Here is a 72,089-nt window from a genome sequence, read left to right as displayed (position 1 = left end):
AGTCACAGCCAATGTTTTTTGCTAACTTACAGAGGTTTTTCTTAAAAGAAACACAGCAGGGGAAGGGTGCTGATCCCCAGAGAAAAAGAGGGTGGTATGACCACTCTTGCAGAAAGGCGCGACAGAACCTCAGTTTAGCTTTGAGGACTAAAGTAGGAGTATTAAAGGCCAGGGATGATTACAGGAAAACCCAAATCAGGGCAAAAAGATTGTGGGATGAGAATCTATGGTTAGACCTTAAGAAGGCATGTGTAGCCAAACAACAGAAAAAGTTTCGAGCCATCTTGAAGTGGGGCAGTGGGGGAATAGCAGACTGCCCGAAAAATCATGTAGCAAAGGAAGCATGGGTGGACTTTTTTAAACCACAATACGCTGACAGTCTGCCCCCACCAACCGAATCGCCCCCAGAAAGGGTATTCTATAGTCATGGAATATTCTCACTGAAAGATGTAAACGAGGCAATGGATGGGGTAACTAGAGGAAGGGCGCCAGGAATTGATGGAATACCGGCAGATGCATTTTTATCTGACAGGGCCAACTGGTGCAAATATTTTGTGTGGCTCGCAAATTCTATCGCACAAGGAGCAATGATTCCAGCAACATGGAAGGGTGCGGAGATTATACCAGTCTTCAAAAAAGGGGATAAGGCTTTACCAAGTAACTACAGGCCCATTAGCCTTATTGACTCGGCACAAAAACTAATGGGCAGGATGATACAAAATAAAATACAAGCCTGGATAGATGATAAGGATATCCTTTCCCCGTATCAAGCTGGTTTCCGTCCATTAACTAGCTCTGTTGACCAGGTATTCCATTTTCTAACTTTGTTTTGGAAAAACGTAACCTTGGCAAATGGACCATTATATGCTGTTTTCGTTGACCTGAAGTCAGTGTTTGATCTAGTACCCCGACAAAAACTTTGGATTGTTTTGCGTGATCTCGGAATAAGCCCCGAACTGCTGACTTTGCTTGTGCGTATGCACGAAAATAACTACGCCAGGATTAGGTGGGGAGCACAGGGAGACGTCACTGAGCCTTTCCCCGTGGAACGTGGGGTGAGGCAGGGTTGCGTCCTGGCTCCCACCCTATTCTCTCTCTATATCAACGGCATAGTAGATTTTCTAAAGCAATTTCCGACAGATGCCCCGATACTAGATGGGGAGCGGGTCCCAGTATTAATGTTTGCTGATGACACTTTACTGGTCTCACGGACCCCCAGTGGTTTACAAAAGACAATCAACGCTTTGGGAGATTTCTGTCGGATTCGGGGCTTGGAACTAAACACGACAAAGACTAAGTTTATGAACCTGAATCCTGCTAAGCAATTCAAGGGAAAAATGCATTTTAATGGCTCATTTTTGGAGGAAGTGAACGCTTTTACCTATCTAGGTATTTCTTTACAGGCCAACATGAACTGGAAATCTCATATGGACTCTGTGGTGCTAAAGTTCAATCAACTGGCCGGGGCTATAGCACAAAAACATAAATCTTCATTTACAAAACCTATTCTGCCAACAATGGAGATTTATAGTATGAAAGTGCTGGGCGCTTGCCTTTACGGATCAGAGCTATGGGGCTTCGCCAACTTGAATACTCTGGTTATTGCAGAGAACAAATTTCTCCGCCGAATGGTTGGTGTCCCACAGAGCACTCCCTCGATCCCGCTCCAATATGATCTTGGGAGGAAAAAGATTGAGGACATTGCTAGATTGCGCCCTCTTTTATATTGGAGGCGCATAAAGACTACTCCTGAATTGGGCCATTATGCATCTGCTCTCATGGACATCATTAGCTCTGACCGGTTTCATAAAATACCCTGGCTTAAAGAAATTAGGAACTTGCTTCAAAAATTGCACCTAGATCACCTGTGGACTACAGTAGACCCCCATGCCTTTCCATCCAAGGCATCATTGAAAAAAATGTAATGGGACATGATATATAATACTGTTTTGACTTCCAATCAACCTTCCATGTTGGCATCCCAGTTTTTGGATTCTAAGATAACCCCCAAATGCGAACAGTACTGGGACTTGATTACTAAACCCCTAGATAGGAAGCTGTATTTTCAGTTTAGAATTGGCTCCCTACCCCTTAATGCTTTTACTGTCAAATGGTCCCCAGGCAATGTAAACACATGCTGCCATTGCAAAGTACACGTTGAGGATATCCCACATTTCCTGTTTGCCTGCCCATTATATGCTGCCCCGAGAAGTAGATGGCTAAAACCGGTTTGTAGGAAGTTGGGGATAAGGAAATATCTAGAGGCACTAAGAATATTAAGATCAAATTGTGCCCCCAATCTTGCTATCGCTATAGCCAAATACTTGGGATGGGCCTGGATAATACGCATGCGCACTTTAAACTGTAACTAATTATGTAAAATGGAAAATGTAATTACAAGGATAATCTCAATTTGCAAGGACTTTGCACTGTGACTCGGATTTTATAACGTATGAATTTTATAAATTGAAGTATTCGCCAGCACTTTGTAATTTGATGCTATTTAATATGTATTTTATGTTGATCTTAAAATTTTAGTGTAGTATTTATTCTGTTTAGCTTAGGGAAACATGCTTTTATGACAATGCTGTCGAATAAAGTATTGAAACTAGAACTTGGCCAGTCCCAATTATGTTCTATTGTACAGCTTGGCTGGACGTTGCAAAACCTGCGTTCAGGCTATGTGCCTTGGCGTTTAATCAACACAACGTCATTGTTCTCTATCTTTAACCTTACTGATAAACAAATCAGTTTGGCACAGAAAGGAGCAGACTATACGATTCTGAGCATTGAAAAACTTGAGAGATTACCATTGACAATGTCAGAAAGACCTGTCATTGAATGGATAATACACGGAATAATCACAATTCCGATAACAACTTTCCAATTTAAAAATTGCCAAGAGTATATACCAGCAGGCCATTATGAAAGGTTGGGTAAAGGGTACATTAAGTCATCATGGAAATTACCTTATACACACACATGTTATAGTGACAAAAACAAGAGTGTATTTCTTAGTGGTAATAATTGTAAACAATCACTAAGCGGTATACTCCTGTGCCAAGGCATTAATTTGCATGGGGCCTGTGAGGGGACTTCAAATAACCTTTCATGCCACCAGCACGGCACACCTGCAACACAAATAGAGCCTTTCTTTAGACAACTTTCTAACGGGAGTTACGTTCTAATAATGGACCACAGCTGTTGTGGCATGGTGCCAGGAAAAGCATATCTCGTAAGCGTTAGTTCCATGGTCACTTGCTGTATGCAAGTATTGTATCCAAACGGCCCTCAAGATACAGAGGCGATGATTTGGCCGTCCTTGAATATCTCTTCTATACGAATTGATACTTTAAGCAAAATGAAGTCTGTTCTTTTACAGACAACAGTGCCTATAACGTCATCAAAAGAGACGTATGATCTTCAAGTTGCAAGGACAACAGCAGAGATACATACGCTTTTATCAACCAATTGCCCCGTGCATTTCGTAGAAATGCTAAACCAAATCCTAAATATGTCGGTTGCTTGTGGTATCGCACATGTATTTAAAACAATTTTTTCGGGACTGTTAACACCCTTCGACGCAGTCCTGGGCATCTTTCCCAATTTTGTCCATTCAGTTTTTGGTGGCCTACCACTAGTTTTGGGTCTCGTAGCAGGAATTTTATTTTTGACTCTTCTGCTCCGATATGGCAAGCCAAAATGCAGACATGACTCCAGCAACGATGGAACAAACGATCCGAGCTATACACTATCGGGACCGCATAACTAAAGTCCTTGGATCTGAAATCTGAATATGACCTGGTTTCTTTCATTCAGACCTATATGGCAGAACTGCATCTTACCTGTGCTTCGATGTATGCTATGCGGAGAAGAATGCGTGTTAGACACCTGTCTTACACTACAATCAGCAGTGCCAATGGATGTCGATACTTTGCTAAGTCCTGTAACGGCTCACGCATCGTGTTGTCCCCAGCGGTTACCAATCCTGATGACGGCATTCGTTGAAACTTCACCACTACGATTAGGTGGCAGTGAAGCAAGAGATGAGAGCAACATCACCCAGGTACGACCTTCTGTGAGCATTGCTGATCCTGAAATCAGGGGCGTAGCTAGAGCTTGTGGCGCCCGGGGCTATCCTTCAGATTGCCGCCCCCCTGGGGGGGTGCTGGGGAAAAAGGACGGCGAGCACCTGAAAGAGGTCCGAGAGACACGTAGTATCGCCGCTAATAGTTACCTCGATCATGCAAGTTACATGCACATATATGACACGGCCCAGGGCTAGATAGCCCCGGTCCCCAAAACAGTGCCGCCTTGGACGGACCGCCCCCACCTAGCTGCGCCGATGAAGGAAAAGCAGAAGGAAACTCAAAACTTATATCAGTTCTACCTACCTAGTTTGTGACATCTCACTCATAACATCACAGCTTGTGCAGGACCCTTGTCCCCTGTCCCCTATCTGCCCTGTCCATGACCTCAGCAATGTCTGCAGACCGGTCCACCACACTGGGTTTGACCACAGTTCTCTTTGCAGCACCTTCAGGATACTACAGGTGAGTCCTGCAGAATGGGCAGAACCAGGCCGGATGAGGGGGGAGAGTACTTAGTTTCTAAAATGCCGGAGTGCTTTACGAAAACAGAGTACCACATGCTGAGGGTGCGGATATGTGCAATGAAATGCAGCTTTTCAAGCGATATGGCTAGAAATGGCATCGCTGCCAAGGTTTCAGATTACTATGTGTGACATTTTCATAATGTTAGAATAATTATGAGTGACATTTCAACGACTATGAGTGACATGTTCTCGCAAGCAAAATCAAGCAATGAAGACGAGGGAAACATATAAATATCAGAAATTACACCCATTTGAGAAACAAAAAACTCTAAGAACAATGTAAAACTACAACAAAGCACCAGAAAGGAAGGGCACTAACCTAATATCCTTGTCACCTGATTATAGTGTTAAACAAATGTGTAACCATGATATTAAACAAGTCATTCAGTGGCAGTACTTTATTAATGTTCTGTGCAAACATCCAAGCATCACACGTGCAAAAATAATACTTACTGGATGCAACAGATTGTCATTTGCATTACAAAATAAATACTATACTTTTAAAGTCCTATGTTTGGGGCGTAGTATCGGGGACTGATGGGAGCCACACATGCCTAAAATCTCCCCAGAAGCCTAAAATCTCCCTAGATGCTTCTCGGTGATCATGCGAAATTATTAAACAGCTTGCTGGCTGGCCTTAGTTTCCTATAAGTGGCTCGAAATCACACTTTCTTCCATGATCTTAGTGAGAAACTGATAAGTAAAGCAGAAAATTGTAAAATATATTATTTCAATTTCATTCTGCTGCATCCAGAGGAATCATCTTTGTCTCCTACAATGGACAGCTTGGGTATTTGCATCAAGAAAGCTCACAGGGTTGAGCACTTGCTGGAGTGATATGTGTATTCCATGACCTGGCCTTTTGGGCCACTTCCTACTGTCTGGCCAATGTAGACAGGTGTTGGTGGCTGCACTTCCATGATGTGGCTTCAGATGCAGAGTTATACTCGGGGGTACGTAGCTCGTGAATCACCAGACACACAACAGTACATTCAAAGGAAATGTATGCATTAAAAATTCAAACTTAGTTAAAACACAAAAAAGCACTAGTTTTTCATTCTTCCAGAGCATCTTACTGATCTGCAGTTTATCAAGCAACGTGGTAAAAGGTAGCGGACTAAACCAAAAATACATAATTACTGCAAACACGGTCACATGCTGGGAGACTGTTCTATAGCTACGAGTGTGGTGCAGGTTACATTTTCTGAGATTATAAATACACCTGTGGGGGTATTGGTGGAGGAGACATGTCTCTTTTTCTGAGCCTTTTACTGCACAAGTGGGCAACCTGGTGGAATAGGTTCAGTAAGTACTCTGTGTCTATAATTGTACACTGGTCACCCACGGAAGGGCCAGGGGTCTTGTCTGGTTTCTGACCTTGTTATCACACATGTGGGTTAGAGTCGGTAAGTGCCGTGTGTGGTGCACGTTATACAACTTCGGAATAGTATACAAAATAATTCAATTTACTTTCTTTATCACATAATTTAATCACCTCTACCACATAATATGAGCCTCCATTACCTTAGGGCCCCTGACTCTAGATGCAGCACGTGCATGGTGACCTTGCACTTCTGTTTGTATTGAGCGGCTCAGAGAGGCTTGTTGAGGCTGAAAGATCTCACACTGCTTGCAATATTAATACATAGAACAAAACATCTATGCTGTACATTTCATCTTTAAACCTGGGAAAGCCTGCACTTGGTTGTCGTGATAGGGTGTGGGCGGTCGTGCTAGCTTCCCTCTCACTGGAAGACCGATAGAGGAGCCCAACAGTGGATGCCTGGAGCCTCGGGAGCAACAAAATTTCGTAACAAAAACTCATTAGTGCTCCTCAGTGTGCCGCCTGTTTTTAAACGTGCCGGGCGCTTCACAATAAGTGCTTATGAGGTGGATTTGTAAATACATGCCAGATAATGGGAACAAAAAACGTGAGGACGGAGATGGGATTCAGGTACACTGAATACGTGTGACTGCAGGTGGATCTTCAGCTTTAACAGGGCAAACAGTTGCAGATAGATAACCGCAGAGCGTGCTAAGCCACAAAGCGTTTATAATTTTAAAGCACATTGAAATAGAGTGAGATCCCTCACTCTGAGTCCTGGCACACCTAATTCACTTAATACTGGGCCCCAACGACTCCCGCTGCAAACACCGTCGCCGCCGGAGGCATGATTCAGAGACCCACACATAAATGGGGCCACGGGAAGCGAAAATGCGAACTGCCATTTTACAATGATCCATGTTTGTCGAGCAATGCAAATCTGGTTGTGCATAGTCAGTACGATAACATCACTCAAAAGTAATTTTTTTAAATTAACCTGCAGAGCAGAGCCTTTGCCGCCACAAGGAAGCCCTCACCTGGCAGGCTCGAGCGCGTTGCAGCACCGGGGACTGGAGGCAGAGCTGATGTACTCGGGAGCTCAGCTTCCGTAGTTAACCAACGCCCGCGCGTTGGAACTCTGTCTCTGGCCCAAGTCAAGTTGGGGTCAGGAGAGGCGCTCGAGGGCTCCTGCAGCTCTAAAGTGCGGTGCGGTGCTGCTGCGCCTGCGCAGAGGAACCATGCTGGAGAAACGCTTCCAAAACGGCGGCCGCGCTGCACTGGTCCGTTGCGGCGGCCTTTATAATTTATTTGAGGACACTGACTGACAGAAGTCAATGTCCCCAAATAAATTATAAAGGCCGCCGCAACGGGCCAGTGCCGCGCGGCCGCCGCCCTCAAAATGCTGCCGCCTGGGGCGGACCGCCCCTCCCGCCCCCCCCTAGCTACGCGGCTGCCTGAAATCGATGATAGCAATCATTCTCACGACTGCACCGTTGCAGCATTTTCAAATTTGGTCAAACTTTCACCTGAAGCTGTAGACTGTTTTTTTGCACATCTGTATGAAATGATGTTCTCCCCCGAACAGAAAGAATAACTTTATATAAACCGGCACACATCGTTCCCCTGAACTCTGAATTCGGCCTTCGGCTTTGATAAACAAAAGCTACTGAAAAACTTTAGAACTATTTTTCCCCTGGAAACGAAATTATTTTTTTTCAAAATTCCATAATATTTACCTTTTTCTGGCACATGTACTCTGCTTAAAGTAGAACTATTGATAAAGAACAGAGCTTCTATTTTTAGTACATCTAGAGACAAAATATTACCTCGAACTCTAGCACAAGAGCAAGCAATTGCATTTATATGTGATGAAATAGTCTCGACCTTCTCTTCTGTATTAAGAGACATTTCATGTGTAATTTTCGCAAATCGTTCAGCTAAATATATATGCATCCTTTTTTTACTGAATGATTACACTGCTTAAAAAACGTACAGTACCAATAATCTTTCGTGTATTTCGCATACATCATTTCGAATGCAAAAATGTATTTTGGGGTGGATTGGAATACACATGCACGTTTACATGTTTACTATTGCTTAGTTTTAAGTAAATGATGGACATTAGATCGTGGAGTGGGTGATGTGCTTTATCTAGGAACCCGAATCAATATTGCGACTTTATGCCCTTGTACGGCTATAATCAATAATATCCCTACAATGGCATAAGAATCAGATCTATATTTCTGTAAATCGCCCATGCAGTCCAAGGAACGGCAAAAGCTACTTCCTTGGATTCCTAGAAAGCACACTGAGTTCTTTCGACACACCAAACCTCCAGCAACCTGGGAAATCCCCACTTGCTTTGTTTTGATTTGTAATAGAACTCCTGCTAGCACTGTAAGAACAGCCAGTTCTTAGTGACATCTTTATTGACGTCTTATGTCCAAACCTTACGTCAAACTCGGCACCTTTCAGGTATAAATATACCTACGTTGCCTTAAGCAAACACACGGTGGTGGTTTTGGAGCAGAGCAGCTAATCTACTTCCCGAGAGCCCAGCTGATGCGAGAGCCCACGGACGCTGCCCCTCCTCTTTGACGCGCTGAGAAAGACGCTGTCTTTTCTCCTGCCGAGAAAATCCAGCTCCGGCGTTTCCAGCCTACCCTTGCGGGTAACTGGGATATCGAGTCCTGAGAGAGAGATACCAGACCTCCTACATTCTATTCCAAAGGTACAGTGCTGACTAAACCCTTAGAGAGAATTCTTGTAACAGATTCTTGGCAAAACCAAGTTAACTTAAACTTACTCACTTACTCCTTCCCACGTATTAGGCTTAGGTCAGGTATACCGGGGTAGGCGTATTTTAGAAGCACCAGTTGAGCATGTTAGCCTATGTATATATGTATATACATATATTTTATCCATTTTAAAGTGTCTTATGGCTAAGAAACCATATCAATGCTTTTACAGTATTATTGTATAATACTCCTTTTACTGTACGTGCTTTACTTTATATTAAGTATTGCAATTGTGGCAATTCATTTCTCTTGCATGAGAAGGAAGACTGCTCAATAAATAACACTTTTATTGAAAACGCCCGTCTCTCTCTTCTCTGCACTCTGGTGAAACTAAGAACGCACATCTGACTGAGTGAAATGACTGTCTATTGTTTTCACACGACTCTAGAGATTTACTCTTATTCTGAGGGAGCAAAGTTGTCATGTATATGCGGTTTTCGGAAGCTGAATCCCTTCTTGTCTGAGCCAGGGAAGCTGATCACTTCCTATTCATTCAAGAAAGTTTCCAGTGACCTCTGAGCTAGCTGGTGCAAACCTAAATTAAGTCTAACATAGTCAGTAGAGACCTAGAAGACCTCAGTCCTACGTCTACACTGCTGTTTATGTTATTCTAATGCGCAGAGCCTATAGGGAAAATAGGAACTACACTACAAAGTGTGCAGTCTTCCTCCCCCCTCAGGCACCGCATGCCAACGGGTCTAGATAATAATCGTCACCGTCATCAAAAAGAGGCATCTGCTTGTAAGTCAGAGTCCCTGCCGAGATCTTCGGAGGCAGGGGAACCTGTACTTGCGGAGCCGAAGTCCCCTCTTTGGTCAACTTTGGCCTGACACTGCCTTTGTAACTTCGGGCTCAGGTACCTGCTCTACTTCCTCCTCCTACTGTATCTGATTTGCAGGATTGAAGTGACACTCGTGTCTCCAGTGGGCAATCTGATGGCACTCAGTGGTTTTTTTCAGAGTTGCCAAATCCACCTTTGGCCTTGAATCATCTATGCTTCCCTTTGGCTTACCCTGACCATTCTGTTTCCTTCCTGGGGTGCCTCCCCCTGACTGAACCTGGCCTCCCTTATCAGCAGCTTGCATCTGGACCAGCATCAATTTATCTTTGAGTTTCTTATGCTTTGAATCAATCTCATCACTACAGTATCTTGCATACCTCAATATCTCATTCAGCGGCTTGTTCTGCCAACAAATTAAATGCTGCTGGATAATAAGACAAATATCAGGTCTCAATCCCCGGACAAACTTCAACACAAACTGTCCCATATCCCTAGGATCCATCACATTCAATCCACTGTACTGTTTGAAAACATGCAACAACCTTTCATAGTACTCATGCACTGTCTCCTTTGGCTCCTGAAGTGTTCGGTCTATTTTCACCCAATCAATGTCCTGTTGCGGTACCTTAGCTTTCAACCACATGATCATCTGCTCGTATTTTTTCATAACAAGCGGTGATGGGCCATTCGTGAGAGCATCCCTCTCTGGTTCAGATGTGGGCCACTCGATGGCAACCTTACAAGCTACCCACAAATCACTTGGAACTACAATGTCAAACAGTGTATTCAGATTGTTCCACAACACCTTCGAAATCTTGACAAATCTCTCAACTTGCTTGTACCATTCAACTGGGCTTTCTCTTAATTTTGGGAAGTCATTTGTGAATGCCGCCAAATCTCCTCTACTCCAAGGCACATGCACATACCCCCCACTAGCTACCTCCCTCAAAGGGTAGTTCCCAATTCCTGATATCCCCCCTTCCGGAGGAGGCGGTTCTGCTGCATTTCTCTTAACACTCTTATTCTTGGACTATCTTTCTTACCACTTGTCATGCCTACTCCATGCTTGTATCCCTATGATCAGTTCTCTGATGTGGGTCTTCAGTCCAATCACCCTATTTTCATCCAAATCCTGTTCAGTATACTTTAATCGATGACCACCATGCAAAATTTTCGTCTTAGACAAATCCACATCGTATTTGTTTGCCAATTCAGTTAATTTCTCATGTGCCGACCTTAATTTACAAGTGAAATGAAATGAAATGAAATGAAAAGAAGTTTTATAGAGCGCGGTAGATGCCCTGAGGCGTCCTAGCGCTAGAAAAAGAAGTGCTTTCTGGTAAGGCTGCTAGCACAGGAGTTTAGAAAGATTTCTTAAAGAGGAGGGTTTTTAACTGTTTACGAAATGAAAGAAGGTTGGGGTCGGATCTCAGGTGAAGGGGGAGAGAATTCCACAATTTAGCCGCGTTATAAGAAAATGACCTGCCTCCACATCTTGATCTCTTAATTGGGGGGACTGTGGCAATGAAGGCATGAGCAGAGCGAAGCTGTTTGGTAGGATGATAAGGAGTAATTAAGGAGTGGTTAATGGCCGGGCACGCTTTCCAAAATGCTTGATGGGAGATGCAGAGAGTTTTTTAATTAATTCTTTCCCTGACAGGAAGCCAATGCAGGCTTCTCAGGACAGGTTTTGCTGGGAGGCGGCGGGGGAGCTGAAGCAAAGTTCGGGCAGCACAGTTTTGTATTATCTGGAGTTTTCGTAAAATATATTCAGGGGCTCCTAGGTAGAGGGCATTGCCAAAATCAAGGCGGGACTGGATTAAGCCTTGGACCACGATCTGTCTAGCCCCGAAGGGCAAGAGGGGAAGAATCTTCCTGAGAAGTCTAAGAAGGCCAAAGCAGGTGGCTGATAACTTGATTGCCTGACAGTTGAAGCTAAGAGATTTATCCAGCCAGACGCCGAGGCTTTTTATAGTGTCTTTGGGTGTTGGGGGAAGACCGAGGCAGGCGGGCCAGATTGAGTTGATCGTGCGAGAGACTGAGCAACTGAGGAGCATCAGCTCCGTTTTGTCTCCATTAAGTTTGAGACAAGAAGCGGTCATCCAGTTGTTGACTTCTTCCAGGCAGCCCCTCAGATTGACCTGTGCTAGTTGGCTGTCTAGCTGATTGAGAGATACCACTAGCTGAGTGTCGTCGGCATATGTGATGATCTTTATACCAAATGGACGGACAATCTCAGCTAGTGGGCTAGTCACATCCTTTGCTACAAACAACAACTCATCTGGCTCATAGAGTTCCACTCTCTCTATAGGCAGGTTCCCTTCAACTATCTCGTCCACTTCTGCTTTCAATCTCATCACATCTAGCCTCTTTGCCCGTATCGCTGTTCTAAAGACGCCTCGATAAGGTGCACCACTCGACTCCCTGCAGTCACTGTCCTGCTCTGTGCACCTGTTCACTTCAAAGGTGTCCCTCAAAGCCACCCTTCGCTCGGCACTCCCATGGTCCCAGTCCTCTCTTGACCGATCACCTTGAGTCCCTTCAACTGTCTCCCATGACCTCAGGTCTGACCTCAATTCTCCCAGGGATTTTGGTCTTGGTCCCCTCAGATCCATCGGCCCTCTTGATGAATCGGCCGTAGCCGGCAAAGGAGTGCTCTACTCTACAGGCCTCGGTGATGGTACCAGCTCATTCACTACACTGTTCCCCTTCCCTTCAAAACCAGTACTTCCTTCCAATCCTGTCTGTGATGGACTTCCATTCCTCACCTGCTCTGGGTTGTACACTGACACTATGGGACCAATAGTAACCAGCACCCTAAGAGCATCTGGTAACCTCTGAGAAGTGACGCTTTCTGTATTCTGCATTTCCTCCATTGAGAGTTTATACACTACTTCAGAACTCGGTGGAGCTTGTGGTTCCCTAGTTACTTCCAACTGAGCTGATCTAACTCCTGACCACGGATTGTATGGAGGTGGTCTCTCAGATAACATCCTCTCTAACAAGCTATCATCAGTATCACTGTCTTCATCCTCAACTTTTTCTGCTCCTCTACTGACTTGACCAACAATGGATACAATTTATCCCCCTCAATCGTCTGTACTCTCCATCTGTTTCCATGAAAACGCTGTCTTCCACCGGTAATCCACTGAACGGTCATCACCTGAATTCTATGGGCCTCAGGGATCCCCTTATCCTACTCTAAGACTCCCTTACTTCCAGAGACAAACCATCCTCTGCTACCAACTGATGACCCTGGGATTCCCACCTAGATTTTCACCTTACCTCTCTGAGAAATCCCCAGGTCGACGGGTCTCTTTAGTCTGCATGGAAGTGTGAAGGAAGTTCTGTAAATTCAATATACTTTTGCCAAATGTCCCAAAAACAATACATTTTAGTCTGAAGGACCACTGACTCCAAAAGAAAGTTTAAGAATGTATAACAAAGCCAAAAATAACTGAACATACAAGCACCTCAGCAAGAGGTTTGAAAACTGGCACTAATACAAACATAATCCTACTTGAGAGTTTCAGACGACTCAAAATGAAAAGCAGAGTTAATTCTAGAAGCATTAGACACGCAATCACCGTGCCTACTGGAAAACTGAACTGCATCTATTCCGGTGAAAAGAAAAGATTATTCTGTCCCTACACTAATTCTAAAGTGACATCTCTACTTAACATAACTCCCAGGTAAGTGAAAAAGGTGTCAGCAGTGAAGGCTCCCTAAGAAGCACATTCACTTTTTCCAGGTAAGTAGCCTGAACTACTGAGCTCGTTCTAAGATGCTCCTTAGTTTCTCCTGTCTAGCCCAAACTAAGACCCATGTCTAACTGCACATCCAATGGACTGCCTTAGACAGGACCTTGTCTAAACCCAACTGACCCTAACCCTAGCTTTACTAAGACCAAACTAACTCTCCACCCTCGGGGTACTTTCCCTAATACAAAATCCCAAAAACAATGAGTACGCCCATGACGCTCCTCCTTCAGCAGGTACAGCCCCTCGTACTTTTCCAGTGTCAAACCTTCTTCCTCTAGAAACAGTTGCTGTGTCCTTGGATCCCAGGCACCTTCTCCGCCTAATGTTGCAAACGCACCTGCCAGCACATTCTTTTTGTCTTCACTTCTACTAATCTAACTTCTAAACAATGACTTATTCTACCTTACGAGCTACTCGACCTTGCCCCTGCAAAAGAAATGCATGAGAACGACCCCTCTGCACGCCCCAGGTTACAATTTTAAAATTCAACTGCAACCATAAGTTTCTTTCCCAAAGCATTTTTCCAGCTCGACATTTCTAGTCATGCTAAGAAAATCACAGTTAGGCCTTTGCTAGCATTTCTTGTCTCAGGCCTTTACTCTTTTAAATGCATTTCTAATATTTTGTATTTTTTTTTTTGTTTGTATAGCTTTATTTCGAAATATTTCATTTCATAAAAGCATTACAATAAAAATCAATGTGAGCATAAAAACAGTTGTACATCAAAACTGGCAAAATCTCAAGAAGGGTGCTAAAAATATACAACTTAGTAGATAACATCCATTAAAACATTTGTGCAAATACATATTTATCAACTTCAAATAGGAATAATGGGGAGCGGACACATACAAAAGAAAACCGGGCCACTGGAATGTAGGTTGGCATCCTTACTGGAGGATCATTTTCCTCGCGGTTCTTATCCTCCAGGCCCACCCCAGGAATTTTGCTAGGCCACAAGCAAACAATGGGTGAGGATTTGATCTTAACAGCTGTAAGGCCTCCAAGTGTGACCGAGTGCCCAGCCTCGCGCAGAGCGGTTTCAACCATCTGCGACGGGGAGCAGCGTAGGCTGGGCATTCGAACAACAAATGGGGAATGGATTCATTCCTGGTTGTGCAGAAAGGGCAAGTTTCTATGGTTTGCCATGGTGGTTTCCATTTAGCTGTCCTAGTGCCTACGGGCAAAACCCCAACCCTAAAATTAAAATACAACGCCCTATCTGTTGGATTCAGAATCACATCAAGATAGGGTTCTCTGAAGGGACGGCATTTAATAACCAAAAACTCCTCAGCTGATCTGCACAGATTCGGTTGGGACACTCTCTCGTTATCCACCCACGACCAGAATATTTTCTTTAGCAGCTGTTTAGGTGGTGAAGATCTACTGGCCCAAGCGTCATCCAGGCCTAAATCGCAAAGGAGGCGCTTTACTCCAAGGAGCCAGCCGATCTTATGCCAGCCCGGGGTTGAAAGAAGTTCGCTTAGTGCATCCGCATAACTTGAAAGTTCAGGGACATTCCATATACGGGCCCACAAAAGGAGGGGACGTAGCTTGGCCTGATCAGCTATGGATCGTGTTCCTGTATCAAGTAAAAGGGGTAGAGTTGGGGAGCTGTGGGGGAGCCGCATTAGATCTTTGTGGAACTTATTCTCCAGATGGGATAGGGTATCAAATTTCTGGGTACCCCACAACTCAGCCCCGTACAATGCCGCACTCACAGCCTTTGCCTTGTAGATGTCGAGTATCACCCCGATGGGTTTAAGGGGTGAGGCGCGATGTTCTTTTAGGAGGGCGCCCGTAACCCTCCTATGTGTCAAAATGGTTTTTTGCTGATGCGCCTTCCAAGACATGGAATCGCAAAGTCTGATTCCTAAGTAATCGAATTCCCTGACCCTTTCTAAAGGTACTGCGTCTATAGATGGCGGGTAGACTGTCTTCCTGGGGGGATTCAGCACAAGGAACTTGGTTTTGCTGATGTTAATAGCCAAGCCCCTTGCGTCACAAAAGCCCTGGAACCTCGTTAACAAGGTTTGGAGGCCCTTCGGGGATTTTGAGATCAACAGGGTGTCATCTGCGAACAGGAGCGTTGGTATCTTTCTGCCCGCCAGGGAGGGAGCATCTGCTGGTAGTTGGAGAAGGTGCTCTACCACTCCGTTTAGATATAGAGAAAACAGAGTGGGAGCTAGCACACACCCCTGGCGGACGCCCCTGTCAACAGGAATCCGAGATGTTTTTTGGCCCTGCTGACCCCATCTAATTTGGGCAAAGTTGCTTTCATGGAATTTGATAGTTAAGGCCAACAAGTACGCGGGCATACCCATACCCTCAAGTACCGCCCACAGTTGGTTACGTGGAACAAGGTCAAAGGCAGTCCGTAAATCGATGAAGGCGAGATACAGACTGCCCTTGCCCAGTTTGACCACTTTCCAATAAAGCATTAGGAAACGGAATGTCTGCTCAATCGTACCGGTTCCGGATCTGAAACCGGCCTGAAAGTCAGACAAAACATGCGTTTCCTCGGCCCACTGCAAGATCCTACCCAAAACTACCTTCCCTGCTGCCTTCTGAGTTGAATCAAGCAGACTTATGGGTCGGTAGTTGGCAGGGTCGTCCCTGCAGCCCTTTTTGAAAATGGGGACGACTTCCGCACCCCTCCAGGAATCCGGGAAACCGCCGCCCACCATTGCCTCATTCAGGAGTTTAGCAATATATAGGCTCCAGACCTCTGCGTTGTTACGAAGCAAGTCACCGGGGACTCCATCTGGGCCTGCCGCCTTGTTGGGGATGATACACCTGATTGCTATTTCCACCTCCCTAGGTGAAAAAGTGTGGCCAGGAAGAGAGCTATTATCTGACACTATATGACTAGTACCCCTACTTGGACCCAAAACCCCCAAGGAGTTAGAATAGAGTTTAGAAAAGTGGGCCAACCAAACTTCCCCTGTGATATTACATGTTAACAGGGAGTCAACAGGCCTATCCCTGCCTCTAATCAGAGCCCAGAAAGCCCTTGAATCCTTTCTAGAACCAGCCTCCATTAGGTCACTCCAGAAATTAGTTTCGTGCGTGACCTTTGCCACAGCTTGGGTCTTCTTATAGTTTTTCCTAGCTAGTGAAATCCAAGCCGGGTCTTTAGCATTGACCGCCAGGATTAGGTCACTTTTTGCTTGGCGGCAAGCGTGGGAGTACCATTGATCTCTACCCCTAGTCTTGTTTCGCCGCTTGGACCCCCCCCTCCCCTCAGGAACCAAGAAGAGGTTGCTAAGTGATACAATAGTCTCCACAAATGGCACGAGGATAGGGGTGTCAGAGTCCAGCGTGCCTGCGATGCACTTAGCTTCCATCATTATGGACTTTACTTGGGCCATTCTTGTAACATCAGAAGCAACCTTAGCCCACTTCAGTCGCCTCCCGCAGTTAGATGGAACAACTTCGTGGGATGATTTCCAAGTTATCCGGGATAATGCTGTGGCCCCTGGGTCCCACGGGAGAGCAAGCGAGAGGACCAAAGGATTGTGGTCACTATCCGTGGATTGTTGAACAACCATATCAAGGACATATTCCCACAGGTTATAGTTTAGCAGCACGTAGTCAATTCTGGAGGTGTGTCCAATCCTGTTGAATGTGTGCGCACCCCCAGTATCTGACTTGCAACGACCATTAGTGGCTCTGAGGGTGTATTCCAAGCAAAGTGCGGTAATATCAATGGCATTCTGTGTCCATTTCTTAATGGGGTCAAGAGCAAGCAAGGGAATGCCTCTTTTGGCATCGTCCTCCCATGTGTCCAAAATGTCATCACTGGCCAGAGGCTCGAAACAGCAATTAAAATCCCCGGCCAGAATAATGAAGGAGTCAATGTTGCAGCCAGATAGCTCCTCTTCAACGCCAGTTAAAGACAAGGGGCTCGAGTTCCCCGCCCTGGCCCCCCTAAGGTACAGGTTAAAAAGCTCTAGAGTCTTGCCCCCCAGACATTGGATAGTGAGTCTCAAGAGATCTGGGGATGGTGAATTAATATGTTTTACTGTGAGCCCCAACGATACACTAACCCAGATGAGAAGGCCACCAGAAGAATATGACAACATAACATTTCATTAATAGATCCTAACATTACTCTCAATGTTAACAAACATTATTCTCAGATTAAAACATTACATTTCTCACTAAGCAAACTTACAAGTGCAACTTTAATACGGCACGTTTAATCTCAAAGCACATTACATATACAGAACAATGAATCCAAAATTACCTAAAGCATTATTCTCTTGATTAAACACTGCATTAATCAATAAATGATATGAGCATAATTCTATATCTTGCAACACTCTATTAGTCCTACATTTCTAAACCAAACATTATAAGGTCCTCTAAACATGCGGGTGCTGACTACAGGCGATTATGATGCACCCCTACAATTTTCAAACAACATGGAGCTCTATCAATGGCATGGGGCTTTTAGCGGGATCTCAGTTTGTGTGGCCACTAAATGGACCTGTCTCAGAATCCAATTTGATGATAGCTCAAGCAATTACTGTGATTCGCAAAGTTAGAGGCTGCTCACCAGGAACAGGTTTCTTTTGCTTAATAAATTTAATTAGCAGATATTTCAAGTAATGCTTCACCACTCTCTCTTCGTAATGACATCCCCCTCTGTCAGCCCATTGAATTAGAAATCAGGACTACAAGTTTCACAACTGAAAGAGAAAACCCGAACCTGAGCAGCACATTAGGAGGCAGCTATGCCCCCATGCTAGGTGCTACACACAGGCACACACCAGCACAGGGCTGACAGGCTCCAAGGCCCTTCTGCAAGATATACTCTGAGTATTAGAGGTTCACGACGGTGCTTCAAATGACACTACATACGTGTTTCAAGGTTTTCATAGTGCAGACCACATCAATCAGTCGTCAGAGTGCTTTGTATACATGCTGTGGCAGCTGTTGCGTCTCATATGCACTTATATTTAAATGTACACATCTCCGTAAGTGGGGCGTGGAATCACATTTTGGACTGTCAGATAGTAGCAAGTTACAGTGTAGTGCACAACGAGGCTGGAACAGTATGTATGCAAAATGTTTTGGCGTTGTGGGAGCAACCACGGAGGCGCCCTTGTGTTGGGTGCCGCGCATTGTAATGGGAGTCATATCAGTGTCATATGTATGTCGGAAATTACGATATATATACAACGGAAAAAGGGAATATACATATATATTTTTCTACTGCAGATATTGCGAATACTCCGGATAATTCTGGACATAGCGCAGCCTATCAACATCTAACAAGCTCTTTAAATACCACGCAGAGCTGTATAAGGTATGTCGCCTATGATTTGTCTCTATGTGCGTTAATCATACTTCAAAATCATAATAGCCTATACACTAAATTAATCCTCACACTCTTTTAGATCCGATCGACTTTGTGCATTCGGTCTGTACCAGTGTCCATCCTCGAAAATTAGCTCACTCCATTAGATGTACCAAAGTGAGTATAACATAGACAGTGGATATAAATTGTGTCGTTTATAAATCTGTACTGGTATATAATTGAGGTGGATCGACTTGAATATTCTGAGACCGCTGTTTATCAAGTGACATCATAAACAGTGAAAGTTGAGTTAGAAATTGCCATAACTTCAAAACATACCTCTACCTATTGAAAATAATGTACTATTTTCTTTACTAAATGTCAAGAATCCTTGTATGAATTATAACCTAGGTTTTGTCTAAATAATATGAGCCCTCCGCTAATTAACCGTGGGAGACATTAGTCTGATAAGAGAAGTTTCCAACCTAAGAGACAGTTCTTTTTGGTTGGATATTATTTACACACAGCACGATTATATTATATGTAAATAACTAGCGGATGATGCTATTTTGATTTTCTGTAAATAGATCATCTAATTGTACATAATTGTTTTTGTATAGGGGTTTTTACCTTATGAAAAGCTTAGTCCTGATGATGGTCTGACAGATGAAAACATACAAGACCGAAACGTCAACCTAATACATCAACTCCTCAAAATTGCTTGTACTGAAGGACACCATGATACATTTAGGATTTTGGATTTCCTCTGTTATCGTTGGAGCTGATGCACTGTTATGATTGACCTGTTGACACAGATATACTGCCTTTCATAACTTTTATGTGAAGAGTTTTGTTCTATGTCTATCCCCATGAAATTCTCCACTTGATTAATTTTTATTTAAATACCTTTGAATAGTATCCTTTTTTGCTGTGTGTTTCTTCTCTTTACTGTATTTGCTTACTTTTTGTCTTGAAATTTGAAATTGATTTCGAAGTAATCCTATGGATACACGGGGTTCAATTTGTTGAAGAACCGATAAGTATAAAACAATTCAAGTGAAGTGACTTTGAAAACAAAATCCCTTGTAGTCATCCTTTACTTTAATTATTCATTGCCCAAGCCTACAAGGGTATATTGGGTTTCCCACCTTTCTGACATTATAGTGAAGCAGCATGGGACAAAATGTGCAGCACCGCCACCAGACAAACATCCGATCTCACGCCAGCAGGAACACCAATCACCAAAGTTATCCGGACCTTTTTCTTGTTGTTTGCAAACTGCTGTTCACTACCTTTGCCCACTACAAACCGCAGGGGCATGCATTTAACAATGGAGGCACTGTTACTTCCGTTAAGCTCTGTTGTGCTGTGAAACTGTGTGCACAGCACACAACGGTCGAATAAAATCACCCAATGAAAAGAGAGAAACATCCAGGTTTTGGCACTGGAGATAGTGCTGTTTGTGCGGAAGGGACACAACAGTTGCAATTACATTACCAGGTTCCATAAAACAAACACATACCAGCAAACAGTTGGGCAGGGCAAATGCATGGTAGTATTTGTTCAAGGTGTTTCCGGAACTCAAGTATTTAAAGGTACTCCGAGATCTGATAAATGCCCAAGAACACAGGTGTGTGCCTGCAGGGACGCCATATTTGTGCTCAGTTATCGAGTTTTACAGTGTGCAGTTCGGCCACTGGATGTTGGGGCAGAATTTGTAAATTGTGCCCAGGATCACACTGTGTGGTCATGCAGCAGTTTTATCGTCTACTGGACCAATTAAACAAATGTTGGCAAATTTACTAATCAAAGTGCTCTCCAATGACACGTGGCAAAGCAGAAACTTACTCCAATAGATAACAAAGCTCACACAGCTGCGTGACAGCAATCAACAAACTCGTCAACCTTCATTGGAAATATGAACTGCACAAACAAGATGCAATATGCCTCCCATTCCGTAAGTATCCGTTGCCCAACTTAGCACTGCACTTCCTTAATGTGCAGTGTTAGTGCTTCTTTACAGGCATGTCTTATTTAATGTGTAGTGTTAGTGCTTATTTGCTGGCATGTCGTATAAGTGTGTCATTTAATGTGCAGTTCTAGTACTTTTTCATCTGCAACAGCAATAACAAACTTTCACTAATGCGAGACCTATTGCATTGCAAATGGGTTTTTCTTTTGTTTAAAGAGTTTGGCCGATGTTGCGTTCACCCTATTTTGAGTGTATAGCCATGAATTAATTCGGGCTGGACCGGCCATTTAACTCAATAGGTATTTCACAGGTACCTGGAGGAAGTGGAGACATTTAATGAAGGACCATGGCTGCCCTGTTGTCTGTCACTCTTACCAGCTCTCAGGGTTTAATGCAGGAACACCAGCGGGTTAAAAAGAAGAGGAAGAGCTGGAGAGGAATGAAAGGAAAAGAGAGGACCCGGAACACTCTGAGGAAGTGAGTGGAGACAATGGACAGTGGACAGAATGGATGGATGAAAAGCGAGAAAGAGGACAGAGTGGCTAGAGAGAGGAGCTGGAATGGATAAATGCAAAGAGACAGAAAGGAGGGAGTTTGCTTGAATAATTTTGTCAAACCTGCTTTTGGTTCCCAGTTCATCCCTGTATACACCCTTAATAGGATAGACAGGACATCTGCTTATTGTAGGCCCGTCACGCATCTGCCAACTCTAAACAACTCCCCCTGCCCTTATTGCAGCACTTAGGATTGACTGTCTTTCTTCATTTAATGAAGATGTTTGTTCTTTTTTCAGCTTTTCTAATAGTTTATCAGTGATTTTTTTTCTTTAAGTGAGCACTAATAGATGTTATGGATCTCATTACCCATGTCTCTATTCTTCCTCCCGACTATTACTTGTGATGGTGATCCCAGCCTCTTAGCTTTCTTTCCTCTCTCAATTGGATCATCAGTCATTGATAATGGCTTAGATTCAATTCCATCATCCACACCTTAAAGTCCACTAGTGCTGGAGTCATAGTGAATTCATGGGTGAAACTCAGGAGTACTGCTGCTTATGGAATGTTGACCTGCCCCTGTCATGTCCCCATGGCTTGTGATGGTGGCTGGTGTATACAGGGTGTTGAGTTTTCTTCGGTTGACATACCATTGAAAGAATAGTGAGATCCTCAAGGAAAAAGAGTGCAGAGAAGGCCCATTGATGGTTCCTTCTCTTCACTAAAGTCATCGTTCTGTCTCCACTTAAAAGATACTGATGTGCACATAAGGAGTCCTCAAGCTCACCTGTTCAGAAACTATGTTATGAAGGTCATGGTAGGGCCAACATATATCTAGGAGGGCTGGACCAATACAGATTTCTAGGATAACCACTGACTAAGTAAATGATGTCTCTTTAGTTTTATTGAATCCATGTTTAAACTTTGGCTGCATCCACCACCACGCCTGTGCAAGCGGAAGATGTGAGAAGGATGACTTCTCAACGCCATCCCAAGACATGTCCCTGGAGTCAATGTGTGACTCTCTACAAGGACATGAGGAGTAAGGGGGAGACGTACGTTTAAAGAGGTCTCTAGTCTGTCTACTGAAGTGAAGGGAGACGCAAACTCAATTGTTCCTGATCGTCTAAGCTCTTCCTCAGGGGAAGTTGGGACAGACGCTGCAGCAGGTCCAAAAGCTTTATCAGTACATGAATGTATGATGGATGTAATCATGTGATGGGGGCCAGACCCAAATAAGACATGTTGTGTCGTGCCTGTACCCAGTCTTGACATGGACAAGGAGCTGCCAGAGGCGAAGTAGGCCTTGTAATGATCCTGGAAGTAGGCCTTGCAGTGATCTTTAGTGCCCGCTAAAGAGGTGGCCTTCTACAATCAACCTTCTCTCTGAGCATCAAGGAGTGTACATACAGGCAACTATGTGACTAAAATAGGAGCACTGGCATTCCAGCTCAGGCCAGGCTATGTGTTTGGGAGCTGACTGTGCATCGCTTTCAAGAAGAGGATGATGCAGGCAGTGGCAATGTAACCTGAGATGGAAATGAGTGATCGCTAAGATGGAGATTCCACCGATTTATCTTTGAAAAATGCAAACTCTGACATGCATATGGTGCAAAAGGCAAGCTCCTGTGAGGCGTACACAGCTCATACGCTGTTATCAGGCTTTAAAGCTCTTGACTACTGCAAGGAATGGTGTAGCAGGTGGAGATGATCCACAAACTAGCATTTAATTGTGGTAACACTGGCAAGCGGCATCTCAATTGCAGCTCACCAAATCCTCCGCCCAAGACTGGCGGAACAGTGCCTCTTTGACAACTATTGGCCTCCAGGTGCACCTCCATGGCTTTTAACTGTTTGGGAAAGAGATGGAAGATGGGGTACCGAAGACGTTCAGCGACATTCTCGAAGTAGAAATCACAATCAGACTTGGTATGCTCAAGAGCAGATTCATCAGTCGTTCAGAGAAGGAAGCAGGTGCCTCTGCAGTGGTTTCCAAGCACGGTCCCTCCCCTTCTAAGCCAAGGAGAGAGATGGACAATGCAACTGCGGGCCAAGAACCACTGGCTGGAGAACACATGCTCCACATCTTGATCAAACGGAAGAAATCTACTTCAGGCTCTTTAAAAATTCAAAATGGGTACAAAGCAGAGCATCTCCTTGATGTCCTCTGAGCTTGGAGTGATCGTTGAACCGGAGCCTGTTTGAGTAAACAGTGATAAGCTTTATCAGAGGGGGTGAAAACCCTTCTGGAGAAGGAGGGGCTCATCTGGATGAGATTCCAGCAACGTCTACTCAGTTGTGACCAATTGTGGCCCCCCCAAGTTCCTCAGGGTAAATAACTGATTACTAAACTCCAGTGAGTGACCCAGTGAACGCAATCTGTTAGTTTCAAGATTATGGGCCAGATGTAGGAAGGCTATTACCAGTCGGTTACCGACCGGTAATAGCCTATTTCAGATGTAGGTGGCAAATTTACTGATTCAGTAAATAACGATTCAGTATTTACTGATTCGTTATTTACCGAATCATCATTTACCGATTCGGTAAATGAGATGTAGGAAGCACTTTAAAGAGTGCTTTTGTGCTTTAAGGATTCAATATTTACCACCAACTATTAGTTGGTGGTAAAACACGAATACTTCTGTAAATGCAAATCTGTGCATTTACACCTGTGCCATGTGACAGACATTCATGCCCTTAGGGCAAGTATGTATGCCACATGTGCACACCAGCACTATTCAGGGGTGCAACAGGGTGTCAAAGTGACACCCTGCCATCCTTGACTCTTTCCCTATTTTACTGAATCGGTATTTACCGATTCAGTAATTGACATTCATTCCTATGGGCCTCTAGGCCCATAGGAATGAATGGCAATTACCGATTCGGTAAATACCGAATCTTAACGATTCTGTATTTTTTACCAACTTTTTATCTACATTGCATTTACAGATTCAAAAATACTGAATCGGTAAAATTCTGTATTTTCAAACATCTAGCCCTACGTCTTTGCAGCAGATGTTCACTTTGGTGCCCCGTGGACATTCATGGCTATGCTCATCCTCATTGAGCCCTTCTCCAGGTCTTACTGCCCAGCATCAAACGAGGCCTATCATTTGTGGTCCAAAACAGTGGCTTTCGTTTTGTGCTCTAACCTCTCAGTTTAAGGAAATAATTTTTGCCTCATATAAACATTTTATCCCAGGCAATGCCAAGCTACGATCGGGGCAGTCATTTACTCCAATCTAGAGAACTTGCAAACTCACGTTCCTTTCTGATGTGGGAGAGGAAAGCATCTAGGAAGTGTCTCATTCTTTGTAGATCTGTGCTTGTTTGCTCAGTTCCAATATTTGATCTTCGAGGCCCAATAGACCCAAACTGACTTGGTATGTCGAGTCCAGAATATCAGACCTGCAGGCACTAGTATCACACATTGCACCTCTTATTAAAACATCAGTGGATCAGGGTGCATGAACACATCTATCTGTTTTCATGATTCTACAGTCTCTCATCAACCAGAGTCCTCGCCAGGAGCATCTACCTGGCTGCTCGCCTGCCAGTTCATGTGAGTTTGAAGTTCTGCTTTAAGTGTGCAGTGAGGTCTGTAGTCCACACTAGTGGCAATGTGAAACCCCTCAAACTATGAAGGGTTGCCACACCATGATACTGTGATGGAGGCAGTTACAACAGAGTCAGGGCAGTCTTACCAAAGTGCTGCAATGCCCTTGTGTCACACAAAGGCAACACAACAACACTGAAGTCAGATTTACCAAGCCTTGCAAGGCCACCTTGCATGGCCCTGCGGTGCTCCGTAAATCTAGAGTAGCTCAAATTACAGTGTTGCTTTACTCTGTCCATAGGGAGTGGAGTTGGTATTCTAATGCAACCACCCATGTATTCTGGCGCATTCCCGGATTTATCTACACTCGTACACCAGGGAATGCATCAAATTGTATGCCGTCCCACCAGGGGGCGCCACAGGGATAAATATCTTTATTTTTCCTTATCGTTTTGACTTTTTAAGTGGGGTGCATTCTGCAGCACACTTAGAAAGAGGAAACTCTTCCATATTTTTTTTGTTTAGGGTGCCCCTTCCTGCACAAAAACAATCCTGCCTACAATACAAGCAGCATTGCATCACGGCACAAGGGTGCCTGCATTGGCGCTAGGCAACACACTGCCAGCGCAGGCAGAGATCAGGAACGTGCCTCATATTGGTAAATATGGCACATTACTGCCCTCTCCCTTTCATGCAGCAAGTGGTCTTGCCGTGTTGCGTGAAAGTTTGATAAATCTGTCCCTCAATATTTCAAGTGACAACTTCAGGTTTGCCTTTTTCCCCCCCAGATTCTCCCCCCCCCCCCTCCTGCCCCCTCTCCCCCCCTAGATATCAGCAGGGTTGTCATGCCAAAAGTCTGTGGAAAAGAGCAGATTGAGATAGTGATCTTACATCTTGGGATGACAAGCCCTGTAAAGTCCTGCTTGCATAGAGCTCAGAATTGACCACCAGATTGTAATGGGGGAAGGGGGTCTGAGGTTAGGACTGCAATGAGAGTAAGTAGGAATAATGGGGGGGGGGGGGGGGGGGGATTTCAACCATGGGCCTCGTGCAAATATCCAACTATAGCCAACTTGGGTGTGGTTCAGGTCTTCCCCCCAATAGTATTCTTCGGCATTAGGAGTTCTGCAGGTCAGAGCGACGGATTACTGTATTACCCAAAATGTTGCAGTTCTACCCCCTCGCAAATGTCACTGTGCGTTTCCTGACAAAAGGAAAGGAGCCAGGTCAGTGTGAACTTTGCACACAGTCTAATGCAGATTTAGGTGCAAAATTGGTGCGTGAACTGGTATCACTTGGAGCCAGGCCCACCTTCACCGTTTCAGTCACTGCCAACATGTCCGAGTCTGCTGTTCCATCTGCATTTTCAGGACCTACTTACCCTGAGCAGAGATGCAGGGGTGGTGGTCCGCGTTTTACGTATGGACCAGTGACATCGGCCACTTAAGTAGGATTCTTTCAATGGAAGTGTGTGTTTTCCACCCAGCTCTGTTGCAAAGCATTGACTCTGCGGCCCCTCTCCGGAAGGAGTCCTTTCTGTTCTGCCATGGAGACTGTGGTCCAAGCTAGATACAGCGGTTTAAGAGTGGTACCGTAGCCCAAAATACAGTCATCGTGTCTGGAAGAGACATCCAAATATTTATTTTAATACTCTGGCTTTTGAGTATTAATGAATATTCTGGCAAAAAAAAAAAGACAATCCAGTCACTCTTCTGGGTTCAGAGGTGCCAGAGCAGGAATCTCCAGCACGTGTCATGAGCGACTGGCAAGTCTGCAACTACCTGCAAGTAGCTGACCTGTGTGCAGCCCAGTCTACCAAATAAGAAGGGTCTACTTGGTTGAACTCATTTATGTGTCCCAAAATGTTAAAGTGTTTCTTTGGGATGAAATGGTGTGTATTTTCAGAACCTATCATTTGGAGAAAAAGGGTTGGATTTCCCCCCCAAAAATGTAGAGCTTATGTTGGAGTGATAAATCATGAGACACTGAAGATACCTTTCAGGAATATCCCCTTGGTGCCAGGGGCATTGCAGCTATGGCTATCAAGTGGCAGACCAAATTGATAAAGGCCTTTTTCACCTAACGGATATTAACCCTGCCTAGTGTACTGAGGTGATCACGATGGATAATCTTGCATGGAGTGTCCTCAAATGTAATCTTGTCTGATGTGATCACCATTACCGTGCTAAAAATCTTAGAAGCTCGGTACGATTTCACTGAGCACGAGTAGCTCTTATTACAGAAAAAGTTGGGCATCTGTGTTAGAGGTTTATAGATTCCTTGGCAGCCTATGGCTAGGCAATCTATATTTAGTCTAGACTCCCACCCGCTCAAGACCTGGGGTATTCAAGTGCTCTTCCAGTCACTCCACCGTAGTATTTTTGCCCTCCTTCCAAATCCATGAATGAAGCCATCACAAGGAGTATGATGCTGAAAACCTTTATTTCTTGAAACATGCTGACAAGCACAGCCGCCGCTGCAGGTAACCTGGAGACATATAGATGGACCCCACCCCACACACGCCTTCTGATGGCGTCACAGCGTGTAAATAATGGAAGAATGCAGGTTCGGTGGAGTGGGTGCAGCAGGCTGGTGTTCCCTCCTGGGGGGCTTAGCTGCTCTCCCCCAGGGTGTGCTTGTCGAACAGGTACTCGCCCATGCCGTTTTGGGGCACGCCCAGGCGCTTCAGGTTGGTGATGTAATCGCCAAGCTTCTTGATGGACTTCACCTGTTCCTCCAGGTACTCAGACTCCAAGAAGTCACAGAGCTGTCAATAGAGAAAACCCAGTTAAATTACAAATCACCCATGAATACAAGAAATAGGTAGAAAGACAGCAGGGTAACTATCCAAAACAAGCATTGGCAAAGCCAATCAGTTTCACCTACGCAAGAGCTATTGGCTTATGCAATGTGTTTTAGCCATGCTGAACATCAGTGAGACTGCTGTTCAGCATGGCTAAACGTGAGTGGGGTGGGTAGATTGAGGCATATTGTGGTGGGATAGGGTGGATAGATTGGGCTAAACAGTAGTGCGGTTGATTGTGGAGGAGTGGAGTCAGTGGATTGCAGTAGGGTAGACTGGAGCAGGGTGGATTGGAGTGGGGTAGGATGAGGTGGGTCAGACCGGAGTCGGTTAGATGGAGGTAGATTGAAGTTGGTAAATCGGAGTGGGGTGCAAAAGAGAAAAAACAAGCGTGATGAAAAGGTCATGTCCATAGGGGCGTGGGCCCTAAGAAGTGCAGACCTTGGGTCCACAAGCACCAGCAAGCCCGATACTCCTCCCCCGATTCCCACGTGGCTGCCCTGGGAGAGATGACAAATGTGCGGTTACCAGTGACTGCACCTTCAGTGCTCTGAATGATTTGCCATGGTTCCTTCAAAGCTTCCGAATACTAAGGCTTGCCTGGCCTTGATCCCACCTAATGTCTCTTTACTCCACCTCCCTCACTGCATTTATTTTCCTATCTTTATCTTCCCTTTCTTGCTCGGATAATGAATAGGACTAGGAACCAAAAAAATGTAAAATGAGCTCAGCGTGTGACCGACCGCAGGGCAAATTAAGCACAAAATGCATCTGTAGAACAAGGATGGAAATCTGGCATTTCCGTTGTATTCGGGTCTCAACGGGCAGTGGAAAGTGGGGGAAGAAACTGATGTGTGCCCTTTTCCACCCACTGCTCTGGCCCAGGGTGAAGCAGAGCAAGCTCCTCGAATACCTACATGGGGGTCGACTTTATCAGTGGCCAGCTTGTGCAGGTCCAGCAGGGCCTGGTTGACGGTCTTCTCCAGCTGCAGGGCCGCCTGCATGGCCTCCAGGGTGTTGACCCACTCGTCACGGTCCGGTTTCTGTGAAAAGTACAAAGAGTGCGTTAGAATAGCTTCAAAGCCCCACCCACGCCGCCATCTCATGCTACTTCTAAAACAACTAACCCCGTGACATCACATGTGATGTTATTGAGGTCTAGGAGAGCTTAAAGGGCGGGGTGGTCCCCAAGAGGCTGTAGTGAAGACCCCCCTTCTGCTGTGGAGTGGCTGGAACACTTCCAGCCTCCAGTGCAGGTACAAGGTTGTTGGAATATTACCCTTTCCGGAATCATGTTCTTTCCCCTGCGCATACCTCCATTTTCTATTCTATGGGTCTTATAAGTGTACAGCTGCCACAGGAACCCCCTCCCCCCCCCCCCACCCACCCCTCGGACATATAGGGATGGATTTCCACGCTGGAAAAACCTGCACAATGTGTACCAGACTTGTACTCTCTATTCCAATTAACCCAGAATAGGCCGAGGGGGGCCGGTGGGGTGTAGTTAGCGGAAGTGAAGAGACCCTATTATGGTTGGTGTTAATGTAATCACACTGAACGCTTTCACAGTTTCAGAGTTGCAAAACTCTGAAAAATGGAGGGATGCAAAATATGTGCACAATCTAATCTCGAGTTGTGCACAAATTGCGCAATCCATATTTGGGCACCAAACAGATTACAATGGCATTCAGGAAAAACTTTGTGTTAAGGGAAGACAAAGTGTTTCCAATGCTTAAGGGTACAGACTAGGTGTAGAGAGCAGAACTGCGGTTAAGGCGAGGGTTGCATCTAATCTGTTATCAAGTTATTAATTGTAATGTCAGGAGTCCTCCTCGTGAGCCCAGCTTCATAACAGCAGCACCATTCGCCCACTCACTTGGTCATCCTGCACCAGTACCACGTGCCCCTCACCTGGACATCCTGCACCAGTACCACGTGCCCCTCACCCCGACATCCTGCACCAATACCACGTGCCCCTCACCCCGACATCCTGCACCAATACCACGTGCCCCTCACCTGGACATCCTGCACCAGCACGCGCGCTCACCTGGACATCCTGCAGCAAGCATCACGCACACCTACCTTGACATCCAACTGTACCACGTGCGCCCACCATGACATCACGTAGTACCACGCGCGCACTCACCTTGACATCACGCAGTACCACGCGCGCACTCACCTTGACATCACGCAGTACCACGCGCGCACTCACCTTGACATCACGCAGTACCACGCGCGCGCTCACCTTGACATCACGCATAACCATGCGCGCGCTCACCTTGAGATCCTGCAGCACCACGCGCCCACCGCGCTTGTTCTGGTATTTCATGAACTTCTCGGCGTGCTCGCGCTCCTCGTGGCTCTGCTCCTTGAAGTACTTGGCCACGTGGCTCAGGGCCACATCGTCCCGGTCGAAGTAGTAGGACTGGAGAAAGAATAGAGGAGACAGTCAACAACAGATCACAGCACCAAGTGACAGAGTGGTTAGCAGGGAGCAGGGGGCGGCTGCCTTTTTTAGGTCTCGTCTAAGGCATTGCTTTAGCAATGCTTGTTTAGGTCTGGCTCAATAACACAGGACTGAGGAGCTCCCCTTGTGCAATTTATGGATGGTCAAGCTGGACCGAGTGCATATCTAGGGGAGCACGTTATGGCCATTGTTGGTTTCGACAGAAGCATTTGATCCGCTATCCTCTACAACTACTAGCCTCCCATATAATACTTAAATACAATTTTGTACCATGTCATGTGTTACCAGAGTATTCATAGGTTGCAGCGGCGAGGCCCCAGCTATCATCGGGAACCCCAGGGGGACTCCATAGTCCGCAGACCTCGGTTCTAGAATCCTTTCTAAACTGAGAAGACCCGAAACAGCCTTCTCTACGCACGAGCCATTAGGGGCTGTTTATGCGCCTTACGTGCAAGCATGGATGCCAGCTTCCCAGAAAATATCATTCATCATCATTTTCTAGGCATGGAGTTTGGGCAACTTCCCAACACCAGAACATGAGCAAAGAAGCCCACAGGAACGGCCTCCGTATGGCCTCAAGCCTTGCAGCACGGGACAGCACAGCAGAGGCCTTCCTGGACCCCCACCGCACACTGAACCAAGTATAGCATCTGTTACACTTTACTTTTGTCACGATACCTATTATCTCTCCTTCTACATTACAGATCCATGGTTGAGACCATGGCCACTGGGAATTATGCTGCAAAGCACTAAATTATGCGGCATTTTATTTTTATATACTTCATTTTTTTTTACGCAAGAGAATACTGCCTGGGCAAAGATTTCACTTCATTAGTACCAGTTTAACAACCAAACACATGAATAAGCTACTAAAAGATGGTCAACCGGTGCGAAAGGCCTTCCAGTGCAAGCAAACATATCCCACACTTAATTTGGATACGTTTCAGCTAGAAACTTCTCTTTTGTTAAAATCTGAAGATCACGCACTGTAAAGCAAGTGCGGCCATCCCCAACTATGCGAAAAAAGCCACCGCATCTCATAATTCCAGTGGCCATGGTTAGGACTCCAAAATAAAATGATCCTAAAAAGTTGGTAGTTACATACACAACACTAACCTTTTCTTCTCCACTATTACATCTCAATCGCACCCACCAGGTTGCCACATCATGTTTGGGGTCCAATGCTGAACATAAAGCAGCTCCTGCAAGATGGCCAAAGAGCAAAACACACCTGCCACTTCGGACGCCAAAGGGACACAGGGAACCCAATGTGAATTGGAGCCTTTGGCCTACTGGGGCTCTGAAGTGCTATATCCATTTAAAGTACGAGAAAGTGACCTACTCAGTCCTGGCATTGCACAACTCGAGGTCCCTAAACATTCTGTATCGCCGCCTGTCCCAGGCCTGTGACAATTCTTGGCAGGAAAACTAAACTCACCTTACACTGCCGTCCCTCCAATCCAGAGCCGCACCTAGACCAAAATTTGGGGGAGGGGGAAGAGGGGCGGATACTGGAACAGTGACAGCAAACAGACCTCTCTACGCATGATGGCAGTCACAGTACTACAGCCCTTCTGCAGGTACAGCTTTACCACGAGCAGGACCCCCCTTCAGCTGCAATCCGCACCTCCAGGTTGCGCAAGAGACAGGGATATACACGAGCCCTGCCTGACATAACAGCCTGCGTGGGAATTGTTCCAGTAGACAAGAGAAAGAGACGAGGGCCCAGGGGCTGTGCTCGCCATGAGCAGGAAGGTGCAGAAGGCGAACAGCAAGGAGAGAGAGCGTGTTATACTCACTATGGAGAGGAAGGACAGACAGGCAGGGCCGACACTCGCCATTGACAGGTAGACGTATGAGGCACAAAGTTCGATGCTGGCAGTATGTAGGAAGGACAGAAACAGACCCCACTACAAAGAGCAAAGCGGACAGACGGCGCCTGTGCTCACCATGAGGCGTACTGCTCGGTGCTGGCAGGACGGTTAGGGCAGACAGACATACCCCACTACGAAGTGTAAGACGGACAAATAGGCAGATGTATGAAGCACACAGTTCACTGTTAACCATGTAGTAAAGACAGACAGAATGTGGACTCACCAAGCGGGAAAAAGGACATACAAGGTTCTGTATGGATAGTAAAGATGGACAAACAAGGTCTGTATTCACGAAGAGGAAGGACAGACAGACACTGCACTGCACTCACCATGGACAGGTAGGCGGTGTAGAGCTCGGTGACGATAGTACAGTAAGGAGAGATAGACAGACAACTACGGGGAGTAGAGACGGACAGACAGACACTCACCATGGACAGGTAGACGTAGGAGGCGTACAGCTCGGTGTTGATCATGCGGTTGATGGCCGCCTCGCACTCGCGGTTGTAGTTCTGGCGCACCTGGGACTCCATGGCGTTGCTGATGGTGGGGTTGTCGGCGGTAGTTTTAGATGGATGAAAGATGGATAAAGGTTTCAGGAGAGCGCTGGACTCGGAGCCACGTTCCGTTCAAACACTGTTGAAGCAAGAACACAACTCAGAGCTGGGTCTGAGAAAGCAGCGCACAACGCCTGTATTTATACTGGGAAGGGCGTGCGCGGGGGAGACGGACAGCGCTACCTACCAATAGGAAGAGGCTCTCGTCCCTCATACGTAGTTCTTCTCATGGTGACTGAGCACTTTTCTTGCACTTCGTCCTAGTGCTTGTACTCGGTTAGAATGCTCACGTGCTAACCCGCACCTCCCCTCACATCCTGTTCTCTTATTTCCATCCAGGGTGTGATGACTCGGTTCCTACTGTAAACTGGCTCGGTCTCGCCAACACTAGTGCTCAGCTATTTTTTATATGATTTTACTCGTCGCAGAAATAAAACAAAATAATTGTTAACACTGTCCCAACTCCCCGGTCTTGCTTGACCTAAGAAGAAGGAAGGATTGAGTTGTCAAGCTTTGACTGGAGAATTCAGTTTGTATTCATGTCTCTGTAGAAGGTGCATTAACCCACTGAATTGTCTGCCACGGTCAGGGTCTCAGGACACACTAAATCGAAGGGGGAGGGGAGGAATAGCCATTGGAACTCTCTCTTTACCATATACAAAGTACAAATGTCTACAACTGCATAATTGTGAAGTGAAAAAGTGAAATAAGGACAAAGGCGGAGGTGTAATCACAGCATGCAAGTATGTTTTATTGTGTTTTTACATTCTGCGTAAGTAATGAGAAAATATATGCGAAAACTACGCAAACAGGGGTTGGGGGGGATAAAATGAACAAGAAACAAAATGTTCTCAGCGATATTCCTAAACCTCAAAATGCAAATTGACTAATCAGAAGCCATTCTTTCTTGCTGCAGTCTCCTTCTGCATTTATTGCCATAACTGAAAAAAATGTAAACGCTTTGAAACAGTAAATTTAAAGAACCCTTGACCGGATCTCCAGTTGGCAATTCCTTTGAGTTAGTAGGCAGCACCACAGAATCACTAGATGTGGTCTTGCAAGTAAGTTTTAGCCAAAGAACTATAAGGTTTCTCATCAAACGGTGTGCAACAGGTGCCAAATGCATGCCTAAGGCAAGCCCGTCAGTGCCCGTTCGCATCCGGATCGCGCCTAGTGCCAGAACCCCTGCCGGTTCCAAACCAGAGCAGAACTACTGAATTACCTATTCAGGTAACATACCGCGCTTGCTTAACACCACAAACCAAGGCTGCACCTGAATGGACCTACCTAAATTTCTGCTCAGGGCGCGACATCTTGTGCCCCAATTGCAGGTTTCAAATTCCTGCACCAACGCTATCCCATAGTTCCCAGACACCCCACGCTAAAAGCGGTCACAACAATTCGCCATCTAAAATTCTCTGCACTCGTATAAATGCCTGTTCCCCGGTGAAGCACGTGTTAGAACTGGCAACACTTATTAATGGCCATTAGATGGACATAATTTTTATGACGGAACCTGGGCTAATGAATCCTCCTGCCCTGACTTAATTAATGCTACCCCTCACCCCCCACCCGGGCTATTCTATTTTTAGACTTGATAGACCCTATTAAGGGGGTGGAGGGATGGTGATTACTTTCCTCTTGCCTAGAGATAACCAAAAATCACTCCTATGAAGGATGACTGATTTACTGCCCCCACAGGCCCAAGAAGTTGTTTTCTCAAATCCATAGGCACCTTCCTGGAGGTCGGGGCCTGTAGCAGCGACTACACTATACTATTTTTTCTTTTTTTAATTTTTTTTATTGAAGTCTTAGAAAATCAAGCAAAATCAAACACTAACATATCATATGCTAGGCAAAATATACAGATACCAAAACGAAATCAGAAGACACACAACAGGCCATTTCATAAAGATGAATCACAAAAAAAAGAAAAGGAACCAACATAATCAATTTGAATCATTCCTTGAGGTCGGGGCCTGTAGCAGCGAATACACTATACTAGGGGATCTTAATTTTCACCTGGATCTCCCTGAGGATAACGATACAGCGGCCATTTCAGAAACAATTAATGACTTAGGCCTCCCACAGCTTTTGCATCAGGCCACCAACTCAGCAGGCCTCACTTTAGACACCATTTTCTATAATAATCCTCTTATTGCTACTAAGGACTTTTTACCTCTAACCTGGTCTGATCACACCGCTGTTACCTTTGAACTCAATATCCCTTCTCTAACTCAAGACAGATGGAGCGACACTAGCCTCACTAACTACCATGCTTGGAGCAACATGGACTCTAATGTACTGTTGCAACTGCTTTCTCGTTCTCAGCCTACTCTGCCACCCGTTCCAGAGTATGCTGCCAAGGAACACTCAGAGTGGTAAAACCCTACCATCTCTAAAGTAGCCCCCCTCCAAACTTCCAAATCGGGCAGAAAAAACCTTCTGCTCATGGTTCACAGAGGCCTTCCATGTCGAAAAACATTCTTCCACTTCTAATTAAACCTAATTTGCTCCCTGAAAACCCTGCTATCGCCCCGTATCCAGACTACCTTTCCCTGCCAAAATTGTGAATACTCAACTGACCCAGTTCATTCAATCTAACCATTTATTAGATTCCACACAGTTTGGGTTTCAGATCTGGACACAGAACAGAGACTGCACTGATTAAAGCCACTGATGAGTTTAGGACCGCCCTGGATGGTGGAGGCAAGGCAGCATCATCCTGCTTGACCTATCTTTTGACACAGTGGACCATTCCATCTTGGTCCACCATCTCAAAACTCTGGGCATAAAAAGCAGAGACACTTCTGGACTAATTTCTGAGGGATAGAGAACATACAGTGATGCTAGACAGTTTCACCTCCAAACCGTTCTCCCCTCCTTGTGGGGTCCCGCAAGGGTCCCCACTTAACCCCTTGCTTTTCAATCTGTATGTCACAGATCATTTGTGTTTTCTCCCACTGCCTAAACAGATGACACACACATCGTGCTGTCAGCCTCTGACAATGCTAACTGTACAAGCTCCCAAACCACATAACTGCATGAGCGCAATTGGTGTGTGTGACTCCACTGACAGGCGGTTAGAAACTGCAGCAAATTCAAAGCACTTTGCATAACATACAAGGCCCTACATAATAACGGCCCTGCACTCTTGAAACAATCTCTAGCCTGGTAAGTTGAGGTCCCCTAGGAGGATGTAGTCGGCGGAGGTGAGGGCGTGTGGGCTGATGAAGTCCGTGATGTCTTCGCTGAATTGTCTGCCTGGTCCTGGGGGTCTGTAGATGAGGTTGCCTCTGAGGGTCGTCTTTGGGTCGGTGTGGATGTGGAAGTGGAGGTGCTCGGCGGCGGCGAAGGTGTCGTTGGAGTCGGTCGTGATGTGGATGGTGTTCTTGTGGACGATGGCGATGCCTCCTCCGGTCTGGTTGATGCAGTCCCTCCTGATGATCTTGTATCCATCCAGGATGGCAATGGCGATGTCCGAGGCTGAGGAGGCGTTCATCCATGTTTGAGTGAGGAAGGCGACGTCTGGTGATGTTGTGTCGAGCAGGTTCCAGAGTTCGACGGTGTGTCTGTGGACGGAGCAGGTGTTGAGCAGGATGCACTTGAGGTCGCTGCTGGGGTTAGGCTTGGCGGGCGCGGTGCATGTTCGGAGGCAGGTGAACTTGCAGGTAGTGCAGGTGAAGGGTCCGTGGAAGCGTTTCGGGGCGGCCCGGCAGCAGGCGGGGTTCCGGCCGGCATTGAGTGCGTTGAGGGCGGCGGCGTCGTAGGTCTGTCAGGTCTTCTTGCATCGGTGGAGGCCAGGGGTCCTGGCACTGGGCGCGGTCCAGGCACGGACGGGCGCAGACGGGCTTACCTTTGGCACGCCTTCGGCGCACAATCGGCGCGCCCGCTGCGCGTGACCGCTGCGTGTCCTCGCGGTCGCCATATATGGCGAAGTGTGAGGGAGGGAGGAGCAGCTGGGAGCGGGGAGGGCACAGAAGAAAAAGGGGGCGTGGCCGCGAGCACGGCGGCGGGAAGCGGGGTGGGCAGAGAAATACAAAACAGCACTGGGGATACAAAAATGCAGCGTGAATAACAGGACTTGATAAAAAAGATTAAGACAGCACAGATGGGAGAAAAACTGGTAAAAAACGGCACAAATGGGGAGAAAAACAGACCAACAGAGTTATACGGCACAAAACAGAGATAGCACACGCAGATACGGCGAGGGCTGGGATCAGCGAGGCAGGCTCTGCGAGCAGCAGTGAGGCGAGGAGCACACGCAGCAGCTGGTGGCCGTGCGGCGTGGGGGTGTCCTGGTTACGATGATAGCAATGGCTGGAGGGCGGAAATTTGTCACCCATCTATACAGGGCGCTGAGGGAGGATAAAAAACTTTGACCCTTAAAAGTGGAAGAACAGTGGCAGCAGGTGTGTCCACAGGAACTTACGCCCCAGGACTGGGAGAAAATCCATGAGAGCGTACACAAGGTATCGGTCTCTAACAGATTCAAACAAATACAGTATAATATAGTACATATGGCCTACCTCTCGCCCAAACGGCTCCATACCATTGATAGCTCCAGGGATCCAGCATGTCCCAGATGTCGCCATGTTCAGGCGGACTTTCCAAATATGGTATGTACCTGCCCAATAATTCAGATGTACTGGACGGAGGTCCTAGGAGACCTGTATAGAATAACTGGCTGGACGATTGCCATGGAGGCGAGCTCATGTCTCCTCGGACTTATTCCCCGGGACCCTAGACGAAAGACGAGTAGACGGTTCCTGGTGCTGGGGCTTTTTGTAGCTAGGCGGCGGATAGCAATACACTGACTGGCGCAGCAGCAGCCACAGCTAGCAAGCTGGAGAACGGACCTCAGAGAATAGGCACTGAGGGAGGAGGGGCACATGCGCGCCACCGACGCGATGGCAAACTACCTGAGGTACTCATGGCATGGGGAATTATGATACAGGAGATACAGGGGCAGGCCTCCCAGTCCACACAGGTATCGCAGGATGGGACGCACACCACTGGGAAAAAGACACACAGTCAGGAGGGTAGCTAGATGGAGACCATAGACGGCGCTTAAGATAATCGGACCTGAGGTGCATAGAACCGGCAAGGCGGGGGGGGTGTTGAGGGTTGACAAGGGGAAGTTCAGAGGGGTTAGTTAAACTTTGTTTACTACACACCACATCCTTGTCTAAAGTGGCACCCAGTTCTTGAGGAGCGTACACAGATATAATCCTGAGTTCACAATTGGAATGTTCATGGTATCATTTGTCATATGAGCGGAATGTATTGTATATGAATATGATCTGTACCTTCCGATGAATAAAATTAATCCATAAAGAAATTATAAAAAAAAAAACTATGTTATTCACTCGTCGCAAATCGTGCACAATCCTATACTCCCACTCGGTTTCTGCAACCCCATAATAGGGGAGTTACATGGAATGCCCATTATCTCCTTCAGGATCCCTTGCTTGATCATAGACTCAATCACAGGTTTTATCCCTGCAATCGTCTCTGGGGTCAGATTGTACTGGGGTGTTCTCGGAAAGTCAATGTTCTGCTTCACCTGAATCTTTACAGGTTCAACTCCTTTGATCAAGCCTATGTCCTCACCAGTGAAGTCCCACACTTCCTGTGAGACCGAGTCTCTCAAATCTAGTGGAAGCTCTTCCACTGTCACAACAAGGTACATTTCGATACACAAATGCTGATTTGTGACCTTAAAAGCATCATCATCATTGGTTTGCAGTTCTACTCCTTTAGGAGTACAATAGATGGTACAATTGAGTTTACACAGGAGATCCCTCCCTAGCAAACACACAGGACTTGAATAGCACACCACGAACTGGTGTCGATCTCGAAACATTCCTATTTTCACAGGAATCAGCTCTGTCACAGGGCTTCTTATTCGCAACACCTACAACTTGGATATTCTGTCCCGAGAGGGGTAGTTTGGGGACTACTGCAGATCTCACAGTAGAACGGGTAGCACCAGTATCAACCAAAAAGGTGGTAGAGTGACCATCAACATCAGCTTCCACAAATGGTCCCCTCTGGTCTTCCTCCCCCCTCAGGCACTGTCATCTCAACGGGTCTAGATAATAATCGTCACCGTCATCAAAAAGAGGCATCTGTTGGTAAGTGCGAGTCCCTGCCGTTATCTTCGGAGGCAGGGGAACCTGTACTTCCGGAGCCGAAGTCCCCTCTTTGGTCAACTTTGGCCTTGACACTGCCGTTGTAACTTCGGGCTCAGGTACCTGCTCTACTTCCTCCTCCTGCTGTATCTGATTTGCAGAATTGAAGGGACACTCAAGTCTCCAGTGGGCAATCTGATGGCACTCAGTGGTCTTTTTCAGAGTTGCCAAATCCACCTTTGGCTTACCCTGACCATTCTGTTTCCTTCCAGGGGGCCTCCCCCTGACTGAACCTGGCCTCCCTTACCATCAGCTTGCATCAATCAATCAATCAATCAGTGACACTTATAAAGCGCGCTACATACCCGTGGGGTCTCAAGGCGCTGGGGGGGGGGGGGAGCCGCTACTGCTCGAACAGCCAGGTCTTCAGCTTCTTCCTGAAGGAGAGGTGGTCTTGGGTCAGGCGCAGGTCGGTCGGGAGGGAGTTCCAGGTCTTGGCGGCCAGGTGGGAGAAGGACCTTCCTCCTGTAGTCGCTCTTCGGATGCGGGGGACGGCGGCGAGGGCGTGGTTGGCTGATCGGAGGTGGCGTTTGGGAGCGTAGAAGTTGACTCGGCTGTTGAGGTAGCTCGGGCATTGGTCGTGTAGGGCTTTGTGTGCGTGGGTGAGGAGGCGGAAGGTGATTCTTTTGTTGACGGGGAGCCAGTGAAGGTCTCGCAGATGTCCGGAGATGTGGCTGGTTCGTGGGATGTCGAGGATGAGTCTGGCTGAGGCGTTCTGGATCCGCTGGAGTCTCTTCTGGAGCTTGGCGGTGGTCCCGGCGTAGAGGGCGCTGCCGTAGTCCAGTCGGCTGGTGACGAGGGCCTGGGTGACGGTCTTCCTGGTCTCGGTGGGGATCCACCAGAAGATCTTCCGTAGCATGCGTAGGATGTTGAAGCATGCCGAGGAGACGTTGTTGACTTGCCTGGTCATGGAGAGGGAGGAGTCCAGGATGAAGCCCAGGTTGCGTGCATGGTCTGTCGGTTTGGGTGCGGTGCCCAGGGCGGGAGGCCACCAGGAGTCGTCCTAGGCGGAGGGAGAGGAGCCCAGGATGAGGACCTCCGTCTTGTCTGAGTTCAGTTTCAGGCGGCTGGTCGTCATCCACTCGGCTACCTCTTTCATCCCTTCGTGCAGGTTGGCTCTGGCGGCGGCGGGGTCGTTGGTCAGGGAGAGGATCAGCTGGGTGTCGTCGGCGTAGGAGATTATGCTGAGGTTGTGTTTGCGTACGATGGCCGCGAGGGGGCTCATGTAGACGTTGAAGAGGGTGGGGCTCAGAGATGATCCTTGGGGGACGCCGCAGATGACTTCGGTGGCCTCTGACTTGTACGGTGGTAGGCGGACTCTCTGTGTTCTCCCGTCGAGGAAGGAGGTGATCCACTCCAGCGCCTTGTCCTGGATTCCGACGTTGCTGAGGCGCCGTACTAGGGTGCGGTGGCAGACCGTGTCGAATGCCGCGGAGAGGTCTAGGAGGATGAGGGCCGCTGTTTCTCCATTGTCCATCAGGGCTCGGATGTCGTCGGTGGCGGCGATGAGGGCGGTCTCGGTGCTGTGGTTGGCTCGGAAGCCGGACTGTGAGGGGTCGAGGGATCCGTTCGTCTCGAGGAAAGCGCCCATCTGCTTGTTGACGGTCTTCTCGATGACTTTGGCTGGAAACGGGAGGAGCGAGATGGGGCGGTAATTCTTGAGGTCGGTGGGGTCCGCTGTTGGTTTCTTGAGTAGGGCGCTGAGTTCGGCGTGTTTCCAGCTCTCGGGGAAGATGGTGGTGTCGAGGGATGTGTTGATGATGTCTCGCAGGTGGGGTGCGATGACAGCGTCGGCTTTGTTGAAGACGTGGTGAGGGCAGGGGTCGGTCGGTGATCCGGAGTGGATGGAGTTCATCGTGCGGATGGTGTCTTCGGTGCTGATCGGGGTCCAGGCGTGGAGGGTGGTGGTGGGGGGTGGTTGTTCGGTCATGGTGTGCGTTGGTTGGTTGTTGAAGCTGTTGTGTATGTCCGCGATCTTGTTGTGGAAGTATGAAGCCAGGGAGTTGCAGAGGTCTTGCGATGGGGTGATGTCGTTGTTTCCTGCGCTGGGGTTGGAAAGCTCTTTGACGATGTTGAAGAGTTCCTTGCAGTTGTGTGCGTTGTTGTCCAACCGGTCCTTGAATGCTGTTTTCTTGGCGGCGCGGATCAGCTGGTGGTGTTTCCGGGTGGCAAGTTTGAAGGAGGTCCTGTTGTCCGGTGTCGGTTCCCTTCTCCAGACTTTCTCGAGGGCTCGGCAGTTCTTCTTGGAGCTCTTGAGTTCGTCGGTGAACCATGGGGCTTTCTTGCTGCCGGGTCTGCTGGGCGGGGTCCTCAGTGGGGCGAGTTCGTCCGCGCAGTTGCTGATCCACTTCGTGAGGTTGTCGGCGGCCTGGCTGGGGTTCGCTGAGCTGGCAGGAGGGTGCTGGCTCAGGGAGGTGGCGAGCTGGTCTGCTGTGATCTTGTTCCAGCTTCTGCGGGCGGTCTGTTGCTGGTGATTGTGGGTCGTTGTTTTCTTGAAGGTGAAGTGGACGCAGCTGTGGTCCGTCCATTGAAGCTCTGTGGTGTGGCTGAAGTTGATGTCCTTGCTGGATGAGAAGACAGCGTCGAGTGTGTGTCCGGCGAGGTGGGTGGGGGTGGACACCAGTTGCTTGAGTCCCAGGTTGGTGAGGTTGTCGAGCAGGGTGCTGGTGTTGCGGTCGTTGTTGTTCTCCAGATGGAAGTTGAGGTCTCCCAGGAGGATGTAGTCAGCGGAGGGGAGGGCATGTGGGCTGACGAAGTCGGCGATGTCCTCGCTGAATTGTGTGCGTGGTCCAGGGGGTCGGTAGATCAGGGTGCCTCTGAGGGTGGTGTTCGGGTTGGTGTGGATCTGGAAATGCAGGTGTTCGGCGGTGGTCAGGGAGTTGTCGGTGCTGGTCGTGAGACGGATGGTGCTCCTGTGGATGATGGCGATGCCTCCTCCCATCTGGTTGGCGTTTCGGTCCCTCCGGACGATCTTGTAGCCCTCTGGGATGGCGATGGCGATGTCGGGAGCTGAAGAGGCGTTCATCCAGGTCTCCGTGAGGAAGGCAACGTCTGGAGCTGTGGTGTCGAGGAGGTTCCAGAGTTCGATGGCATGTCTGTGGATGGAGCGGGTGTTGAGCAGGATGCACTTGAGGTGGGTACTGCTGGTGTTCGGCTTGGTGGGTGCTGGTGCGAGGCAGGTCCGGCAGGCATCTGGACCAGCATCAATTTATCTTTGAGTTTCTTATGCTTTGAATCAATCTCATCCCTACAGTATCTTGCATACCTTAATATCTCATCCATCGGCTTGTTCTGCCAACAAATTAAATGCTGCTGGATCATCAGACAAATATCAGGTCTCAATCCCAGGACAAACTTCAAAATAAACTGTCCCATATCCCTAGGATCCATCCCATTCAATCCACTGTACTGTTTGAAAACATGCAACAACCTTTCATAATACTCATGCACTGTCTCCTTTGGATCCTGAAGTGTTCGGTCTATTTTCACCCAATCAATGTCCTGTTGCGGTACCTTAGCTTTCAACCACGTGATCACCTGCTCGTATTTTTTCATAACAAGCGGTGATGGGCCTATTCTTGAGAGCATCCCTCTCTGGTTCAGATGTGGGCCACTCGACGGCAACCTTACAAGCTACCCACAAATCACTTGGGACTACAATGTCAAACAGTGTATTCATATCGATCCACAACACCTTCGAAATCTTGACAAATCTCTCAACTTGCTTGTACCATTCAACTGGGCTTTCCCTCAATTTTGGGAAGTCATTTGTGAATGCCGCCAAATCTCCTCTACTCCAAGGCACATGCACATACCCCCACTAGCTACCTCCCTCAAAGGGTAGTTCCCAATTCCTGATATCCCCCCTTCCGGAGGAGGCGGTTCTGCTGCATTTCTCTTAAAACTCTTTTTCTTGGACCATCTTTCTTCCCACTTGTCAAGCCTACTCCATGCTCGTATCCCTATGATCAGTTCTCTGATGTGGGTCTTCAGTCCAATCAGCCTCTTTTCATCCAAATCCTGATCAGTATACTGTAATCGATGACCACCCTGCAAAATTCTTGTCTTAGACAAATCCACATCGTATTTGTTTGCCAATTCAGTTAATTTCTCATGTGCGGACCTTGCTTTACAAGTAAATTGAAATGAAATGAAAAGAAGATTTATAGAGCACGATAGCTGTCCTGAGGCGTCCTAGAGTAGAAAAAGAAGTGCTTTCTGGTGAGGCTGCTAGCATCGGGAGTTTAAAAAGATTTCTTAAAGAGGAGGGTTTTTAACTGTTTACGAAATGAAAGAAGGTATGGGTCTGATCTCAGGTGAAGGGGGAGGGAATTCCACAATTTAGCCGTGTTATAAGAAAATGACCGGCCTCCACATCTTGATCTCTTAATTGGGGGGACTGTGGCAAGGAAGGCATGAGCAGAGCGAAGCTGTTTGGTAGGATGATAAGAAGTAATTAAGGAGTGGTTAATGGCCGGGGCCGCTTTCCAAAATGCTTGATGGGAGATGCAGAGAGTTTTGAAATTAATTCTTTCCCTGACAGGAAGCCAATGCAGGCTTCTCAGGCCGCGTTTTGCTGGGAGGCGGCGGGGGAGCTGAAGCAAAGTTCAGGCAGCACAGTTTTGTATTATCTGGAGTTTTCGTAAGGTATATTCAAGGGCTCCTAGGTAGAGGGCATTGCCAAAATCAAGGCGGACTGGATTAAGCCTTGGACCACTATCTGTCTAGCCCCGAAGGGCAAGAGGGGAAGAATCTTCCTGAGAAGTCTAAGAAGGCCAAAGCAGGTGGCTGATAACTTGATTGCCTGACTGTTGAAGATAAGAGATTTATCCAAACAGACGCCGAGGCTTTTTATAGTGTCTTTGGGTGTTGGGGGAAGACAGAGGCAGGCGGGCCAGATTGAGTTGATCGTGGGAGAGACGGAGCTACCGAGGAGCATCAGCTCCGCTTTGTCTCCATTAAGTTTGAGACAAGAAGCGGTCATCCAGTTGTTGACTTCTTCCAGGCAGCCCCTCAGATTGACCTGTGCTAGTTGGCTGTCTAGCTGATTGAGGGATACCACTAGCTGAGTGTCGTCGGCATATGTGATGATATTTATACCAAATGGACGGACAATCTCAGCTAGTGGGCTAGTCACATCCTTTGCTACAAACAACAACTCATCTGGCCCATAGAGTTCCACTCTCTCTCTAGGCAGGTTCCCTTCAACTATCTCGTCCACTTCTGCTTTCAATCTCATCACATCTTGCCTCTTTGCCCGTATCGCTGTTCTAAAGACGCCTCGATTAGGTGCACCACTCGACTCCCTGCAGTCACTGTCCTGCTCTGTGCACCTGTTCACTTCAAAGGTGTCTCTCAAAGTCACCCTTCGCTCGGCACTCCCATGGTCCCGGTCCTCTCTTGACCGATCACCTTGAGTCCCTTCAACTGTCTCCCATGATCTCAGGTCTGACCTCAATTCTCCCAGGGATTTTGGTCTTGGTCCCCTCAGATCAATCGGCCCTCTTGATGAATCGGCCGTAGCCGGCAAAGGTGTGCTCGACTCTACAGGCCTCGGTGATGGTACCAGCTCATTCACTACACTGTTCCCTCTAAAATCAGTACTTCCTTCCATTCCGGTCTGTGATGGACTTCCATTCCTCACCTGCTCTGGGTTGTACACTGACACTATGGGACCAATAGTAACCGGCACCCTAAGAGCATCCGGTAACCTCTGAGAAGTGACACTTAATGTATTCTGCATTTTCTCCATTGAGAGTTTTCCCACTACTTCAGAACTCGGTGGAGCTTGTGGTTCCCTAGTTCCTTCCAACGGAGCTGATCTAACTTCTGACCACGGATTGTACGGAGGTGGTCTCTCAGATACCATCCTCTCTAACAAGCTATCATCAGTATCACTGTCTTCATCCTCAACTTTCTTTTTCTGCACCTCTCCTGACTTGACCAACAATGGATACAATTTATCCCCCTCAATCGTCTGTACTCTCCATCTCTTTTCCAGTGCGTCCCATCTCACATCTTGAAACGTCCTGACTGACCTCTTCACTCGTTCCTGTCTCCTGGCCCTGTTTCTCTTGTGTGCCGCCCTAATCCATCCATCCATTCAGTGCCCCAAACTGTGTTGGTCTAGGCAAAGGTCGCGAAGCAGCCATAACCGATTTCAATTGATATAACACCTCTAATCTAAAAGTTCAATATCTAGGAAAGGTCAATTCCTCATTTCCGTCAGTCATTTTGCACCAGTTATCGTGCCACAATATAGTGTGCAAGCCCACATTCGTAGCCATATAATGAGCTGGGGTGTCCTCGGGCGGAGCCTCTCCCCCTCCCCCCCTCCCCTGGCTATAATTTATTTTCTTCCTTTTTAAACAAATTTCCCAACACTTTAAAGCATTTCATGATGAAACCAGCGTTTCTCTATTCACAGCACTTGTTTACTTCCTGACGACAATCCACCAATCGCAGCGCTGCTTCACACCAACCCCCCTATCACAGTCCTGCACCTTCTGACGTCACTTTTCCTCCGCTCACAGCAGTTCCCCTCCTTTTCACTTTGCTTCTCACTCACACACACATCCCATGCATACACTGAAATGATCACTTACAACCAAGCAATCACTTCGCTGACTGTACATCCACAGTCTGACTGTACGTCCACAGTCGTGCAATTGTCTACTGAACTGGCAACTGTCTGTCCATGAAACGACCGGACAATCACCTCAACTGATAGGTTACAAACGCTCAGCAACCCACGACCAGCATCAGTTACTCACGCACTCACACATTCATTCCCCCTATCTCGGTCCAGCGGGCGATCGATGGTACCTTACGATCACCTTTACAATGGTCGACAATTACGTTTTAGGTGTACGGTACACCCGACCCATTTAAGCTACTCCTTGAGCCTAAGATTTTTCCCGGGCTGCGCTAGCTCACAGCCTGATATCCTTTCATACAACAGACATTCCAACTCCGCAAGACATCACAACATAAACACCACAAACATGACAACATAAAACCGCAATCTAACAACACAAAACCCTATTCATACTCACTCTACCTCGCGCTGCTGCTTTTCGCCGCACCGTCACTCTCCATCTGTGTCTATGAAAACGCCGTCTTCCACCGGTACGGTAATCCACTGAACGGTCATCACCTGAATTCTATGGGCCTCAGGGAAACTCTTATCCTACTCTAAGACTCCCTTACTTCCAGAGACAAACCATCCTCTGCCACCAACTGATGACCCTGGGATTCCCACCTAGATTTTCACCTTACCTCTCTGAGGAATCCCCAGGTCGACGGGTCTCTTTAGTCTGCATGGAAGTGTGAAGGAAGTTCTGTAAATTGAATATACTTTTGGCAAATGTCCCAAAAACAATACATTTTAGTCTGAAGGACCACTGACTCCAAAAGAAAGTTTAAGAATGTATTACAAAGCCAAAAATAACTGAACATACAAGCACCTCAGCAAGAGGTTCAAAAATAAACTGGCACTAATACAAACATAATCCTACTTAAGAATCTCAGACGACTCAAAATGAAAAGCAGAGTTAATTCTAGAAGCATTAGACACGCAATCACCGTGCCTACTGGAAAACTGAACTGCATCTATTCTGGTGAAAAGAAAAGATTAGTCTGTCCCTCCACTAATTCTAAAGTGACATCTCTACTCAACATAACTCCCAGGTAAGAGAAAAAGGTGTCAGCAGTGAAGGCTCCCTAAGAAGCACATTCACTTTTTCCAGGTAAGTAGCCTGAACTACTGAGCTCGTTCTAAGATGCTCCTTAGTTTCTCCTGTCTAGCCCAAACTAAGACCCATGTCTAACTGCACATCCAATGGACTGCGTTAGACAAGACCTTTTCTAAACCCAACAGACCCTAACCATAGCTTTACTAAGACCAAACTAACTCTCCACCCTCGGGGCACTTTCCCTAATACAAAATCCCAAAAACAATGAGTACGCCCATGACACTCCTCCTTCAGCAGGTACAGCCCCTCGTACTTTTTCAGTGTCAAACCTTCTTCCTCTAGAAACAGTTGCTGTGTCCTTGGATCCCAGGCACCTTCTCCGCCTTATGTTGCAAACGCACCTGCCAGCACATTCTTTTCGTCTTCACTCCTACTAATCTAACTTCTAAACAATGACTTATTCTACCTAACGAGCTACTCAACCTTGCCCCTGCAAAAGAAATGCAAAATCCCTCTGCACGCCCCAAGTTACAATTTTAAAATTCAACTGCAACCATAAGTTTCTTTCCCAAAGCATTTTCCAGCTCGACATTTCTAGCCATGCTAAGAAAATCACAGTTAGGCCTTTGCTAGCATTTCTTCTCTCAGGCCTTTACTCTTTTAAATGCATTTCTAATATGACAACATAACAATTCATTAATAGATCCTAACATTACTCTCAATGTTAACAAACATTATTCTCAGATTAAAACATTACATTTCTCACTAAGCAAACTTACATGTGCAACTTTAATATGGCATGTTTAATCTCAAAGCACATTACATACACAGAACAATAAATCCTAAATTACCTAAAGCATTATTCTCTTGATTAAACACTGCATTAATCAATAAATGATATGAGCATAATTCTATATGTTGCAACACTCTATTAGTCCTACATTTCTAAACCAAACATTATAAGGTCCTCTAAATATGCAGGTGCGAACTACAGGCGATTATGATGCACCCCTACAATTTTCAATCAACATGGCGCTCTATCAATGGCATGGGGCTTTTAGCGGGATCTCAGTTTGCCAGGCCACTAAATGGACCTGTCCCAGAATCCAATTTGATGATAGCTCAAGCAATGACTGTGATTCACAAAGAGTTAGAGTCTGCTCACCAGGAACAGGTTTCTTTTGCTTAATAAATTTAATTAGAACATTGGAATGTTGGGAGCTCCATTGAAAACAATGGAGTGCTCTGGGCGTATAATGGCTGGTATAAGCCTGGAGCTCCAACATTCCAATGTTTCTTTGTTCACAGCTCTGGCTGTGAACAAAGGCTTCAAGGAGCCTGAGGGGATTCCAATCCCCACACGCTCCCATAAGGCTTTGTTTTTTTTTGTTAGAACATTCTGCCCTCTGGTGGCAGAATGTTCTAATAGCCTTATAGCCCTTTGTAGCTGGGTATACCGGCTATTAAAGTCCCTCTCCCTCGTTAAAGGCCCTCGCCTTCGGCTCCGGCCTTTAATGCTGAAGAGGGCCTTTAATAGCCGGTATAGCCCTCTACGGTGGGCTATAAGGCTATAATAACACATATTTCAAGTAATGCTTCACCACTCTCTCTTCGTAATGGCATCCCCCTCTGTCAGCCCATTGAATTAGGAATCAGGACTACAAGTCCCACAACTGAAAGAGAAAACCCGAACCTGAGCAGCACATCAGGCGGCAGCTGTGCCCCCATGCTAGGTGCTACACACAGACACACACCGGCACAGGGCTGACGGTCTCCAAGGCCCTTCTGCATGACATACTCCGAGTAGCTACACACAGACACACCAGCAAAGGGCTGACGGGCTCCAAGGCCCTTCTGCAAGACATACTCCGAGTATTAGAGGTTCACGACGGTGCTTCAAATGACACTACATACGTGTTTCAAGGTTTTCATAGCGCACCCCACATCAATCAGTCGTCAGAGTGCTTTGTGTACATGCTGTGGCAGTTGTTGCGTCTCATATGCATTTATATGTAAATGTACACATCTCCGTATGTGGGGCGTGGAATCACATTTTGGACTGTCAGGTGGTAGCAAGTTACAGCGTGGTGCAGAACGAGGCTGGGACAGTATGTATGCAAAATGTGTTGGCGTCGTGGGAGCAACCAGGGAGGCGCCCTTGTGTTGGGTGCCGCGCATTTTAATGTGAGTCATATCAGGGTCTATGTATGCCATGCTACGGCTATTCCCACTTAATAAAAAATGTGCCACACAATCCCTTCCCCGCTGCACCGTTTACAAATTTCGATAAAATGCTTTCTAGTTCGAATGCATCAAATTTATTAAAAGCACTGGCACGTGTCAAACCATGCAGTGGTAGGCCCTTTGCAATTGTTAACTGGTCACTTCCAACTGCTGAATGCTGTAGAACTGATAATAATGGCATAAAACTTTAGCTCCAATAGTGTTAAAGTTGACATAATAGTGAAGCAGCATGGGACAAAACGTGCAGCACCGCCTCCAGACAAACATCCGATCTCACGCCAGCAGGAACACCAATCACCAGAGTTATCCGGACATTTTTCTTGTTGTTTGAAAGCTGCTGTTCACTCCCTTTACCCACTACAAACTGCATGCATTTAACAACGGAGGCACCGTTACTTCCGTTAAGCTCTGTTGTGTCGTGGAACTGTGTGCACAGCAAACAACGATCGAATAAAACCACCCAATGAAAAGAGAGAAACATCCAGGTTTTGGCGCTGGAGTTAATGCTGTTTGTGCGGAAGGGACACAGCATTTGCAATTACAATACCAGGTTCCATAAAACAAACACATACCAGCAAACCGTTGGGCAGGGAAAATGCATGGTAGTATTTGTTCAAGGTGTTTCCAGAACTCAAGTATTTAAAAGTACTCAGAAATGTGATGAATGCCCAAGAACACAGGTGTGTGTCTGCAGGGACGCCATAATTGTGCTCAGTTATCGGGTTTTACAGTGTGCAGTTCGGCAAGTAGATGTTGGGGCAGAATTTGTAAAGTATGCCCAGGATCACACTGTGTGGTCATGCAGCAGTTTTATCGCCTACTGGACCAATTAAACAAATATTGGCAAATTTACTAATCAAATTGCTCTCCAATGACACCTGGCAAAGCAGACACTTGCTCCAATAGATAACAAAGCGCACACAGCTGCGTGACAGCAATCAACAAACTCGTCAACCTTCATTGGAAATATGCACTGCACAAACAAGATGCAATATGCCTCCCATTCCGTAAGTATCCGTTGCCCAAATTAGCATTGCGCTTCCTTAACCCCTTCACTGATTTCGCCGCAGTGCTAAGGGGGCGGGGCGGAAATGTGGCAGGCGCATGCTGGTGACGGAACCGCTCCGTCACCAGCGTCTGTTGCGCTGTGCTTATGACAGAGCGGTTCCGTCATGGCCCTGCCCGCTCAATAGAACGCTCAACGCAGGCGGGACATTCGCGCCGCGCAGGAGTGGAATTCGCGCCGCGCAGGAGCGTCGGGCAGGCCATGACAGAACCGCTCCGTCATCAGCACAGCGCCATCGCGGTCGATGACGGGGCGGTTCCGTCATCAGCAGGGGAGAGGTTAATGTGCAGTGTTAGTGCTTATTTGCTGGCATGTCATATAAGTGTGTCACTTAATGTGCCGTTCTAATACTTTTTCATCTGCAACAGCAATAACTCAAACTTTCACTAATGCGAGACCTATTGCATTGCAAATGTTTTTTTTTGTTTTAAGAGTTTGTCCGATCTTGCGTTCACCCTATTTCGAGTGTATAGCCATGAATTAATTCGGGCTGGACCGGCCATTTAACTCAATGGTTATTTCACAGGCACCTGGAGGAAGTGGAGACATTTAATGAAGGACCATGGCTGCCCTGTTGTCTGTCACTCTTACCAGCTCTCGGGGATTAATGCAGCAACACCAGCAGGTTAAAAAGAAGAGGAAGAGCTGGAGAGGAATGAAAGGAAAAGAGAGGACCCGGAACACTGTTAGGAAGTGAGTGGAGACAATGGACAGTGGACAGAATGGATGGATGAAAAGCGAGAAAGAGAACAGAGTGGCTAGAGAGAGGAGCTGGAATGGATGAATGCACAGAGACAGAAAGGAGGGAGTTTGCTTGAATAATTTTGTCAGACCTGCTTTTGGTTCCCAGTTCAGCCCTGTATACACCCTCAATAGGATAGACGGGACATCTGCTTATTGTAGGCACGTCACGCATCTGCCAACTCTAAACAACTCCCCCTGCCCTTATTGCAGCACTTAGGATTTACTGTCTTTCTTCATTTAATGAAGAGGTTTGTTCTTTTTTCAGCTGTTCTAATTGTTTATCAGTGATTTTTGTTCTTTAAGTGATTACTAATAGATGTTATGGATCTCATTACCCATGTCCCTATTCCTCGTCCCGACTGTTACTTGTGATGGGGATGCCAGCCTCTTCTTAGCTTTCTTTCCTCTCTCAATTGGATGATCAGTCATTGATAATGGCTTTGATTCAATTCCATCATCCACGCCTTGAAGTCCACTAGTGCTGGAGTCATAGTGAATTCATGGGTGAAACTCAGGAGTACTGCTGCTTGTGGAATGTTGGCCTGCCCCTGTCATGTCCCCATGGCTTGTGATGGTGGCTGGTGTATACAGGGTGTTGAGTTTTCTTCGGTTGACGTAGCATTGAAAGAATAGTGAGATCCTCAAGGAAAAAGAGAGTGTAGAGAAGGCCCAATGATGGTTCCTTCTCTTCGCTAAAGTCATCGTTCTTTCTCCACTTAAAAGATACTAATGTGCACATAAGGAGTCCTCAAGCTCACCTGTTCAGAAACCATGTTAGGAAGGACATGGTAGGACCAACATATATCTAGGAGGGCTGGACCAATACAGATTTCTAGGATAACCACTGATTAAGTAAATGATGTCTCTTTAGTTTTATTGAATCCATGTTTAAACTTTAGCTGCATCCACCACCACGCCTGTGCCGGACACTCGTGTTAGATGGTGCAAGCGGAAGATGTGAGAAGGATGACTTCTCAATGCCATCCCAAGACATGTCCCTGGAGTCAATGTGTGACTCTCTACAAGGACATGAGGAGTAAGGGGGAGACGTACTTTTAAAGAGGTCCTCTAGTCTGTCTACTGAAGTGAAGGGAGATACAAACTCCATTGTTCCTGATCGTCCAAGCTCTTCTTCAGGGGCAGTATTGAGACAGACGCTGCAGCCAATCCAAAAGCTTTATCAGTACATGAATATATGATGGATGTAATCATGTGAAGGGGGCCAGACCCAAATAAGATGTGTTGTGTCGTGCTTGTACCCCCTCTTGACATGGACAAGGAGCTGCCAGAGGCGAAGTAGGCCTTGTGATGATCCTGGAAGTAGGCCTTGCAGTGATCTTTAGTGCCCCCCTAAAGAGGTGGCCTTCTGCAATCAACCTTCTCTCTGAGCATCAAGGAGTGTACATACAGGCAACTATGTGACTAAAACAGGAGCACTGGCATTCCAGCTCAGGCCAGGATATGTGTTTGGAAGCCTTGTGGGAGCGGACGGTGTATCACTTCCAAGAAGAGGATGATGCAAGCAGTGGCAGTGTAACCCGAGCTGGAAATGAGTGATCGCTAAGATGGCACCCCACCGATTTATCTTAGAAAAATGCAAACTCTGACATGCATATGGTGCAGAAAGCAAGCTCCTGTGAGGCGTACACAGCTCATACACTGTTATCAGGCTTTAAAGCTCTTGACTACTGCAATGAATGGTGTAGCAGGTGGAGATGATCCACAAACTAGCGTTTAATTGTGGTAACACTGGCAAGAGGCATCTCAATTGCAGCTCACCAAAACCTTCGCCCAAGACTGGCGGAACAGTGCCTCTTTGACAACTATTGGCCTCCAGGTGCCCCTCCAAGGCTTGTAACTGTTTGGGAAAGAGATGGAAGATGGGGGTACCGAAGACGTTCAGCGACATTCTCTAAGTAGAAATCACAATCAGACTTGGTATCCTCAAGAGCAGATTCATCAGTCGTTCAGAGAAGGAAGCGGGTGCCTCTGCAGTGGTTTACAAGCACTGTCCCTCCCCTTCTAAGCCAAGGAGAGAGATGGACAATGCAACTGCGGGCCAAGAACCACCGGCTGGAGAACACATGCTCCACATCTTGATCAAACGGAAGGAATCTACTTCAGGCTCTTTAAAAATTCAAATTGGGTACAAAGCAGAGCATCTCCTTGATGTCCTCTGAGCTTGGAGTGATCGTTGAACCGGAGCTTGTTTGAGTAAACAGTGATAAGCTTTATCAGAGGGGGTGAAAAACCTTCTGGAGAAGGAGGGGGCTCATCTTGATGAAATTCCAGCAACATCTACTCCGTTGTGACTGATTGTGGCTCCCCAAGTTCCTCAGGGTAAGCAACTGATTACTAAACTCCAGTGAGTGACCCAATGAACGCAATCTGTTAGTTTCAAGATTTTGGGCCAGATGTAGGAAGGCTATTACCGGTCGGTAACTGCCGAAATCGGCCGTTATCGACCGGTAATAGCCTTTTCAGATGTAGGTGTCAAATTTACCGATTCGTAAATAGCGATTCGGTATTTACCGAATCATCATTTACCGATTCGGTATTTACTGATTCAGTAAATGAGATGTAGGAAGCACTTTAAAGAGTGCTTTTGTGCTTTAAGGATTCGTTATTTACCACCAACTATTAGTTGGTGGTAAATAACGAATACTCTGTAAATGCAAATCTGTGCATTTACACCTGTGCCATGGGACAGACATACATGCCCATACATGCCCTTAGGGCAAGTATGTATGCCACATGTGCACACCAGCACTATTCAGGGTTGTAACAGGGTGTCCAAGTGACACCCTGCCACCCTTGACTCTTTCCCTATTTTACCTATTCAGTAATTGACATTCATTCCTATGGGCCTCCACACTCATAGGAATGAATGGCAATTAACGATTTGGTAAATACCGAATCTTAAAGATTCGGTATTTTTTGCCGACTTTATCTACATTGCATTTACTGATTCAAAAATACTGAATCAGTAAAATAATGTATTTTCAAATCTAAAAATTACAATTCCCTACATCTAGCCCTAAGTCTTTGCAGCAGATGTTCACTTTGGTGCCCCGTGGACATTGATGGCTATGCTCATCCTCATTGAGCCCTTGCAGCCGCGGTGCGTCCATTAGGGCGTAGGGGCGTAGCCCCACTAAGCCCTGGACGCACTGTGGCACTGCAGCTGAGTTACACCAGGAATTCTGTAATTCTTCAACAGCGCAGAGCGGGACTCGGGAGTGAAACGGATCGTGATTATTCATGTCAGGTCGGAGTGCGCAGGGGGTGGGGGGGTTGGGGCTGCTGGTCTGCTGCAGCTGCTTGATTGACAGTCTGCAGCAGGCCAGCACTGTGCGCATGAGATTGCCGGGCTGAGACTTGCCCGCGCATGCGCCGATGCCAGCAAAACACTTTCGGCATGGAGAAGGGGCCGGGGTGCGGCTTCAGCCAGGCCGGGTTTGAATGGCTGCCCAGGGCGAGTACACAGTGTGCCTCCCTAGCCAATCCTACTGCTGCATGCATCGCCAGGATTGGCTGGTCCACCGCGCAACAGTCGTCCCTGGAGGGGCTGCGAGAGGAGCAGCAGGAGCCGCTGGCAGAAGTTGTGGAAAGTTTACGATGTCGAAGAAAGACGGTGAGTGCCCTCGGCCTCTGTGATGCTTTACATAAAACGCTCGTTAGGGTAACTCGGTGCCGCATCCGCACAGAGAGCGAAGATCACACGTGGGCCGGCCCTAGCTGGAGGGGTGGGGGTGCAAGGAGCCGGCTGCACAATGCACGCCACTCTACTGCCTAGTAAACTCCTACTGCCTGGCCGTTTCTGCATTTCTCAATCCCGCCAAAACCTGCCAAACAAATTGGTGACTATTGACTAAGCAGGCAACAGTTCACTTAGCACTGTGTCACGGAGATCTGACAAGGGCCTAGTCAGGGTGATAAATGTAATTTTGGCAACTTCAGCAACACTTGGCTTCCTGTACTGAGCGCGCCTCCCCCAGGGAGATTCTGGGCTACCTCTGATGTGTGTCCTGGAACGTCATGAAGTAATTTTCAGAATGTAAAAATGCGAAAAAGCCACCGCCCGGCTTGAAAAACAGACAACACTTTCATGCAGAAGGCTACAGAGTTTACATAAAGCGCCAGAAGAAAAGCCAAGCAAAGTCACCTGGGAGAATCTAGGCAAATGGCAGTGACGTCAATCAGGGCCTCAGGCCGCTTCTTTGAGGGAGGGGGTACTGCGGGGGGGGGGGGGGGGAGTTCTTTCATCATGACTGGCATTGATATGTGTCACAATATGGCGGTGCCTCCTCGCCGCGCTAGAGATCCTGGCAACCACATGCACGTGGTATGCTTCCCGTGAGGGTTCTCTATTGCGTGCTGCCCTGGCACTGCCAGGTGTTCAGTTTGGGCAAATAGCTCCCCGGAGGACGGTGTAATATAATATTCACGCGCAGCGGCGGCTGGTCCATGGGGGCGTTTGGGCGCCGCCCCCCCTGTTTTCTCGCCGTGCGAGAAGGCAAACAAAGGTAGTTATTACCAATGATAATAACTACCATTTGTTTCTGCCTTGCCTTCGCGCACGGCGAGAAGAGAAAGCAGAAGTTTGGTTCCTGTGTGGGCGGTGTTACGCGAGGGCAGGGGGGAGCGGCTTGCCCACTGTTGGTAATACTGTCTGTTTGGGCTGCCTGAGAGGCTACCCAAACATACAGTATTTACAGTGTAGGCAAGCCGCTCCCCCCTGCCCTCGCGTAACCCCTCCCACTCTCCCTGCTCTCTGTATGCTGCTGTGCTGCAGCATACAGAGAGAAATGACGTCAGTAGGGGGCAGCCGGCCGAACCTATCACAGCGCTGTGCTGTGGTGGAGGGGAGGGGAGGGAGGCTGCCTGCAGCCTTCCTGCTGCGTCACGACGAGTCGAGCACCATGGAAATTTCAAACAGGACGGCGCCGCGGGAGTCAGGACTTGAAGGCGGGAAGCGGAGCCTAAGGTAAGTTAACTGTTTCGGCCTGGTTGATTTATAAATTATATGTACAAGAGAATTTTAAAGTGTTTTGTGCACGATTGAATTATAGATTTTGTTTAGTTAATTAGAGAGGGCGTTATTAAAGGTGTGTTTCCGTTTTACCGTCCCTCCGGGCAGACCACTATCACGATGCCTGGAGTGCGCAAATAAAAAGAAGGAACAATCCTGCGTTTTGTGTGACATTGTCTTTACTTCTTCCCGGTGATGGAGGTGTGGGGCTCGAGATGTACAAGAAGTGCCTAAAATGTTTAACTTGGAAGTTTCAGTTACAAGTAATTTAACGGGGGGCGGGGTTCTGATCACTTATTCACCTGCCGAACCTCCGTGAACAAGCAGGGCCTGAAATGTCCCTTTTAATACCCCGGTTTGTATTTTCGGCTTGATAGCAGCACAAAGGACCCTATGAAATGCAAGCTGCAGAGACCACATTCCATGTCCGCTGGAGCGCCCACGGCAGCGCCAGGGTTGATTGTACACTGATTGCTCTATTTGTGCCACTCGTGTTTCCTCGGGGCACCAAAACACACAGGTGTTGAGGGAATACTATCAGGGATCGTGCATGGACCTAGGTGACAGTTACAATTTATTCGTACTCAAACTAATGATATCGGAAGAATGAGTTTGTCCTGCATGGATTCGAACAGGTTACCAGCTAATTACACTCACATTTTAGCAGCGAATATTTAACTTACTGAGCTACTATGACTGCATAGATGGTTTAAATTAATTTGTAATACGGTTGTTGTGGGTTTCCTATAGTGCTACTTGACTCATGCATGCAGCTTAAATAACAGAAAACAGTGTTATGTCAGCTTTAACTCACAACAAATAAGATGCTTTTGTTTAGCTAGTTTTCTGAATGACATTGAACAGCTTTTGTATGCTTAAATAAATGAATATATGTTTGTCAAAGGACGACACCGATTTAGAATAAGGATCGTTGTTCTCTTGAGCAGTGCATCTCCCAGATACATCACTGCCATTGTACTTACTATTACAAGTGTTTGGACGGAAGCTCCTCAGTTTAGAAAACTATGCTTATCCTATCTACGTCAGGCTGTGAATAGTTGCTGAATTCTTGTCATAGCCGCTCCATAGTATTGCATATAACTGTGGCCTAAAAAGAATTCGCAATGTGTCAATTATCTGCCTGGCTGAGAATAGACCCATATACTGAAGCAGTCCAAAAGAAAGAAAAGCATTTATGTAGCAAAGCTCAATGCAGAATTCAATAAACTATTACCAGATTATCTGGAGGATTTATTTGAATGAATATGAAGGTTACGTCTTCAATATGTTCTTTATAAATGATATTAACCCCCCCCCCAATTATTTTACGCCCTACCACTTTCAAATGTCACCAGCCGCCACTGTTCACGCGGGCAATTGACACGGCCTGCAAACCTCAAGGACCTGGAGGGAGAATAATGCAGTTCTCACCACACCACACAGGTTTGGGCGCAGCAAGTTGGAGTCAGTGAGCCAAAATAAAGTGCTAAAAAACAAGAGAATGGCTGTGATGAAGGTAGCACAGAAAGTGTTTGCTTGCAAGTCCTTTGGCAGTAGAGACAGAGCAGTTTCATATTTAAGTCGTACTGGGTAGACTAGTGCAAGAAATTGAAAGTCTGCGTCTGGAGGTGCCAGTGAAAGACACATTCCTTTCACAAAAGCATTTGTGGTTAATTCTGTAAACGTATTGCTAAATGGAATGACAAGTACCTGGAAACCGATGGCAGCGCAGATTTTGAATGCTATCACTTTAAAGTAAATGGAGTTGGGGTTCTTGCAGACGTTTTCAAAACCCTCGTTTCCTTAAAGGCTTTAGGGTTTTGGACTGTTTTACAAACGGCTGCCTTGACTTTATTTTTTCTAAGATTATCTTTACTAGTTTCTAGATGTATGTCAAGTTGGGACAGTTCATTTATTGCTGCGAAGAATTTAGCAAAGTGAAACTACAAATTGAATTGTACATTTTAAATGTTTATAAAGCACAATAGAGACCCAACAATGGCAGACAGGTACTACATTGGCAGCTGTGGTGTGGCCAGAAACAGCCAACTGAGGGGGTAACACATGTCTTTTTGACAATGTGATGCACTGTGGAAGAGGGTGGTCCAAGGGAATCTGCCTATTGGTTGCTTGACACTTGCCTTGTGCTAGCCTGCACCCTGCTGTAATGCCCACTGCACTGCTGTAGGCTGCTCCACTGGCCAGATGCAGCCCCCACTGCTCCGATGCCGTGATTCTTGCTCCTTGTTCACAGCTTCACCCCCAGTCTTCTGAGGTGTAGTGATATCACAGGAGTGCTGTTGAGAGCTCACCCCAGTGATGCTGGTGGCATCCACAGTGCTGGTGTTTGTGGGTGTTAGGGAAGTTTGGACTGTGGCTCTTCTTTGTACTGCACCTGCTTGTGAGGGAATCTGGTTCTATGAATACCTGCACCTGTGTGTGAGAGACGCTTTCTCAGCAAACGCCTGAATTGTATCTGCTGTGAGCGTTATGGCACCTTTTACTGTTATTTCCAGTATTATAAACAGTCTGATAACTGGAATCATGCCATCCGGGCCCGGTTCTGTGTGTGGGAAGCTTGCAGTGCAGATCTGTATCTCGTGGAAACAAATATTTAGTGCGTGTGTGCGTACGTGTGTGTGTGTGTGTGTGAGGAAAGCTTACGAATGCACTTGCTTTTTGTGTTAGGGCAGCTTGCGCTACTGGTCCCTTAGCTGTTCCTGCTCTGTGTGTGTGTGTGTGTGTGTGAAGCTCGAAGTGCCAGCTTCTCGCCTTCTGTGTGTCCTACAGGGAGCTTGCACTGTGGATGAGTATTTGTCCTACTCTTGCTATTTGGAAAGTGGCAATGGTATACAAAGTGTATACAGTGGTGTACATAATATGATATCTTGAAGCAGGTCTTTTTTTGTGGCTGATTCACCTAAGGACAAGAATCGGTTTCCTGTATCTGTTGAGAGAAACATGTTTGCATAGCCAGTCAGTGTGCTAGGGATGCTTACACCGTGGATGCCTGTAGCATGTCAGCTGTACGTTTGATGGAAACCCGAAGTACGGATGTCTCTACTGTACCTGCTCTGGGTGGAAAGAACACTTGCACTGTGAATAACTGTAGTTATTTGTTGCAAGACTAAAATATACCCAAATTGCCACGCATAGTGATTTGTGTCTGCCCAGTCCCTGTGAATTGTACACCTTCTTATGTATTTTGTGAAAGTGTTTTATTTTTTTTAATAGCGCATGCTACCTATAGTGAGTCTTTTTGAAGCTGCCTACATATTTCAATTCAACTCGAACATGGCGGTAGTAGATCTATCTACTACCGCCATGTTCTAGATAGTGAGACCTTTTCTTTTGGACCTGGGACATTAGGTGGTTACTGGGCACTATTTATTTTATTTATTTAAGCTTATAACGCACACAGCTACCCACAATGGGTTTCCCGGCGCCAGGGATAGACTGTAGAAGAAAGGAGGGTGCATCACCTGACTTGAGGCCACAACCGACTATTGGCCACGCTTAGTAAAAAGCAGAGTCTTCAGAGCCTTACGGAAGCGGAGTAGGTTGGTCTCTGATTTTAGTGCCAGTGGGAGGGAGTTCCAATATTTAGGGCCCAAAGTAGAAAAGGAGCGGCCTCCCATTTTTGTCAGCTTCCATCTTGGCACTGTGAAATTGCCAGTGTCCGATGACCTTAGTGAGCGCAGGGGTCTGTAGGGTTTTACCAGCCCTTGAATGTAGCTGGGGCGCTGCCCTGCTTGGCCTTGAACATGTAACAGAGTGCCTTGAATTTAACACGTTCAGGGACGCTCAGCCAGTGAAGGTCACGCAAGGCGGCAGTGGCTTAAGTGCGTCTAGGGACGTTCTTTAGCAGGCATGCAGCCGCATTTTGCACAACCTGAAGCACATGTATGGTGGCTTTATCTGCGCCCAAGTAAAGAATGTTGCCATAGTCCAGGCGTGATGTTACAAGTGCCTGGACTACGGTTCTGCGGGAGGAGAGGGGGAGCATCCACAGAATCTTATAAAGCCACCGCAGCGTTGAGAAGCAAATGGCTGCCACCTTAGTAGCCTGTTGCCTCATAGTTAGCCTGTCGTCAATAATGACACCCAGGTTACGAACTGCAGTTGATGGTGTTGGCGCATTTCCCAGTTCGATGGGCCAATGGCGGGGACCCCAGAGATGTTTGTTCCGACCTAGAATGGCCACCTCGGTCTTCTCCCCATTCAGCTTGAGACAGTTTCTCCGCTATATGTGGTGGGCACTGCTAAGGACGGCAGGACGGCATTTGTTTTAGCACTTTGTGAAAGCTGATAATCTAAATCATTGCGACGGACATGTCTTTATTTAATTGCCTCAAGCTGTGCATGGTGAGAGCGTGAGCCACACTGTTAAAACATGGTATTTCAAGCTGATATTTTAGTCTTCTAGTCTGAATTCAGCACCTGAGCATAATAGGACGGAATGTATGAAGCTCTGTGGTTATACTGAATAAGCAGCTACCCATGTTATGCCATCTATTAATGTAATAACTGCACTTTCACAATTGCTTTATTAACCTTCCTACTTTCTCAAATTTGCTTGAAAATGCACGATTTTTCTTTTTTCTTCAAAATTTTCTTTGGGGGGTAATCCCCCCCAAACCTCCCTTTTGGGGTACGGGCTCGCTCACTGCGCTCGCTACGGTGCTGTATGCAAATCACTTTGCGCCCCACCACTTTCAAATGTCACCCACCACCCCTGAGCCCTTCTCCAGGTCTAACTGCCCAGCATCAAACGAGGCCTATCATTTGAGGTCCAAAACAGTGGCTTTCCTTTTATGCTCTAACCTCTCAGTTTAAAAAATCTTTGCCTTTCATGAACATTTTATCCCAGGCAAGGTCAAGCCACAATCGGGGCAGTCATTTACTCCAATCTAGAGAACTTGCAAACTCATGTTCCTTTCTGATGTGGGAAAGGATCTGGGAAGTGTCTCATTGTTTGCAGATCTCTGCTGGTTTGCTCAGTTCCAATATTTGATCTTCTTTGAGGCCCAGTTTAGACCCAAACTGGCTTGGTATGTCGAGTCTAGAATATCAGACCTACAGGCACTAGTATCACACATTGCACTTCTTATTAAAACATCAGTGGATCAGGGTGCATGAACACAGCTATCAGTTTTCATGATTCTACAGTCTCTCATCAACCAGAGTCCTCGCCAGGAGCATCTACCTGGCTGCTCGTCTTCCAGTTCATGTGAGTTTGAAGTTCTGCTTTAAGTGTGCAGTGAGGTCTGGACTACACACTAGTGACAATGTGAAACCCCTCAAACTATGAATGGTTGCCACACCATGCTACTGTGATGGAGGCAGTCACAACAGAGTCAGGGCAGTCTTACCAAAGTGCTGCAATGCCCTGGTGTCACACAAAGGCAACGCAACACTAAAGTCAGATTTACCAAGCCTTGCAAGGCCACCTTGCGTGGCCCTGCGGTGCTTGGCAAATCTAGAGTAGCTCAAATTACTGTGTTGCGTTACTCTGTCCATAGGGAGTGGCGTGGGTATTCTAATGCAACCACCCATGTATTCTGGCGCATTCCAGGATTTATCTACACTCTTAGACCAGGGAATGCATCAAAATGGTATGCCGCCCCAGGGGGCGCCACAAGGATAAATCTTTATTTCTCTTTATTGTTCTGACTTTTTAAGTGGGGTGCATTCTGCAGCACGTTTAGAAAGAGGAAACTCTTCCAAATATTTTTTTCGTTTAGGGTGCCCCTTCCTGCACAAAAACAATCCTGCCTACAACACAGGCAGCCTTGCATCATGGCACAAGGGTGCCTGCATTGGGGCTAGGCAGCACACTGTGCCAGCACAGGCAGAGATCAGGAATGTGCCTCATATTGGTAAATATGGCACATTACTGCCCTCTCCCCTTCATGCAGCAAGTGGTCTTGCTGTGTTGCGTGAAAGTTTGATAAATCTGTCCCTCAATATTTCAAGTGACAACTTCAGGTTTGCCTTTTTCCCCCCCAAGATTCTCTCCCCCCACCCCTTCCCCCCGACGCTAGATATCAGCAGGGTTGCCATGCCAAAATCTGTCTGTGGAAAAGAGCAGAGTGAGATAGTGATCTTACATCTTGGGATGACAAGCCCTGTAAAGTCCTGCTTGCATGGAGCTCAGAATTGAACACCCAGATTGTAATAGGGGAAGGGGGTCTGCAGTTAGGACTGCAATGAGAGTAAGTAGGAATAATGGGGGGGGGGGGGGGGATTTCATCCATGGGCCTCGTGCAACTATCCAACTATAGCCAACTTGGGTGTGGTTCAGGTCTTCCCCCCATAGGATCCCTCGGCATTAGGAGTTCTGCAGGTCAGAGCGACGGATTACTGTATTACCCAAAATGCTGCAGTTCTCCCCCGCAAATGTCACTGTTTCCTGACAAAAGGAAAGGAGCCAGGTCAGTGTGAACTTTGCACAGTCTAATGCAGATTCAGGTGCAAAATGTTGTGCGTAAACTGGTATCACTCGGAGCCAGGCCCACCTTCACCGTTTCAGTCACTGCCAACATGTCCAAGTCTGCTGTTCCTATCTGCATTTTCATGACCTACTTACCCTGAGCAGAGATGCAGGGGTGGTGGTCCCCATTTACGTATGAACCAGTGAAATCGGCCACTTAAGTAGGATTATTTCAAACCATGGAAGTGTGTGTTTTCCACCGAGATCTGTTGCAAAGCATGGACTCTGCGGCACCTCTCTGGAAGGAGTCCTTTCTGTTCTGCGTGGAGACTGTGGTCCAAGCTAGATACAGCCGTTTAAGAGGGGTACCATAGCCCAAAATACAGTCATCGTGTCTGGAAGAGACATCCAAAGATTTATTTTAAAACCCTGGCTTTTGAGTATTAGCGAATATTCTGGCAAAAAAAACAAAACAATCCAGTTACTCTTTTGGCTTCAGAGGTACCAGAGCAGGAATCTCCGGCATATGTCATGAGCGACTGGCAAGTCTCCAACTACCTGCAAGTAGCTGACCCGTGTGCAGTCCAGTCTACTAAATTACAAGGGTCTACTTGGTTGAACTCATTTATGTGTCCCAAAATTTTTAAGTGTTTATTTGGGATGAAATGGTGTGTATTTTCAGAACCTATCATTTGGAGAAAAAGGGTTGGATTTCCCCCCAAAAAAGGTAGAGCTTATGTTGGAGTGATAAATCATGAGACACTGAAGATACCTTTTAGGAATATCCTCTTGGTGCCAGGGGCATTGCAGCTATGGCTATCTTATTAGCAAGAGGCAGACCAAATTGATAAAGGCCTTTTTCACCTTACGGATATTAACCCTGCCTAGTGTACGGAGGTGATCACGATGGATAATCTTGCATGGAGTGTCCTCAAAAGTAATCTTGTCTGATGTGATCACCATTACCTGGCTAAAAATCTTAGAAGCTCGGTAAGAATTCACAGAGCACGAGTAGCTCTTATTACCGAAAAAGTTGGGCATCTGTGTTAGAGGTTTATAGATTCCTTGGCAGCTTATGGCTAGGCAATCTATATTTAGTCTAGACTCCCACCCTCTCAAGACCTGGGGTATTCAAGTGCCCTACCAGTAACTCCACCGTAGTATTTTTGCCCTCATCCCCAATCCATGAATGAAGCCATCACAAGGAGATAATGCTGAAAACCTTTATTTCTTGAACATGCTGACAAGCACAGCCGCCGCTGCAGGTAGCCTGGATACATATAGATGGACCCCACCCCCATGCACGCCTTCTGATGGTGTCACAGCGTGTAAATGATGGAAGAATGCAGGTTCGGTGGAGTGGGTGCAGCAGGCCGGTGTTTCCTCCTGGGGAGCTTAGCTGCTCTCCCCCAGGGTGTGCTTGTCGAACAGGTACTCGCCCATGCCATTCTGGGGAACGCCCAGGCGCTTCAGGTTGGTGATGTAATCGCCAAGCTTCTTGATGGACTTCACCTGTTCCTCCAGGTACTCAGACTCCAGGAAGTCACAGAGCTGTCAATAGAGAAAACCCAGTTAAAATACAAATCACCCATGAATACAAGAAATAGGTAGAAAGACGGCAGGGTAACTAGCCAAAACAAGCATTGGCAAAGCCAATTGGTTTCGCCTACGCAAGAGATATTGGCTTATGCAATGTGTTTTAGCCATGCTGAACATCAGTGAGACTGCTGTTCAGCATGGCTAAAAGTGAGTGGGGTGGGTAGATTGAGGCACATTGTGGTGGGGTAGGATGGGTAGATTGGGCTAAACTGTAGTGCGGTTGATTGCTGTGGAGTAGAGTGGAGTCGGTGGATTGCAGTAGGGTAGACTGGAGCAGGGTGGATTGGAGTGGGGTAGGATGAGGTGGGTCAGACCGGAGTCAGTTAGATAGAGGTAGATTAAAGTGGGTAAATCAGAGTGGAGTGCAAAAGAGAAACAACAAGCATGATGAAAAGGTCATGTCCATAGGGGCGTGGGCCCTAAAAAGTGCAGACCTTGGGTCCACAAGCACCAGCAAGCCCGATACTCCTCCCCTGATTCCCACGTGGCTACCCTGGGAGAGAAGACAAATGTGCGGTTACCATGGACTCAATGATTTGCCATTGTGCCTTCAAAGCTTCCGAATACTAAGGCTTGCCTGGCCTTGATCCCACCTAATGTCTCTTTATTCCACCTCCCTTCGTCTTTTGCACGTTCTTCTCCATCCCTACATTCATTTCCCCATATCTTCCCTTTCTTGCTCGGATAATGAAAAATAGGACTAGGAACCAAAAAAATTAAGTGAGCCCAGCGTGGGACCGCAAGGCAAATTAAGCACAAAATGCATCTGTAGAACAAGGATGGAAATCTGGCATTTCCGTTGTATTCGGGTCTCAAAGGGCAGTGAAAAGTGGGTGAAGAAACTGATGTGTCTGTGCCCTTTCCCACCCACTGCTCTGGCCCAGGGTGAAGCAGAGCAAGCCCCTCGAATACCTACATGGGGGTCGACTTTATCGGTGGCCAGCTTGTGCAGGTCCAGCAGGGCCTGGTTGACGGTCTTCTCCAGCTGCAGGGCCGCCTGCATCGCCTCCAGGGTGTTGACCCACTCGTCACGGTCCGGTTTCTGTGAGAATTACAAAGATTGCGTTAGAATAGCTTCAGGGCCCAACATCACCTTTTACCTTTTTTGAATCAGATTTTTTCTCATTTTTCCTCATCAGGTACTATTTCAGGTTCTTTTTCTGAAGCCTTAATTGTTGTACTTCCCAAACCTGATAAGGACCCTACCCTTGTTGCTAATTACCATCCCATTTCCTTAATCAATCAAGATTGTAAACTATATGCTAAAATTCTCGCTTCCAGGTTAGCCCCTATCCTTCATTCAATTATTCACCCTGATCAATCTGGTTTTATGAAAAATCGATATTCTGCTAATAATACGAGAACGTTGCTACATGTTATTGAGCAAAGCTCCTCTATCCTTAACCCTGCTGGTGTTATGGCATTAGATGCTGAAAAAGCTTTTGACAAAATCCATTGGCAATTTTTATTTAAAACTTTGTTATCCTTTAATTTTGGGCCTTCCTTTATTCGTATGATTTCTGCTTTACACTATGCTCCCACTGCTCGACTATTTATTAATGGTCAGATTTCTAACCAATTTTCTCTTTTCAGAGGCACTCGACAGGGTTGTCCCCTTTCCCCTCTTTTGTTTTTACTTGGTATAGAACCATTTCTTAATTACATTCGTAAATGCGAAAACATTCAAGGGATTACTGTTTGTGATATTACTGTTAAAACTCTAGCATATGCTGATGATGTGTTATTATTTATTAGCAATCCTGATTCCTCTGTTCCTTTTCTGCTTGATATTATCTCTAAATACTCTATTGTGTCAGGTTATAAGTTAAATGTTACTAAAACTGAATTTTTTCCACTCAATATGTTGTGTACTCCTGATATGCTACCCTCACCAGATATAGTTTGGCAAAAGAATAAATTGAAATACCTTGGTATTTTATTTTCATCATCCCTTCATGCTACCCTAAAATTAAATTCTGACTTCATTCTAGAACATATCAAACAAAAAACTTCCAAATGGTCCTCCCTTCATCTTTCCTGGTGGGGGAGAATGGAATCTATTAAAATGACTATTGCACCTAAAATATTCTATTCCCTTGCAATGATCCCAACTCAATTTCCACTCAAATTTTATAAAGATGTTGACAAACTTCTATCAAAATTTTTATGGAATAACAAGCCTCCCCGTATAGCTTATAAAAAATTAAAAGTTCCCAAATGTAATATTGGTTTTGCCCTACCTGACTTTCTTCTATATCATAAGGCATTTATCCTTAAACAGAGTTCGTTATGGTTTAATATTTCTCCTATGCTTACACCCCCTATTTGGTATCATATAGAGACTTCCCTTGTTAAACCTTTTCCTTTATTATCCCTATTAACCATGTCTCCCGTATCTAAAATTGTACACTCGTCCTCCATAATTAAATCGTCAAGATTAATTTTTAACGATTTGGACTCCAATTTTGAATCCCCTCTACTTTCAACGGTACATTTGTCCTTATGGCATAGTGCCTTGTTAAAATTAAATAAGAATATTTCGTTTTGGTCTTCATGGATTGCTAAAGGTATTTTTTATCTTGGAGATGTTTTCATGGATGGAGCGTTTATTCCATTTATTCAACTCCAATCAAAATTTAATCTGCCTTTAACTGATCTGTCTAAATATCAATTCCTTTGTAATTCTATTTTAGATTCTTTCCCACATGGCATTCCTTCTAAAATGACAGCTGATTTTATGCTATATGTTAATACTGTGTCTTTATCCCCTAAAGCGGTGTCTGTATTTTATAAGAAGCTCACTATATCCTTAGGTTCCAATATTGATACAATCTCTACCTTTTGGAACAATGAGCTATCTTTATCTTTGCCAAGTGATTCTTGGTCATTAATATGGACTCTTTCTATTTCTGGTTGCTTACCAGTGTCAATTTATCAAACTAATGCTTATATTTTATTTAATTCCTTATGGACACCACTGCGTTTATTTAAAGCTCATTTATTACCATCTAATGTATGCTGGCATTGCAATTTGCAGCCTGGTTCCTTACGTCATATGTTATTTGAACGTCCGCTGATTTTGAAATTTTGGTCTGAAGTATGGAATGTAATACAGAAAATTCTACCTATTTCTGATTCACCCTCTTATACTTTAATCATATGCAAATCTGTTGTTTTGAGTGTACCCCTTGAAGATAATGAAGCTAAACTATTTAACTTTTTGGTATCGGCTGCATTGAAATCCATCACATTTTGTTGGAAGGATGTTACTTCCCTTTCAGTCCATGCTTGGTGGTCTTGGATTATCTTTACAAGAAGAGGTGCTCAATTGTCACTACAAGGTATTCATCATAATTCTTCTACTTTTCAATCTTTCTGGTCTCCTATAGATTCATATGTACAGTTATAACTATTGTTGTTCTTCCTTACTACTGTATTGTATTGGTAACTCTACTTGTATAAGTATTTATGCTATGAATTGTATATTTCCCTTCCCCTCCTTAGAATGTCTAATTTTTTCTTGCGATGTATTTTATTGAAGACTGTATATTTTACGATTAGTCTTTCGCTTCTTTGTATTTTAATGAAATCCTTCTTCACTTTTTTGTATGTATTTATGTGATTCATCATTCTTAAAATTTCAATAAAGTCTTACTGAACTAAAAAAAAAAAATAGCTTCAGGGCCCCACGCCGCCATCTCATGCTACTTATAATAAAACTACTAACTCCGGGACATCACATGCAGTGTTATTGAGGTCTAGGAGAGCTTAAAGGGCAGGGTGGTCCCCAAGAGGCAGGTACAAGGTTGTTGGATTATTACCCTTTCCGGAATCATTTTCTCTTCCCCGTGTGCATACCTCCATTTTCTATTCTATGGGTCTTATAAAGCGCACAGCTGCCACAAGAACCGCCCCCCCCCCCCCCCCCCCAACCCGCCCGGATATATAGGGATGGATTTCCACGCTGGAAAAACCTGCACAATGTGTACCAGACTTGGACTCTATTGCAATTAACCCAGAATAAGCCGAGGGGGCCCGGTGGGGTGTAGTGAGGGGAAGTGAAGAGACCCTATTATGGTTGATGTTAATGTTATCACGCTGAACGCTTTCACAGCTTCAGAGTTTCAAAACTGAAAAGTTGAGGATGTAAAATGTGTGCACAATCTAATCTAGAGTTGTGCGCAAATTGCGCATTAAGACAAAATCCTAAACTTACTACTTTGGTATTCACAGAAGGCATTTAGTAGTCTTAAATTAGGATTGTGTCCCAAGTTTAACTTACATTTAACTAAGGACAAAATCCTAATTTAGGAAAAAATCCTAACTCAAGACTACTAAATGCCTTCTGAGAATACCATAAGTAGTAAATTTAGGATTTTGTCTTAATTTAGTTCTGTGAATCGGGGCCAACGTGTTTCCAATGCTTAAGAGTACAGACTAGGTGTAGAGAGCAGAACTGCAGTTAAGGCGAGGGTTGCATGCAATCTGTTATCAGGTTATTATAAATTGTAATGTCATATCCAGAGTCACCCTTGTGCGCCCAGCTGCATAACAGCAGCATCACGCGCCCACTCACCTAGACACCCTGCACCTGCATCACGCGCCCACTCACCTTGACATCACACAGTACCACACGCACTCACCTTGACATCCTGTACCAGCACATCCAACTGTACCACGTGCGCTCACCTTGCCATCACACAGTACCACACGCACTCACCTTGACATCCTATACCAGCACGCACACCTACCTGGTCATCCAACTGTACCACGTGCGCTCACCTTGCCATCACGCAGTACCACACTGCGCTCACATTGACATCACCCAGAACCACGCGCGCGCTCACCTTGACATCACAGTACCACACGCACTCACCTTGACATCCTGTACCAGCACGCACACCTACCTGGTCATCCAACTGTACCACGTGCGCTCACCTTGCCAGCCATCATGCAGTACAACACCCGCTCACATTGACAACACCCAGACCCATGCGCGCGCTCACCTTGACATCCTGCAGCACCACGCGCCCACCGCGCTTGTTCTGATACTTCATGAACTTCTCGGCGTGCTCGCGCTCCTCGTGGCTCTGCTCCTTGAAGTACTTGGCCACGTGGCTCAGGGCCACATCGTCCCGGTCGAAGTAGTAGGACTGGAGAAAGAAGAAGGGAGGCAGGCAGTCAACAACAGATCACAGCACCAAGTGACAGACTGGTTAGCAGGGAGCAGTGTCAGGCACACCGTCATCGAACCTCGCTCTTTGGGGGGCTGTCTTTTTTAGGTCTGGCTCAACAGCGCAGGACCGAGGAGCTCCCCTTGTGCAATGCATGGATGTTCAAGCATGACTGACTGCACACCTGGGGAAGCATGTTATAGCCATCGTTGGTTTCTATGGATACATTTAATCCGCTATCCTCTACCACTAGCCTCACATAATGTATATACAATTGCAATTTTGCACCATGACAAGGGTTACCAGAGTATTCATAGGGTGAAGCTGCGAGGCCTCAGCTATCATCGGGAACCCCCGGGGTACTCCATAGTCCGCAGACCTCGGTTCTAGAATCTTTACTAAACTGGGAAGACCCGAAACAGCCTTCTCTACGCACGAGCCATTAGGGGGCTGTTTATGCGCCTAACGTGCAAGCATGGATGCCAGCTTCCCAGCAGATATCATACATTATCATTTCCTAGGCATGGAGTTTGGGCAACTTCCCAACACCAGAACATGAGCAAAGAAGCCCACAGGAACGGCCTCCGTATGGCCTCAAGCCTTGCAGCACGGGACAGCGCAGCAGAGGCCTTCAGGGGCTGGACCCCCACTGCACCCTGAACCAAGTACAGCATCTGTTACACTCTACTTTTGTCACGATACCTATTATCTTGCCTTCTACATTACAGATCCATGTTTGTGACCATGGCCACTGGAAGTTATGCTGCAAAACACTAAATTATACGGCATTTTTTAAATCCTTCGCTTTTTAAATTTTTTTTTTACGCATAATACTGTCTGGGCAAAGATTTCACATCACTAGTACCAGTTTAACAACCAAAACACATCAAAGAGCAATTAAAAGATGGTTAACCTGTGCAATGCAAGCAAACACATATCCCACACCTAATTTGGATAAGTTTCAGATCGAAACAGTTTTCTTTTGTTAAAATCTGAAGATCACGCACTGTAAAGCAAGTGCGGCCATCCTGAACTATGCGAAAAAAAAAATAAGCCACCGCATCTCATAAATCCAGTGGCCATAGTTAGGACTCCAAAATAAATTGGAAGAAAAACAAACAAAAAAAAAAAAAAACAGGGGGGGGGGGGGGGGGGGGGGAAAGAGATACTAAAAAGTTGGTCGACACATACATAACACTAGTCTTTTCTTCCCCAATAACACTTCTCAATTGCACCCACTAGGTTGCCACATCATGTTTGGGGTCCAATGCTGATCATCAAGTAGCTCCTGCAGGAAGGGCAAGAGCAAAACACGCCTGCCACCATGGACGCCAAAGGGCCACCAGGAACCCGGTGTGAATTGAAGCCTTTTGGGGCCTCTGAAGGTCTATATACACACACACATTTAAAGTACGAGACAGTCACGACACCTACTCACCTCTGGCATGGAACAACTCGAGGTCCCTAAACATTCCGCATCGCAGCCTGCCCCAGGCCTGTGCCAATTCTTGAAAAACTATGCTTCACCTTACACTCCGTCCCTCTAATCCATACAGGGGCGCCCACACTAAAGAGACACTACTCGAACAGACAGCCAACAGACCTCCTTACGCATGATGGCAGTCACAGTACTACACCCCTCTGCAGGTACGGCTTTCCCACGAGCAGGAAAGCCCCCTTCAGCTGCAATCCGCACCTCCAGGTTGCGCAAGAGACAGGGATATACACGAGCCCTGCCTGGCATAACAGCCTGCCTGGGAACTGTAGTAAGGACAGATAAACAGACCCCACTATGAAGAGCAAAGGCGAACAGACGGCGCCCGAACTCACCATGAGGCGTACTGCTCGGTGTTGGCAGTACACCGAGGACAGACAGACATACCCCACTTCGGAGCGTAAAACGGACAGATAGCGCCTGCACTCACAAAGAACAGGTACACGTAGGAAGCACATATTACTGTTAATCATGATGAAGTAAGGACCGACATAATGTGGACTCACTAAGCGGAAAGGACAGACAAAGCTCTGTATGGAGATTAAAGACGGACACACCGGGTCTGTACTCACTAAGAGGAAGAAGAGACACTGCACTGCGCCTGTACTCACCATGGACAGGTAGACGTAGGAGGCGTACAGCTCGGTGACGATAGTACAGTAAGGAGAGATGGACAGACACAACTACGGGGAGTAGAGAGGGACAGACGGTCCCTGTACTCACCATGGACAGGTAGACGTAGGAGGCGTACAGCTCGGTGTTGACCATGCGGTTGATGGCCGCCTCGCACTCCCGGCTGTAGTTCTGGCGCACCTGGGACTCCATGGCGTTGATGATGGTGGGGTTGTCGGCGGTAGTTTTAGATGGATGAAAGATGGATAAAGTTTTCAGGAGAGCGCTGGACTCGGAGCCACGTTCCGTTCAAACACTGTTGAAGCAAGAACACAACTCAGAGCTGGGTCTGAGAAAGCAGCGCACAACGCCTGTATTTATATTTGGAAGGGCGTGCGCGATGGAGACGGACATCGCCGACTTCGTCAGCCCACACGCCCTCCCCTCCGCTGACTACATCCTCCTGGGAGACCTCAACTTCCATCTGGAGAACAACAACGACCGCAACACCAGCACCCTGCTCGACAACCTCACCAACCTGGGACTCAAGCAACTGGTGTCCACCCCCACCCACCTCGCCGGACACACACTCGACGCTGTCTTCTCATCCAGCAAGGACATCAACTTCAGCCACACCACAGAGCTTCAATGGACGGACAACAGCTGCGTCCACTTCACCTTCAAGAAAACAACGACCCACCACCACCAGCAACAGACCGCCCGCAGAAGCTGGAACAAGATCACAGCAGACCAGCTCGCCACCTCCCTGAGCCAGCACCCTCCTGCCAGCTCAGCGAACCCCAGCCAGGCCGCCGACAACCTCACGAAGTGGATCAGCAACTGCGCGGACGAACTCGCCCCACTGAGGACCCCGCCCAGCAGACCCGGCAGCAAGAAAGCCCCATGGTTCACCGACGAACTCAAGAGCTCCAAGAAGAACTGCCGAGCCCTCGAGAAAGTCTGGAGAAGGGAACCGACACCGGACAACAGGACCTCCTTCAAACTTGCCACCCGGAAACACCACCAGCTGATCCGCGCCGCCAAGAAAACAGCATTCAAGGACCGGTTGGACAACAACGCACACAACTGCAAGGAACTCTTCAACATCGTCAAAGAGCTTTCCAACCCCAGCGCAGGAAACAACGACATCACCCCATCGCAAGACCTCTGCAACTCCCTGGCTTCATACTTCCACAACAAGATCGCGGACATACACAACAGCTTCAACAACCAACCAACGCACACCATGACCGAACAACCACCCCCCACCACCACCCTCCACGCCTGGACCCCGATCAGCACCGAAGACACCATCCGCACGATGAACTCCATCCACTCCGGATCACCGACCGACCCCTGCCCTCACCACGTCTTCAACAAAGCCGACGCTGTCATCGCACCCCACCTGCGAGACATCATCAACACATCCCTCGACACCACCATCTTCCCCGAGAGCTGGAAACACGCCGAACTCAGCGCCCTACTCAAGAAACCAACAGCG

General features: G+C 46.7%; 2 protein-coding genes across 3 annotated transcripts; both read right to left on the bottom strand.

Annotated features, from left to right (window-relative positions):
• Positions 1-27,026: 27,026 nt before the first annotated feature.
• On the bottom strand, positions 27,027-32,415 carry LOC147701528 (ferritin heavy chain B-like). Its single transcript, XM_086930205.1, has 4 exons — positions 32,176-32,415; positions 29,685-29,831; positions 28,324-28,449; positions 27,027-27,370 (listed from the first exon to the last, which is right to left on the bottom strand). The coding sequence occupies exons 1-4, from the start codon at positions 32,275-32,277 to the stop codon at positions 27,215-27,217; spliced, it is 531 nt and encodes a 176-aa protein (XP_086786331.1). The 5' UTR covers positions 32,278-32,415; the 3' UTR covers positions 27,027-27,214.
• A 30,502-nt stretch (positions 32,416-62,917) lies between these two features.
• On the bottom strand, positions 62,918-70,951 carry LOC147701527 (ferritin heavy chain B). Of its 2 annotated transcripts, none has more exons than XM_086930206.1 (4): positions 70,700-70,951; positions 68,314-68,460; positions 64,224-64,349; positions 62,918-63,259 (listed from the first exon to the last, which is right to left on the bottom strand). In XM_086930206.1, the coding sequence occupies exons 1-4, from the start codon at positions 70,799-70,801 to the stop codon at positions 63,104-63,106; spliced, it is 531 nt and encodes a 176-aa protein (XP_086786332.1). In that variant the 5' UTR covers positions 70,802-70,951; the 3' UTR covers positions 62,918-63,103. The 2 variants fall into 2 exon arrangements, with proteins under 2 accessions (XP_086786332.1, XP_086786333.1); XM_086930207.1 differs by lacking the exon at positions 70,700-70,951 and adding an exon at positions 70,588-70,672.
• Positions 70,952-72,089: the final 1,138 nt, after the last annotated feature.

Source organism: Lissotriton vulgaris, chromosome 7 (genome assembly GCF_964263255.1).
Source record: "Lissotriton vulgaris chromosome 7, aLisVul1.2, whole genome shotgun sequence".
Lineage (NCBI taxonomy): Eukaryota > Metazoa > Chordata > Amphibia > Caudata > Salamandridae > Lissotriton > Lissotriton vulgaris.
Note: the sequence above shows the minus strand (reverse complement) of the source record. Positions and strands in the feature narration are given on the sequence as shown.

Excerpts from the sequence above, each read along its gene's own strand:
- LOC147701527 (XM_086930206.1), bottom strand. The coding sequence starts at position 70,801 with ATGGAGTCCCAGGTGCGCCAGAACTACAGCCGGGAGTGCGAGGCGGCC. Across the intron at positions 64,350-68,313 it reads TGGTGCTGCAGGATGTCAAG|AAACCGGACCGTGACGAGTG; the intron begins GTGAGCGCGCGC and ends TAATTCTCACAG. Across the intron at positions 63,260-64,223 it reads CCGATAAAGTCGACCCCCAT|CTCTGTGACTTCCTGGAGTC; the intron begins GTAGGTATTCGA and ends CTCTATTGACAG.
- LOC147701528 (XM_086930205.1), bottom strand. The coding sequence starts at position 32,277 with ATGGAGTCCCAGGTGCGCCAGAACTACAACCGCGAGTGCGAGGCGGCC. Across the intron at positions 29,832-32,175 it reads CCTACGTCTACCTGTCCATG|TCCTACTACTTCGACCGGGA; the intron begins GTGAGTGTCTGT and ends TTCTTTCTCCAG. Across the intron at positions 28,450-29,684 it reads TGGTGCTGCAGGATCTCAAG|AAACCGGACCGTGACGAGTG; the intron begins GTGAGCGCGCGC and ends TACTTTTCACAG.